This window comes from Nicotiana tabacum, chromosome 5 (assembly GCF_000715075.1).
Source record: "Nicotiana tabacum cultivar K326 chromosome 5, ASM71507v2, whole genome shotgun sequence".
NCBI classification, from domain to species: Eukaryota; Viridiplantae; Streptophyta; class Magnoliopsida; order Solanales; family Solanaceae; genus Nicotiana; species Nicotiana tabacum.
The window spans coordinates 11,065,631-11,136,841 of NC_134084.1; the positions used below are offsets into that span (position 1 = coordinate 11,065,631).

Genomic DNA, 71,211 nt, shown 5'->3' on the forward strand with positions numbered 1-71,211 from the left:
AGTTCTCTTTTGATTCTTTTACCAATTTAAATTTTTTTCGTCAAATAAATAAAAATGCTAGATAAGTAAGAATAACTAGCATAACAAAGTGGACGAGATAATCGGCTCATTTTCTTGTTAATATCCCTAAACTTAAGGAAATGAAACAGAATCAATCCATAAAGATACTCATAATGGATCAAATGCTCATTCCCACAAATTAAAACTGTAGACTGATTTACAGTTTCACATCTTCCGACTTCTCTCTCATAAAAAAGTGACTATGTTTCTTCAAAACTCTGCCACCATTGGCGGTTTCACGAAAGATCTATAGGTTTGTCTTTCTTCTCTTTTTATTTAAACTCGTTAGTCTTCTATGTTTTTCTGTTGATGTCATGTCTTTGACTATCTTTTTTCTCTGACAAACAAGGTCATGCCTTCACCAATATGAGGCTCTTCAAGCCAAAACATGGGCGAGAGACAGAGCCAAGCAAGAAGAGATCCGTGGCAAAAAGAAAAAGAAACTATACAGTCAAAAAAGATGTTCAAGAATCTAAAGATTTTAAATTGAGAAATGGCGAATGTATTAAGTGTTAGATGCAGTTTCTTTATGTTAGTTGGGGATTTGAGACTGAAATCTTTGTAATATACAGGGTAAATGTCATGTTTTTACTCCTCTACTCATATTTTTGTGTATATATTTTTAATCCTCATCTTTGTATTCTCATAATCCCAAATATTGTAACTAATCCTCTATGAGAAATAAAGATTCTGCAGTTTTTAACAATTTGTCCTATAAACATTAAAATTTGCAAAAAATGTATTATATTCAATTATAGAATATTCATTATTATTTATAAATTCTAAATATTAAAATAATCTATTTATCTAAAAAATGGCAAATAGTACCAAAACCTATATAATCATCGCCAAATACCTTTCGGTCACAAATCGTTACAGTTTTCTAGACAAACAAATTTGTCTTTAATTTCATACATTTAGGGACGAAAACGTTTTGTGTACAAATGATAATCTTTTTCTTTAAAATTTGCATATCTTCAGTGACAAAATCACATTTTTCAACTACAAATTAGATACCACTTTAGAGACAATTAGAATTGTCACTAATCAAGATAAAAATTAGTGATAAATTTGTTTCGTCGGTATTAAGAATTTATTTAGTGACGAAAGTTATTTCTACTACAAAAAAGTTGAAGTTTTTCTGACAAACAAATTCGTCACTGATTTAATATATTTGGAAACAAAATAATAAATTTGTCACTAATGTAACGTCATTTAGCGACGAACCACTAAATCGTCTTTGTAAACTTTTAGTGACCCATCTATGGCTACGAAGAATTGACGAAAAAAATTTGGTCAGAAAAGATATTTAGTGACGAAATAAAGCCTTTTAGTGACAAAGACATTTGTTGCTATAAATCAAATTTGTTGTAGTGTAGGAGGAAGAAAAGGAGGCGACGACTGGTGTGAAATTGTCAAACTTAGGGTATATGTTAAATAATGTTAAAAATATAGGTATAGGTTTAACGGGGGCGACCAAATAGGGCGCCTCGTGTAGTTTTTACGATTTTATGATAGTTACTCGCTTACCATAATCCTTCTTCTTTATCTGTGCTTGATATCGTCAATGTGAGCAAGCCCATACTGACGGAGTTCGACGGTAAAAATAGCACGGGCTAGCCAGTTTTCGGACTGATCATTCAAAAATAGCCAGTGTTTGCAAAATCATTGAAAAATAACCACTATTTTGTCGTAAGAGGGACCAGTCCAGCATAATATACTGGAGATCGGTGTACCTGTGCATGAACTTCCAGCATATTATGCTGGAATTCCAACTCGCGGAAAGTTCTAGCATAATATACTGGAGATTGGAGCATTGTGTATGAACTTCCAGCATATTATACTGGACCAGTATATTATATTGGAACTCCAGTATATTATGCTGGAGTTCCAGTATACTTATGTTGGAGTATTTTCCGAATTTTGAACAATATTTTCGTTCAGATTTATCTTTACATGAAAAGTGGCTAAATATTGATTACTTTTGAAACTGTGGTGTCACGACCCAATTTAGGATTGTGACCGGCACTTAGGAGCAAGTGCTCCCAAGTAAGCCTCATCGGTAATTTTACAGAAAATTGAATAGAGTTTTCCCTATTTTTGGACCATCCCAAAAGTTTTCCTATCTCAAATCAACAACCAACCATCCTAATATAATATCAAATAATTGACAACTTGTCAATTAACCAATACAAGTCTCCACCATAACTAAACCACCAACTAACCACTAGAAATACTAATTTATCTCCAACTTTGATAAATGAGAACGATACTCAACATCAGGCTATAATAACAAAAGAATACCCATGACACTAAAATAATGACTATGGAGCGACTTTAAGAGTTCAATGAAAAGTCCATAACAATAAATAAAATCTCTGCCCACGCGAACAAGTACGAGGCTCACCAAGAACTATCAACTTGTGTACTCTAATTAACGAAATCCTCGCATGCGTCAACTGCTGTCTCCGTAAAAAAAATTAGCGGGGAATGAGTCGCTAGCTTAGTGAGTAATAACGCTTAACCACAACTGTTTCTATTGGGTACAAGTCAGAAAACATGCTAGTATCTCAAACAGAAAATAACATAAAAATGCCCTTCAGAAACAATAAATAGTTTTCAGTTTCATCATGATTTTCTTGTAGTATAATACAATTAACAATTCAGTAATAAGCTCGGTAACCACTGTTTAATGTCAATATTCAAATTTGGGAGGTTTCAATGAACGGATCATGTAATCGATATAATTGTGGACTTATTCGCAAGAAGTCAAATATAACGGTAGTCCCTACTCGGGGGAAATCGGTAATGGTATGCTAGTTCTATCTTCCTTCTAGCGAGAGCTATAACTGTACTCTATAATCGGTAAATACAAAGTGCACCAGGTCTAACAAACCCGTCGTTAGCTACGAGATCCTTCAAAATCTACTCCCATTTATATTTGTCTCTATATCCGTATATACTCATAGGAAAATATTTTTAATACAATATAGGGCATTTCGATTCTTATCAAATCATGTAATTTCATTTCGATAACAATAAATTCAAATAACGGTAAAACATATCTAGTGACAGCAAGAATATTTAAAACAACGGTAATCATGTCAAATAACTATTTCAGTATCATATCGAGTAAAAGACCCACATGCAACTCAAATTAATCGGTCACATTTTCATATTAAAAATCATGTGTAAATCATGCAGGTTATGAAAACACAAATTGCGGTAAGATTACTACTCACAGTACTCGTGCCGAAATACCAAATGCTTCACCTCGAGCAATTCGTACAAATTCCTCCAATCAATCTATAATTATATAACATCGATCTCACGTTAATTGCCTCATTTAGGCTAAATTCATCACTAATTAAAATACTAAATCCTTCGAGTTTTTTTATCATGAATTCGCCGAATTATATTTACCCATGCTATAAGTAATTTAAATTAGCCTAAAATCTTTTGAATAAAAAGGTATTTATATGGTTTATTCTCTTTACTATTTAATTTTCTTAATCGTGTGCATGAATTGAAACTAAATAACTTTATTGTCCAATAATATTTCTTCTTAATATCTTTTGTACTCAATACTAGATTTACTACATTCAAACCCAAACCGACATTGCCATTGCAATATAATTAAACACCAAAACTCAATTCTTGCACCCTAACAAAGATCATATATAATGAGACTAGTTTAAGTACAAATATATTAATACCCTTCTTTTTTCCAAGTGAATCTATCATACAGTAATATTGACTAACTTTCAATTGCATAATTTGCGCAGAATAACTCTTATTGGTATTATATTTCTTATATCTTGTGAAACCCTTCAAATATATGAACTGAGATAAAAAAATTACCAGAAGAAAAAAACCCAGATAAAAAATTAAAGTATTACCCGTAAAAATTAGTACGTATTTAAGATTTCTCAAGGTTTGGTTCCAGCCTTTTTTCTTCTTCTTCCTCCTCTCCCTTTGAAATCCTTTTTTTGTGTTTTATGAAGCAGACCCGTTTTCCCCTTTTCTTTCTTTCGTTTTTTTGTTTTGTTTTGTTTCTGTTTCGTTCCCCTTTATTTCACTTTTCTTTCTTTGTTTATTTGTTGTTTCCACAGAATGGGCTTCGGCCCTTTATTGGATACTTATTTTTTTTTTTGTTAGTTTCTATATTATTATTATTATTATTATTATTATTATTGTTATTATTATTATTATTATTATAACTAATACACCCTTATAAAAAATATAGGGTATTACATCTGGCTATTTTTGAATGACCACTTATAAATTTGATTATGTTTTAATTTCTCCCACTTCGATCGGCGACATATTCTATTAGATTTTAAACATATTTTGGTAATAAATTTTTTAGGTAACAAATATGAATATTACCAAGTTATACAGTTTTTAAAGGGACTTTTAGCGTCATCTTCTCTTTTTCTTTTTCCATTTTGGACAGTTCAATCAATAGTTAAATGGAGATCTATAGCATAATAGTGATCTTCGTCTTAAAATGTTTGTAGCAGGAGGTCTCTTATATTAGCAAGATCCGTTTGAAATTGAAACTACTACAGTATTTAATAGTAGGTTTACTAAATTCAACATAAGGTTACTTTTTTTAAAGAGAGAAACAACAAATGAGTATCAAATAAATAAGACCATTTTTATTCCAATAAACAAATTAAGTGCCCGTTTGGCCAAGCTGCAAAAATCAGCTTATTTTGAGAAATACTTTTTTTCAAAAGTGTTTTTCTCAAAAGTACTTTTGGTGAGAATCAGTTTGTATTTGACTAATTAGTTTGAAAAGCATATCTGAGCAGCAATTAGTGTTTGACCAAGCTTTAAAAAACTGCTTCTAAGTGTGTTTTTCTCAAAAGTGCTTCTCAAAAAGTGCTTTGGAGAGAAGCTAATTTGTCTGCTTCTCCAAAACTGCTTCTGCTTCTCTTCAAAAATACTTTTTTTTCCTTCCAAAAACTTAGCCAAACACCTCAATTTTTGGCCAAAAAGAAGTTTGGCCAAACAGACTATAAGAATCTCATTTACTCCCTTCTTTCACTTTGTTCGATACTATTTTATAATTGGTTCATCGTAAAAAAAGAATATGTTTTGATTTCTTTTTAATGAGAAACTTTTATTACAGCAACAATAACAGCAACCTAGTGGGGTCCCACAAATGGGGATACACGGATCTTACCTTTACCCTAAGGAGGTAGAGAGACTGTTTTCGAAAGACCCTCGGCTCGAAAGAAAATGAGAAATTTTTATTATCACACAAATATTATATTTATGTTTTAAATATTTTATAGTCACATATATTATGATATTATTTAACATTACAAATATCGAAATTATTTATTTATTTTTTAAATTTTATGTCAAGTTATATTATGATGAACGATGTAAAATGAAAGGATTTACATAGAGAAAAAATAAAACAAAAAGGAAAAATAAAAAGCAAAGACAAAAGAATATGTGACTTATAAAAAGAGTGAATTTAGATTCCCAAAGGAGGAATTTAAATGTGCCATATGTCTGATTTCAGGCCAATTACCTTAAACTTCTTCTGTGTCCAACCAAAAAGTTAAAACTCTAAATTTGGTATTCAAAAATTTTTGAAACTAAAATTTGGACTAGATTTTGTAATCAGTTTTGAGTCAGAGCCAAAAAGTAAATTGAATTTTGCCCTTATAATTTTTGGCCACGCTCTGGTCTGGCCATGCTTCCACTGTGGGGAAGGATGTTTATTAGGCAAAATGTGATTCCTTTACAGCACTTGTCCTTTTCCGCTTTTACAGTTCACTTTTTTCTAGGCTATTTCTAGTTTGGTTATAAAGATAATGGATAATAAAATAAAAAATTTAAAATTGAAAATAAATGTGCGATTATTTTAGGAAATTTTACCACCTATAGAATATGTTAGTACCTATTTATATTAAATAAATATCATTTTAAAATATTACATCATATAAATACCTTTTATAGTTTATAGCAAAAAATCTAAATATAGTTTCATCCTACAATTAAGGCACCATATATGCTACAAAATAGTTTTCTCTCATTTTTTATATTTTCTCTCACCTAATTAGCGTATATCTCCTCTGACCAGCTTTTCTCTCTCTTCTTCCATACACTTTACCCTCTTCTCCCACAAACCTACGTTTCATAAATCTTCTCCCACCCTAAATCTCTATTTCTCCGCCATTGTCACCTCTACTCTCTTCTCCCACATCGTTACTCAAATTCTTTGTCCTCTCTGTATTTTCACAGCATAATCAATCTTTATTATTATTTGGCATACAAAAACAGATCTATAAAATAACAAATTTCAGCAAGAAAAACGGAAGAAATATAGAGATAGAGAAAGTAGAGGAGAAAGAAATCTAACTGTCCATCTCAACGATAGGTTTTCAACCTTGATTTTGTCGAAAGCCATGTTTACAGATGAAAGAGGTGAAACTGTAGCAACATTCATTTATATAGTTTAGATGTATTAAAAAGTTGTGATTATTCTCTTGTATTCAGTTTTAATCAGTTGTAATTAACTATTTTATTCAGTAGTAGTTAGTTGTATTCAAGTGTTTTATACAACTGTATTCAGTTGTATTCAGTTGTAGTTTGTTATATTCAACTATTTTATTCAGCAGAAGTTAGTTGTATTTTGTTGCATTCAAGAGTTTTATTCAGCTGTATTCAATTGTATTTTATTGTATTCAATAGAAAAAAAGGAGAAGAGAATTGAGAAGTTCGATCAGATGTGTTGCTCTGGTTTTTCCTTCTTTTCACGTTTTTGAGTTGCTTTCTTTGAGCAAAATACAAATTAGTGTGTACTCGTTTTAGTTATTTGAGTTAAATTAGGAGACTATCATGTGATTTGATTTCCTTCCGTTTTTAACAAGTTTAAGTTCCCAGAATTTGCGCAAAAAAGTTACTGTATTTCACTGAAATTTTGCTTGAATACTGTTAAATACAACTGAAATTTCGCTTGAATACAGTTAAATACAGATAACACTTAGCTGGATTTCCCGTTTTTACGCCTATTTTTTTCTTGTATTAATGAATACAACCGTTTAAATACATGAAATACATTGTATAAAAACATAAAAGATATCTATATAGCGTAATATAGCAAAAAGTATCTATAAATGGCTAATTAGGACTAAAAGATGGTGCTTTGTGAAAAATTCTCATTATTTTATCTCGTTGTTGGTTAAATCCTGGAATTATTTACACTGCGAGCCCGTTTGGAAATAACAATTCTTTTCCTTTTTTCTAATTTTTTTATACTTTTTTTCGAAATCAGCGGTTGTTCATAAAATTTTCAATTTTTACTTGAAGATGCATTTTGGAAATTTTTAAAAATTTGAAAAACTACAAAAAACTATTTTTTCTAAATTTCACTCAAATCACTCACAAAACTTCAAAAACAACCCAAAATTCTATTCATATTTATACACAACTCTAAATTTCAAATACCATTTTTACTTGAAAATTTTTTCACCTTTTTTGAAATTTTACAATTCTTTATGTCCAAACGCCTACTATATAATTAGCAAATTTTTTTGCCATACTTAACATGGGATAGCAATACGAGGATTACCAATTTCAAGATAAAAATAACAAAAAACAAAAACACTCTTCTCGAATGCTCTTCTACTAAAGTTATTTAAAATTCTATTTCCTATTAGAAATGAAAATTTATCCAAGTTTTATCTAATGTAAATCGAAATACATATTTTATATAATATCATGTATATCTCATTTATGGTTCTATAAACCGAACATATGCGTGTGTATTTGCTAAAAAATTCCATCATTATTTTTTATTCACACATTATAATCCAGTATAACTTATACACAAATTAAACAACTCCTAATTGACCAACAAGGGTTGTGGTGGAGTGGTAAGCACTCTTTCATCCTTAATCAATGGTCTCGAGTTCGAGCACTAGGTATAAAGTCGCGTTTGTTAGGGAGCATTTTACCTCCCAGTGTAGGACTTTCCAGTGCGAATCCGGATTTAGTCGAGCCCTGATGCGGATATCGAACACGTGGCGGGAAACCGAAAAACAACCCCTAATTGAATAAAGTTTCAAGTGAACATAGTGTGATAGTTACACAAAAAAAAAAAAAAAACTTGCATGCATTTAGGATTCTGCATCAAACAAATGAATGCATAATACGTGTCTTTCAAACCCACATAGGGGTCGTTTGGTAGGGCGTATAAGAATAATGCTAAATAAGGTGCATTAATAATGCAGGAGTTAGTAATGCATGAGTTAGTAATGCAAACATTAGTTATACAGAAATTATTTCTTATGCATTGTTTGGTGTGGTGTATTAAAAATTAAAATGCATTGCATAATTTTTAAGAAATTTAATTGTTTACAAAAATGCCCTCCATATTCTTTAACTTAAGAGACTTTAAGGATAATTTTGTCTTTAACCATGCTAATGCATGCATTAATAGCCCTTGTATAGCTAATGCCATGGTTTTCTATGCATTAGCTATACATAGGATAATACCAGATATAGTGTATAACTAATGCTTATATTAGTTATACATAGGTTGAAAAAATGTACCAAACAAAGCATTACTAATACACAAAGCTAATGCATGCATTAATTTCTATAACACACTCTACCAAACGACCTCTTAATAACATGGTTAAGTGTTACGTATTCTCATTTTTTTAATTTCTAAGGTTAGATTAATTAATTTAGCATAAATATCAAACGTAAACAAATATTTATCTTACACTCAAGGGGGTTAATTTCATATATGATCCTTGGACTTTATCATATTATAATAAAGTCAAAAGATTTTTTTTTGGGTCACATTAGAGTAATTAAACTTATTCATTAGTGGGAACGATTCTATTACCCATTTTAAACTATTATAAAGATAATTTCACAAATCTTTCTTGAGGCTTTTATAATTTTATATATTACATGAATCTCCCTTCTTCGATATTTAATATAATAAAAGTGAAAGCATATTTAGGATTTAAAACTTGTAAATTCAAATTTCAAAATTCTTTGACACGCAATCTAATTTAATAGATCGTCATCTATTATTTATAGTTATCTAGTGAATTTTTTAATTATACAAATTACTGAATCAAATGAATTAATAACTTATACACTAATCCGTCCTAAACAAAACTATTATATAACTTAAAAATGGAGAATATCTAGTGCACAAATTCAAATTCCAATAATCTTATAATCATCTTCACCTCCCCAAGTAGAACTTCCGATGCAAATTCGATTTAAAAGAGTGAAAAATAAAATAAAAATGAAAATACGGGCAGGATCAGCTGAAGTAAAAGTAGTCAACAAATGACACATGTGCAATAGATGCCACAATGAAATAAAAGAAAAGGGTGCACTACTCAAAATTCATTTTTTTTTAATTCGGTGTTCGATAACCATTTTGAAGTCCGACTAATTTAGATTTACCTAGGAAAAATCCAAAATTTAACATCTCCATTTGGTGCGAATAGATTTCCCCAGGGCTGTTCATTCGGATAGGATATCCGAAATCCAAACCGATCCATTCAATTTCAGATTTCGGATTGGATCGGATTTTAGAATGTGTTTATTAAAATTTCGGATTGCGGATTGTTATATTTTAATCCGATCCGAGCTATCCGAAACTATTAGTACTTCCTTTACATCTTCCTCCCCACTTGTGGGACCACACTGAGTTGTTGTTGTTCCATAATTGCATAAACATAATTTTTTCTTAATGTATTGATTCTTCTACAAAGAAAGTATACATATTAGTTTGCAACTTTGAGGCATAATAATACCATCCGAAATCCGATCCGATCCAAACTTTAAAATACAATCCAATATAATTCGGATCGAATTCGAATTGTATTTTCTAAAATCCGAATTCGAAATATACTAAATCAGATCCGATCCGTGCACGACACTAAATTCAACATCTCCATTTGGTGCGAATAGATTCCGCCTCTCCCCTTTCTCTGTTTCGTTACCGTTACATACTCCCATTAATTTTCACTACTTTCACTTTCACCCCCAAAACTTATTTTATTTACCTATGTAACCTTAACAGTACTCCTTTTTAGCTAAACAATTTGACCTATTTCCTCTGTTCTCTTCTGTAACACAACCCTTACTTAGCAATGCCAGTAATGGCTGCTACTGAAGAGAAAAATTCTGCACCAACTTTTACCAGAAAATTTCCAGATGAAAAAGAATCATCATCTTCATCACCAAATCCAGATGCATTGGCTCTGTCGTTTCCTCGAAACGACGAGCCAGTGCCATTGGAAGTTTTTTACCCATCTGAGGATGAAGAAGGTAGCACCTTAAGAAAGAGATCTTCTGGATTTACTACAAATAAGTTCAGTACTAGTGACACAGAGAAAGTGTTGAATAATGGCAAAAGTGTGAATTCGGGCAAATCAGAGGGTAAGAAAGGTACAAAGAGAATAAGGCTGTGTTTGGATGAGCAGATAATGCGCGAAATTAGAAAGCCTCCGCGATTTAATACCCCTTTCCATGGAGCTAAATTAGAGCTGTTCGCATTTCCAGAACCGCAGAAGAGCGTCTCCGGCACAGGAGTCGCCGGGAAAAGACGGACATTGAGAGAATTGCAAGCTTTACTGACGCCGGAGAGCAAGAGCCACAGAGCGTCAGTTACACGCGCTTCCAGTAAAAGCGGTATGAAGAGAGGATTGCAGAGTTTGGTGACGCCAGAGATCAAGAAGAGCAGCGCGTCCAGGGAAAGTGTTTTAGTAAATGGAGCTAAATTAGAGCTAGCCCTGTCGCCGGAGCCACAAGAAAGCGCGTCAGGTACACGCGCCACCAGTAAATATGGTACAAGGAGAGAATTGAAGGCCTTGCTGACACTGGAGAGTAAGAACAGCGCTGGAAATGGTTCAGTGAATGTAGGTGAAAAATCCCGAGGATCTCGGAGAAAAGATACTGTTTCAGCTGAATCGCCAAAAACATCGGAGAAACTTTTGGCGGAGAGTAATTCGGTGGGAGAAAAGACTTTAAGGTCAAGAAAAATAGAAGGTTTTGATAATAATGATAATAATAATAAAGGATCTGATAAAAAGAGGAAAAATTCATCAGATTCAGTGGGAAAAAGTGGGAGGAAACAGAAAAGCAATGTCTGTTTTATTGGCGAGCCAATAGCTGCAGAGGAAGCTCAAGAGAGGTGGCAATGGCGTTACGACTTGAAGGTTGGTATACTTGTACATATTTTGGTTTTACTTTATTTTACTCATAGGCTCGAAATTCTATCAAATTCTATTTGATTTACTTGTTTCTAAACTTATTATTTGTACTTATTTAGTGAATTTCTTAACACATATATAGGGTATAAGCTAGAACTACTAGTTCGAATGAAGCCATACTTCTACACTACATCTGCCCCTGATTTTAATTTACTTTTATTTACTGAGGTAGTGTGGTATTTAGGCAAGTATGGGTGTATCTCGGCTAATCCACGGGTATATCTCCACTAATCCACGCGCAAGTCCACCATTATAGATATTGGATAAATCTGCTCGTGGATTAAATTTGCTCATGAATAGCTCAATTAATTGTGGCTTCAGGCTGTTAATCCTATAAGCAACTACTGAGCCATCCCATTGAGGATGATCTTAGTATATAGTGTTTTTTCTTAATTTCTTTTTTATTACACCGGGGAGGGGAAGGCGAAGGTGAAGGAGAGGGGAGCAGAATGGAGCAACGAAAATCAAACTCACGTATGTGTGGAAGACTTCCACCGATACCACTTTGATATAACCCTTGGCGGTGGTACATAGTGTTGGTTTTAGCTTTTCTTTTAGTCTCTTTGTTTTTCTTTTCTTATGGGTGAGTTAGATTTCTCATGGAGATGCTCTTATCACTTATCAGTACTTTAACCACTTTGTGGGACCAAGCTGCAACCCGTTTGCGTTAGCACAAGGAATTGAGGCCAAAATGCCTTAAAGTATCTAATTTTAATGAGATGGCAGGGATATTTTAGTGGACGAAAATTTGTTACCATTATCACAAAAAATATTTTAGTGAAAATAAAAATGAGTATATTGCTAACATACTTCAGGAAGGTAGTATGCTAGCAAAACTAGATATATATACATCACCTGCTCTCTCCCTCCCCCATTCTTTTTCCCTTTTCTTTCTCTTGGTTTGCCATGGATGGATGAATCTCAAACCACCTAGCAGTAAGTTCTGAAGTTTGATTGGTTGATTGAAACTCAAACAATAATTGCCGTAACTTTTTCCAGTAGTGGGAGGATTAAATAGTTGTAGTTTGATAATTGGATTCAGGAATCTAGCAGAATGGATTGGAGCGATCCACTTTGATAATGGTTAGTAAATTCCAAGATTTGCTCAGCAATTATTCGAATATGCGAACAATTGGCCTCATTTGATTATGAAATGGCGAGAGGAACAACCAGTGCACCCAAAGCATTTTTTGTGGTCGTAATTTTCCTCTTATTTGTTATAAAAAATTGGAGGAAAATAGGACCAGTTTAATGAGTTTCTTTGGGGAAGATTTAAGATAAATTTAATGTATTACCAATACATGAGATATGGACTAGTTTATGCGAATATAGAGAATGAAGAAGAAATGGAGTAGTTCCTCCTTCACTGAGGCCCGAGGGAGGATGGAAACACAAGAGAGAGGAAAGAGGACCTGGGATTTAGACTTTGACGTAAAAGGACAAAAAAGTCATCACCACTAATGAACATAATAGATGAATGTAAGGTGTGTATGTGTGTGTCTATATGTATATGTATATTTAGGTTAACATTGTACCCATTTTCTCATTCTCCAAAGTACCCTTACAAGCACATTATAATCTCTTTAATAATGAGGATATTTTCATCTTTCCCCCCAACATTTTAATACTCCTTGGCTACTTCCCCATCCAATTTTCTTGCCTTTTTCTCCGGCGAGCTGTGAACCCCTTCCCATTTCATTTGCCGGCGAGATCTTTCTCTCCATTGCTCTCTTAGGTTAACTATAAAATCGTTTAGCTCCTCTATCCTTTTGTTTTTGGTTTTTTTTGTTTCTGATAAATTTTTTTGTGCTAGTTTTGCCAAGTCCCAGTTTGGTTTCACCCACCGGACTTCTGACCTCACCTTGTTTTCACTTGAAGAAATTTTATTCATCATTTTTCCAAAAGCAAAGGACATTGAGAATTAAAAGAAAAAGAAAACAATTTCCCAGAACATCTGTCAATGATTCTCTTGCAATCTTTACTCCTGTGTCTAGAGAAAAAAATTACAGCAACATTCATGATGGGGTTCTTTAGTGTTAACTCAGACAATTTCTTTTCTCTGTTATCAATGCAATTGTTGTGAATTGAAGTTTTGGTTGAATGATGGAGGGAGCAATGGGGATCTCGTGCCGAAGAACGGGGAAGAGGTGGACTAATTGGAGAGAAAACTAGAGTCGGGTTTAGTTATTCAGACATAGGGTAGTTGTCACGACCCAATTCCCCGAACCCGGTCGTGATGACGCCTCTCGTGAAGACAAGGCCAGCCAGACCAAAATAGACCACCTCTTTTAAACAGTTAAATACCATAAGTAGTTCTAAAACGTGATATAATAACCATAATTTGGGGAATTAACGATAACAACAGAAGAAACCATTCCGACACAGCCCAAACTGGGGTGTCACAAGTCATGAGCAACTAATATTTCCGGATACCAGTCTACTAGATACGAAATCCGTTACAGAAGTTCAAGAACATGAAAATAGTAAGATAAGGGAGGCACGGGGGCTGCGGGCGCCAACAACTACCTCGTAGTCTCCGAAAACGCTGCCTGCACTAGGAGGATCAGCACTCAGAAATGGACTCTGCGCCGCCTGAATCTGCACACACGGTGCAGGGAGTAATGTGAGTACTCCGACTCAGTGAGTAATAATCATAAATAATGGCTGAAAGCAAGAAAAACACATAAAAGCACAAAACAATTCTATATCAAGCAGTAAAATCACTTAAGGCAGTAAATCCATGAAGAAATCAAATGAAGTTCCTTTAAACCAAGTAAAACAGGCAATTTAGCAAGTGAATAACAAGTAGAAATCCGCCCCTCAGGCATATTAACAATCACTCAGAACAGTATCAGCCCCTCGGGCTCACTCTCGGTACAGTATCAGCCCCTCGGGCTCACTCTCAAATCATGATGGGTACCCGCGCTCACTGTGGGGGTGCAGACTCCGGAGGGGCCCCTTACGGCCCAAACGCAATATCAAGCCATCTCGTGGCAATAAAAAGTATCTCAGGCCCTCGGCCTCATATCACTCAGCATATCCTCACATATGGCCCTCGCCTCACTCAGTCCGAAAATCATCACAAGCCCCTCGGGCATTAGTAAAACAGTAGTTCTCAGCCCAAAACATCATTTAGAAATATCATTTAAGTTCAAATACGAATAAAAGTGGCTGAGTTTGTAAAACAGTAAATAACAACAGGACTGAGTTCAAGCAAAATAAGTCAAACAGTGAGGAATTAGTGATAAAAATCCTTGGAGGGTTCAAATAGTTGGCACGAAGCCCAAATATGGCAATCAACCCAAATCATGACGATAACAAATAAGTTTCAATCAAATACGCGGTAAAATCATCAATCGGGACGGACCAAGTCAAAATTCCCAGTAGTAAAAGACCCCACGCTCATCACCCAACGCGTGTCTCACCTCAATACAGCACTACGATGTGCAATCCGGGGTTTCAAACCCTCAGGACATCATTTACAATCATTACTCACCTCGAACTGGCTAATTCTCTAGCTCGCGACGCCTTTGCCCTTCGAATTGGCCTCCACGCGCGTCGAATCTATCCAAAATCAGAACGAATACGTCACAATATGCTAAGGGAACAAAGCCCAAGCGAAAACAATCGAATTATCACAAAATTCAAGAAATTGGTCAAACGCGACTCCCGGGCCTACATCTCGAAATTTGACAAAATTCACAAAACTAGAATCCTTATACTCTCACGAGTCTATCTATACGAAATTATCCAATTCCGATACCATTTGGTCTTTCAAATCATCATTTTATATTTTTGAAAGATTTCACAATTTTCTTCCCAAATTCCATCCCAAATCACGGATTAAATGATGAATTCAATGATAGATTCATATACTCTAGCCAAATCTGAGTTAGAATCACTTACCCCAATGAATTTCTTGAAAAACCTTCGAAAAATCGCCAAAATCCGAGCTCTCTAGGTCAAAATGTCAAATAAAACCCAAAACCTTGTATTTATAGAGTACCCCACAGATTTGCACCTCCGCGGGCCGCACAAAATCGACCGCGGTCCGCGTAAAACCAGCGGGGTCCGCGCAAAAACGACCGCGGCCGTGCAGGTCTTGCTCTGCAGGGAAAGGCTTTAGTATTTTGGCCATAACTTTCGCTACAGATGTCCAAATTGCGATATCTTTACCTTTCTGGAAACTAGACACGAAGGGCTACAACTTTCGTTTTTGAATCATCTTAAAATTCCTTGTAGATCAAATGATATGAGCTTCCGAAGTAGGACCAGCGGAATGTTCTTCACCGCGGCCGCACAACACCTACCGCGGCCGTACTTCATTTTGTGCGGTCCGCACAGCACATACCGCGGCCGCACTTCATTTTGTGCGGACTGCATGGGTGAGTTCCGAGGCCTGCAACCCTTCTGGACCTGTTACAGCTACGATTTTCGGCCTAAAACATCCCGAAACCTACCCGGAACCTACCCGGAACTTCAAACCAATTGTACCAACACATCCCATGACATCGTTCAAACTTGTTCAAAACTTCGGAACGCTCACAACAACATCAATCACCAATTTAACATAGGATTCAAGCCTAAGAACTCTTAAATTATGCTTTCGATCAAAAAGTCTATCAAATCTCGTCCGAATGACCTAAAATTTTTCACACACATCCCAAATGACACAACGAAGCTATTGTCACTCTCGGAATTCCATTCCGACCCCTTTATCAAAATCTCGCCTATCAACTGGAACCGCCAAAATATCAATTTCGCCAATTTAAGCCCAAATCTTCTCTACAACTCCAAAACCCATTCCGATCGCGCTCCCAAGTCACAAATGACCTCCCGAAGCTAACTGAACCATCGGAACTCACTTCCGAGCCTTCTAACACATAAGTTAACATCCGGTTGACTTTTCCAACTTAAGCCTTCTTAAAAGAGACTAAGTGTCTCATTTCTTACCAAATCCTCTCCGAACTCGATCTAATCAACCCGATCACATAAAACACGGATAACGAAGCGTAAAGAAGCTAAAGTAGGGGAAAACGGAGCGGTAACTCATGAGACGACTGGCCGGATCGTCACAGTAGTTTGGTAGTGAGGTGACTGAATTTTTATCTGAAATCTCAAGCAAATTTTGAGGTGGTTACATGCATTATAAATTTTTAAAAAAGAAGCATTAGAGGAGCACACACAATTTATGTACATATATTTTTATCAAAGTAAAATGGGGTCTATGACTCACCGTGACCAACTTCTTGAAACTATCACCTCATAGTAGTTATAGCTTTTTTCAATTGCCTTCAACAACAACAACAACAACATACTCAGTGATATCCCGCAAGTGGGGTCTGGGAGGGTGTGGTGTACGCATACCTTATCTCTACCTTTGTGGATTAGAGAGACTGTTCCCGATAGACCCTCGACTCAAGAAAAGTATTTTTTTAGAACAAGTTTGGCAATACAAGAGTACAAAAGCTATGATGAAAATACCGTCGATCAGAAAAGTAATGACAGGAAGAAAAAAAATAGTAAAGCTAACCAAAGTAAAAAAGACACATCATTAGTCATAAAATTGAAGGGTATGATAAAAGATATCATAATAACAGTAATATTGGTAAGGAGAAGAGGGAGCACTGAAGGTGCTCTAAACTAGAATCATGCTCCCCTACATAAAGGAGAGAAATCGATCGACTACCTACTAACCTTCTACCCTAATCGCCTGACTTACTACTAACCTTCTACCTTAATCCTTGGCCTCCATGTTTCTCAGTGAGCTGAAGATGTGTCATGTCCTGTCTAATCACCTCTTTCCAATTCTTTCTTGGTTTACCTCTACATCTCTTTAGACCTATCACTGCCAACCTCTCGCACCTCCTCACTGAGATATTTGCATTCCTCCTCTTCATATGCTTGAACAATCTCAACCTCGCTTCCTGCATCTTGTCCACCACTGAGACCACTCCTATTATTTGTGAAAAGGTGCTCTCCGTTCCTTAAGGGATACATCTATTCTTTGTGAAAAATATATTATCCAATCCTTAAAGGATACAAGGAAAGGTGCCAAGGTTCTCTCACGGCAGAGCTTGCACAACACGAGGCTTCGTGAGCGAGGTCCCTAGGCAAGCCGCACAAGGCAGAAAAGTCCAAGGCCCACGCTAAGAAAAGATCGGCGCTGAAATTTCAATCAAACTTGTTGATAACTCAAATAAAATATCCTCAAACCAAACCAATAAGAATGTTTAAACTTGTTGTGAGAACATTTTAATGCTTAATCTATTGAATACACCAGCTAAATGCCTAAATCACAAAAGTGTGCTAGCTAGAAAAGGGAAAAGTGGGATAAAAGATAATCTAAATAAACACAAGATATTTAATTGGGTTATTCCACTTTCAGAACTATCTTCATAAATCCATAGATGAAATAACTTGCTTGTGGTGATCTATTTTGTGGTTGGGATTCCGAATACCAATATATGCACATAATTTGGCCTTTGCTTGCATATGTAAAAAAGAAGGATAGGTGGACCTCTTGAACCCCTCAAGGTTTTGGTCTAGTTTTATAAGAGTGAAACACGAGGTGTATTGGTTAAGTGCACGTCATGAGTCAAAAGCTTGCTACTTAAATGTTGAAAGGTAGAGTAGTAGGTCCACTATCCATTGAGTTTCGAACCATGTGCCACTGACACTCAGATTTCTTGGTGGACCTCTCAATCCTGGTTCTTTATATGATGAAGTGCATAGAAACTTCGCCGAAAAGTATAAGATTATGTAGAATGCATAAGTAATTGGCTTTAGGATTTCATAAGCCAAAGAAGTCGAATGATCACCAGAATCTTCTATTAACTCATGTAAGCTAAATATTATTTATTCGTCATTTTTAATTGATTATGTTGTGCTCTCAAGGGATTAGCTGGACTACTTTGAAAATCTAACCAACTTTTAGTATGCAGAAGGATAGGTCCACCTCTCAATCCTGGTTCTTTATAGGAAGGATGTGCGTAGAAATTTTAGTGCAAAGGATAAGATTATATAGGATACATAAGTAGTTGGCTCTAGGACTTGCCAAAGAAGCTGAATAATTACTGGAACCTTCTACCATCTCCTATAAGCTAACTATTATTTATTTGCCAATTTAATTTATTGTGTTGTGTTCTCAGTGATTTAGCTGAGCCATTTTGGATATCTAAGCAATAACTTAGTTCTTTGTCTGGCATACACGTCACTAAACTTTACTCTTTCTGAATATACATGTACATTGGCAATTGCAGGGTCAAAAAACGAAGCGTCAAGGCGGGAAATTAAAGTGAGTGATACCATATGAACTTGTCCTTTCCGGTGGTAAAAATGTTGCCCTTTTCTACCTTTTTTGGTCTTGTAGCACGTCTTCACTCCTTAATGTTATGCTTTCTCATTATTGTAGCGCTGGTGAAGAAGATGCAATCATATTAAATGTGGAATGCCATTATGCTCAAGCTAAGGTTGCTGGTTTCACTTTCAATATCGGAGATTGTGCATATGTGAAGGTAGTTATTAGCTATCTCTCCGTATATCTTCTTCCTTTTGTGAGACTTTCATTGTGACCTATATTTTAGATTATGGTGGTGCTGATAAGAATTGGTTGAATTCTATGACCATCTAAAAGCTTAAACCGTCGGAGAAGGAACACTTCTATTTATTTGTTTTAGGTTTGTAACATGGCCCTTCACATGTAAGCCTATTCTTTTTTTTTTTTTGCTAAGCACACGAAAATATTTTTTCGATGGGTACAATGAGACTTGTTCCAGAACTCTTGCCTACTCTGCCACTATGTTGAATTGTGTAACTATCTCCTCTAAAAGTAAAACCTATTAGAGTGGAGACATGCGTTTTCCTGTTTAGGTTTACAGCAACATCAAAGCTTTCTTTGTAACCACTTTGACAACATTAGGCATGCTCAATTTCTTTAGAAAGTTGATGAGCAATTCCTTCAGGGTGAAGGCAGGAAAAACCATATTGGCAGGATCTTGGAGTTTTTCAAGACATCAGAGGGTGAAGATTATTTCAGGGTACAATGGTTTTTCAGAGCTGAAGATACGGTTTGTATTTTTGATTAGAGTGTTTTCTTTCACTTAGTGTATTGTATTTGAAGCCCTATTTTCTGATTTATTCGTTTGGACATTCTCTCTGCATAATTCTTTCAGGTGTTGAAAGGTGCTGCTTCTTTCCATGACACAAAGCGCATATTCTACTCTACTTTAGAGAATGATAATCCACTAGATTGCATTGTTTCTAAAGTCAATGTGGTAGAACGACCAGCCAGCGTATGCTCCATCCTGATATTCTTTTCCTGTTGTTAAAATTGCTTAAGATTACTCTTGTTAGTCCCATTGTTCACTATTATTGACTACTGTGCTGTTTCTTTTGTTTTTCTGCTCTTTCCTCTTAATATTTGTGGTTGAGGATTGCTCCTTGAATCTTTTGCAATTTTGTTACTACTGCAGAATGGTTTGAATACAAAGGATGTTCCACCTGCTCACTTTTATTACGACATGGAATACTGTGTTGACTATTCCACATTCCGCACATTGGATAATGGTAAGTTATATTGATACAGATAATCTTGTACTGTCCTATGTGCTCAAACAACGTGAGAAAACATCTGATGACCTATACCTTCTGTAACAAGTCTTACTAAAATAGGCACCATTGGATGCTCACGACTTCCATTTGCAGTGTTTTTCAGGAACATGACCGTTCTATCAATTATTTTGCTTTTAAATTTTAACTTCCATAAGGAAATTTCTATTGACATGGATCTATTTTATACTTTTATTTTTTTGTTAAGGATGAGATGCGAGCTGCATAAGTGTCACTTTCTTCTGAGAATGATGAGTAAGAATGTATTAGATCACAATAAGTCAGATCGAGACGTTGTGTATATTTGGTCTTATTTTTTATATATTAGAAATGACATAAAATATCGAGAATGATAGCAGTAGTTGATCCAGAGTATGGATTCGCATTAGTTGATGCCATGTGGTGGCAAGTAAAATCAGGTAAACTCTTTATAATTTAAGGGTTAATGGCATTGCTACTATTGTGCAAAAGGAGCATTCCAAAATGTCCATGAATGTCAAGTTTTTCTTGCTTAAGATGTTGGAGTTGTATCTTGAATGTGAAGGTACCTTTTGTAGCTTACTTGTTAGTGACATCAAAATTTTCTAACATCCTACTTTCCATCTGTATCAATGGCTTGTATCTTTATGATCCACCAATACAAGTTCATTTATTGTAGTTTTTGGTTAGTAGTTCATATGGTACCATGCTGTTATTATAAATGGACTTCTTGCCGCAGTTTGTAGCATAGCTTGTAATCGTACCTAACCCGTTTCTATTTTTTCTCTACCAATATTGGTTAAAACTTTGCTTTTCTTTTGGACTATCCAGTCAAGAGCTTGGTTATCCCTTCGTTAGTTGAAGCTTCATATAAGCCTATCACTACATATCCTCTGGAGGTATTGCCAAGTTGTGAACCTATGACAGCGAAGTTGTCATTATTGGATCTATACGCTGGTTGTGGTGGCATGTCTATGGGGTTGTGCCTTGGTGCCAAACTCTCTGGTCTTAAACTTGTGACGGTAATTAATAGAATTCTTATTCATATCTAATATCTTTTAAGTTATGCGTCTAAAATTTCTCTTTTTTATTCTAGAAATGGGCAGTTGATTTTAATAGGTCTGCCTGTGATAGCCTGAAACTGAATCATCCTCAGACACATGTAAGCTTTTATTTTGTGGCAGTCATGAGAGAGGTTATCAATGTGTTTGAGCTAATATTCAATCATAGTTAACATTTTTCTTAGGTTAGGAATGAAGCTGTTGAGGATTTTCTAGAGCTACTGAAAAGATGGGAGAAGCTAATTAAAACTTACGGCTGTAGTAACTTCAAAACAAGCTCAAATTGTGAGCTAGATGACGCAGATGAAGGTGAAAACAATGATAATTTCCAGGCTGGTTCTAAGGCATCTTCTGGAGAATATGAGGTATTAAGATTGGTTGACGTATGTTACGGGGATCCGAACAACAAAGGAAAATCTGGACTGCATTTTAAGGTATAAACATTTCTTTCATATATTGTTGGTTTTCATAGTTTAATCCTAGAGTTGAAAACCTTGAGTTGTTTAAAGAGAAGTGGATCCGAATTGAAGTTAATGTGTTAGGTGATAATCAGAAGCCATGAGATTTAACTGCTGGTGGAGTGAATTTTAATTCTTGACTTTCTCTATTGTTTATTTTGACTGTTTTAGACTACAAGCTTGATTGTTGATCTTAGCTTTGATATCACTGGTGATGCTTTCTTCTTGTGGGGTACTCTTATAGGTGCGGTGGAAAGGTTATGGTTCAAGTGAAGATACTTGGGAGCCAATTGAGAACTTGGAGTAAGTACTTGCTAAATATTGTTTCTTCCATACTTTACTAGTATCTTTCATTTTTGGCTGCTCGAAAAATTGGTTAGTTAATTTAGAAGCACTGTTTCTCATTCTGAATATCCAAGCTCTCAACACTCTCCTTTATCATATTTGGTTTTGGAAGAATCTTAGAAGTACTATCAGCTTCGAAATATAAAGAAACAGACCAGTTGATTTTCACACTGAATGTTCCCAAAAGTTGAATAAGAAAAAAAAAAAAAGGAGTTTCTGAGGTTAAGAAAATTCAGAAGATCTTAACATTTTGTTATGCATTTTCATCACATCCTCAATTTCATGTGCAATTCACTTATTTTTTCTCAGAAATTGCCAAGACAGCATAAAAGAATTTGTTAGAAGGGGGCAACAATTGAAAATTCTGCCTCTACCAGTAAGTTACTTCCTCAATTGCATTTGCAATGATTACCACTAAATGGCATTGGAATCATTATCCCTGTTTAATTTCCCGTCCTGATTAAATATATTTGCAGGGTGATGTTGATATGATATGTGGGGGTCCTCCTTGCCAAGGCATTAGTGGATACAATCGCCACAGAAATGTTGAGGACCCATTGTCTGATGAGAAAAATCGTCAAATTATTATTTTTATGGATGTCGTGGAATTCTTACGGCCTAAATATGTGTTGATGGAAAATGTGGCTGACATACTGAGGTTTGATAAAGCATCTCTTGGAAGATATGCTTTAAGTCGTTTGGTACATATGAGATACCAAGCAAGATTGGGAACTATGGCAGCTGGTTGTTATGGTCTCCCACAATTTCGATTGCGAGTGTTCTTTTGGGGTGCACTTCCGAGTGAGGTGAGTATATTCAGTAAACCTATAAAAAAAAGGTACATTAGCCTGTTGTCATCAGAATTACTGAATAAAAGGAATAGTTATTTCTAAAGGAATGGTTATTTCTTCTCTAAAAGAACAGTAAAGATCTTAAACTGGATTTGGTAGAAAATTCTCAATTCATGTTGATATACTAGGCCATAGTTGGTGATTACATCTATGCGATGTTCAAGTAATCTCAATTATTCTTTCTCTTGTTCAGAAATTGCCCCCATTTCCACTTCCTTCGCATGACGTGATTGTTAAATATTGGCCCTCGCCTGAATTTGAGGTATCCTTTACATTATCACTGCCTTTATTACCTGAGAACTTGTGTCATTCTTTCTACTTTCTGTAAGTCGGGCTTTTCATATTGATGCTGCATTTATTACATTTGATTTCCTTCTTGCAGCGGAATACTGTTGCTTATGATGAAGGACAACCACGCGGTGACCTTGAGGAAGCCCTTGTTCTTCGTGATGCTATATCTGATCTTCCAGCTGTATGATTGTTGTGTTTATTCGAGATCCTTTTTCATTTTAATAGATGTATCTATTTAGAAGTTTCTTTTTACTGGAATAATAGATGTACTCTTTTATAGGTTACAGGGCATGAAACTCGTGAAGAAATGCCATATGAGATGCCCGCGGAATCGGAGTTCCAGAAATACATAAGATTACCTAAACATGGTAATTTCTTTCAAACATTAGTGCTAAAGCCTTTTTTGTTGGACTTGGGCTATTTTCTCTTGTTGTTCTGTTTGCATTGATTTCTAATCAAAAGCTACAATTGTAATCTTGTGATCTGGTCTGAAAATTTTAGAAATAGAGTGACAAATGTTTACTTTGGTTAAGAGAAACTGTTCCTATCAGTAACAAGACCGAGCTGATTTCGCGTACCTTAAGAAACAAGTTCTAATGCATGCCTTGGTAATAACGACTCGTACCACCTCACGGATAAAGGCCTTTATTACCTGAGAAATGCGAAGGAAGAAGAATCATGTACAAGAAATTTAAAGTTCAACCATATGGGATATGTTAACTTGCTGCAACTAATTTGAATGGCTGTTGTTCTTCATATTACTTGCTCTCTAATTTTTTTCTAAGAACTTTTATTTGATTGTATTGGCTTCTAAATCAATTTTTTCTTATGTGTGTGTTTGTGTATGTATATTGCTCTTTCTGTCAAAGACTCAGCATTTTAAATTAACATTCTTCTGATGAGTAATTTGAAAACTGGGGGTGGCTAATTTTGGTTGGAAGTGTGAGGAAATGATTCAAACTGTTAGAACAAAGACTTAAGGAGTGGTCTAGAGAGAATTAAATATTAAGGCTTTGGGCACATGATGTGCATATGCAATGTTGAGACTCAGCATTTTAAATTAACGTTCCTCTGATGAGTAATTTGAAAACTGGGGGTGGCTAATTTTGGTGGAAGCGCGAGGAAATGATTCAAACTGTTAGAACAAAGACTTAAGGAGTGGTCTAGAGAGAATTAAATATTAAGGCTTTGGGCACATGATGTGAATATGCAATGTGGGTACGGTAAAATTTTAAAAGCTGAAATATTTAGCATCAAATTTTAGTATCTAAAGCAGTTGTCGATTTAGAACACACACAAACTAACAACATATTAGCTTTGTGGCCCTCGCAATTTATGGGGTGGTGTCCAATATGAGTTTCTTAGTACTCTACTTTCTATCTTGTTAAAAAGGGTGACTTCTTAAAGTTGTTTAAGTGAATATAAGATGATCAATGGTAATACAATTGCTTAAATATTTGGATAATCATATTATCTACATTTTATGGTGTAACAATGGTGCTTTAGGTACACTGCACACGTTAGTAAAATTTGCTACTTTGCATGCCAAAATCTAAATGCTTACACCATACTCTAGTATGATATGAGGAATTTGATTTTCACTACAAATTTCTCAAGGAATGTTCAGTTGAAATTTGAGGGGTAAGTGCAGAGATGAGCCATTCTCAGGAATGCTATTTACATATTAGCCAGTACTTTTTTTGTCTTGAAATTTTAAACTAAAAATCTCAACTTTAGGACAATCCAGAACACTTTTGTTCCGAAAAGTTGAACTGAAAAATTGAAATTCAGGACGCACCGGCGAATTCCTAAATAGAAGCACTTTATAGTGGCTACTTGGTGTCATTTCTACAAAAACATTTGAAATGCTTCCTGATTCACATTCCACATATCTCATGGTGTATGATAGAAGTTATGTTCAAGTAACCATAATCCGAAACTAAGAGAATTGATTAACAGTTGTTAAAAGCGTCTCATATTTGTTATGTAACGTGTTATAGTTTAAATGAAGAATAAATGAACGTCCAACTAATTATACCATAAGATGGTACATGGTCTGCTTACCTTTTTTTCATCCTTTGACCTCTTCACTTGGCATGAAAAGACTTACTCAAAAACTCCGATCAAATAAACTGATGTTCCCTCTCTCCCAGTTTATCTGACACTTTGGCTTCAAGATGTTTGTTTCTCTGATAGTATAAAAAAATATTATATAACCATTGTTGTTAGTAGATTTCATAATATAGTTTCTCAAATTTTAGTCTAATACTTAAAATTACTGGAATGAATTCAGTTTCATAATTTATTCATGCTAGTATCTATGAGCTGAATGCTTATCCTTTACATGTGGAAATGATTCCTTCTTACTCCTTCAGAGATAGTGGGGCGTTCATCAACTAGAGATACGGAAACAAAAGGTCCTGTTTTGTCTGATCATCGGCCTTGCCAACTAACAGAAGACGATTACTTACGAGTTTGTCTAGTCCCACATAAAAAGGTTTGACGGTGGTTGTGTTACTGAAAATAAGTTTTTCAGATGTTTGCCCCTTGTAACATATTTCCATTGTAGGGAGCGAACTTCAGGGACCTCCCTGGTGTAATTGTGGGAAAGGATAATGTGGCTCGTCGTGATACAGAAGATCCAAAGGTGCTACCAAATGGAAAGCCCATGGTAGGCTATTTGTTACTATTGTTCTGTTAAAAAGTACTGACTTTATTATGATGAATTTTGTAACTTATCGTAATAACGTGTCATTCTTGCTAATAGGAATCATTCTTGTGAAATGTAGGTTCCTGATTGTGCCTTCAATTTTGAACATGGAAAGTCTAAAAGGTAATGCATGTTTCCTTAGAAGCTTGTTATACTTTGTTGTTATATCTCCTTTTAATTGATAATATCCAATATATATACTAAATCCTTTTTGAATTTGTAGGCCATATGCAAGATTATGGTGGGATGAAACAGTAGCAACTTTAGTGACGTTTCCTAATCATCGTGCCCAGGTACTTTGTGGTGTTATTATAACAACAAAAAATCCAGTGTATTCCCAGAGGGTAATGTGTGCGCAGACCTTACCTCTACCTAATGAAGGTAGAGAGGCTGTTTTTAATAGACCCTCGGCTCAGAGAAGGTGAGAAGAAGAAGAACAAGAAAAAGAGGGAGAAGGAGAAGGAGAAGAAAAGAGGGAGAAGCAGAGGAAAAGGAAGAGAGAACAAAAAAAAGAATAAGTAGTACCAAATAGTAACAAGGAAATACGATAACTGAAGCGAACTAAACAACATGACGTAATATAAATCTAAGAATATGAAGGGCCATGAGTGTTACTAATACTACAAGTAAGAAAAGGAGAAACTATCAACTACTTACAACCCTTCTACCCTAATCCCCGACCTCCACACCTTCCTATCAAGGGTCATGTCCTTAGTAAGGTGGAGTAGCGCCATGTCCTGCCTAATCATCTCTCTCCAGTACTTCTTTGGCTACCTCGACCTCTTCTCAAGCCCGCCATGGTCAACCTCTCGCACCTCCTAACAGGAGCATCAATGTTTCTTCTCTTAACATGCCTGAACCATCTCAGCCTCGACTCCCGTATCTTGTCCTCCACGGAGGCCACTCCCACTTTGTCCCGAATTACTTCATTCCTAATTTTATCTCTCCTGGTAAAACCAATCATCCGTCTCAACATCCTCATCTCAGCTACTTTCATCTTCTGCACATGGGAGTTATTGACTGGCCAACACTCAGCCCCATACAACATAGTTGGTCGGACCACCACTAAAATTTACCCTCAAGTCTAGATGTTATTCTTACAATAAAATATGCAATATAGAACTTGTAGGCTTTTCTAAGCTTTCAATATTTTTCAGGCGGTCTTACACCCAGAGCAGGATCGTGTTCTTACTATACGAGAGTGTGCACGATTGCAAGGTTTTCCAGATTTCTATAGGTTTTCTGGCACTGCCAAGGAAAGGTATCTTGTTTTCTGATGAAAGTAATTTTATTAGCTTGTCAATTTCAGTAACTAATTAAAGATCTTAAGGCAATGAAAAGAAAACATATATAAATGCAGCCTTCGTCTCTATGAGAGAAATATCTCTGTGATTTTTATTATATTTGAACCCAATTTTTTGAGTTGTGTTACATAATCTTTCTCCTTTCACATCAAGACCAAAATACAAGAGAAATGTTCATATGGGAAAAGTAGCTACGTGGAAGGGGTGTTGCGAATTATACTAAATTGTTAATGCACTAACCTTAAATTGTGGAATGAACTTAGTTCATTGTTGTAATTTATCACATTATTGGATCTCATTGAAGTAATTACAGCCAAGATCTTCTCTTATATGTACATCACAAAGTGTTAAAGAGTCAACTGTATTTACCATTAAAATGAAAAAGTGGTAAAAAGTTAATCTTTAGCTATTGATTCCTCCCAACATATTTTGGTTTGATGTCATTCACATGATCACGAGTCAAAACTACTCAAGTTATTCCTTATGTCTTTTACCTTTACAAGCAGTTTTTCATAGTTTTTCAATTTGGTATAGGTATTGCCAAGTTGGGAATGCTGTAGCAGTTCCTGTTGGGCGAGCGCTCGGGTATGCACTTGGACTTGCCTTCCAGAGGCTAACTGGAGATGAGCCTCTTATTAAATTGCCACCAAATTTCTCATTCTTAAAGCCTCCAATTGATGACATTGTTGTCTTGCAAAATTGAGTGCACATTCATCATATTCTTTCTTCATTCGCGAATTCGGAGCTACTATTGATCCATGAGTACACCATTCTATTACTTGTAATTTGAACTGCCATTCATCGGAATGAATACAAATAGCTGGTCCCAACTAGATTGGGATTGGGATTAGACTCTTAGTTGATTGACTGATTATTGATCAATGAACTACTAAAACCTCTTTATATGATCCTGTTTTCTTATCTTTATAACTTCTCCTTTTTATACACAGCTCATTTTTGGTATTTGCAGTCTTAGTTATCTCTTATCCCAAATTTCTCGAATACTTAAAAATATATGAAGTCTTAAAATTCCTATTATTGTAGAAAGCTTGATATTCAAGGTCCATTTGCCCCATACAAAATTTTCTGGTTACAGATTATGTTTGGTTTCAGTAAAGATTAAAAGGTAGCTACAACAATCAATGAAATGTAAAGATACAGTTATTTTGCAAGGTAACTAGGCTAAGCAAGTCGGGAAGGACCGGACCACATTAGGTCTATTTTATGCAGTCTTACCTTGCATTTGCATAAGAGGCTGTTTTTAGGGCGTGAAACTGTGACATCCGGACAACTCTTACTGTTGTGCCAAGGAGCTCCAAAGATATGGTGATTTGTTGTCTTAACCTAACGAAGAATGATTGTAGTAGGATCCTTTTACACTTTTTCAAGCAATGGCAATTCACAAACAACAATAATAACAACAAATCCAGCATTTACCAGGGGGGTCAATCCATGAACTTGTGACCAAAAAAAGATGCAAACAACAAAAAGGAATAGAATGAGGAGCAAAATGAAAGCCAATACACAAAAGGAAGAGAAAAGAATCATAGCTTTAATCAGAAAAGTGAAAGACCTTATAAATACAAGTCTTAACAGTTACTATACAAAACTTGGCTCCATATAATTTTCTCAGAGCTTAAAGAATACTCAAACGAGAGTGAAAAAAAAAAAATTATGAATGAAATACATGTAGGTAAATTATACATATCTTCAAAAAATCACCTTCTGCAAAATTGATAACAGCCATGATATGACTTATTCTGTCGATGTATCAGACTCCAGCTTTGGTACAACAGCAGATGACAGTTCTATATGACAAACACGAGCCACGCCTATAAGTGGCTCCGGCAACTCATCAGGGGTGTTGCCCTAACAGAAAATTTCCAAAGACGTCAATGATTGTGGCAACATACAAGAGTTTAACTTCTATACGCTGACAATTTATAAGAATCTTTATACTATCAGATCAGCTAAAAGATAACATGTAGTAATTCCTCTATCCGCTTACCTGTACAACAAAAGCCATGTCAACTACTAGTGTCGTGATTACACCAATGACAAGCCCCATTACTCCATTTGCCACAGTAGAAGAGCCAACATCAACATCAATCTGCAGAATGAAAAGCAACATGAAATCAAATCCGACACCATAGCTTTTAGTGTTGGAGAAATTGAAGTTTTATGATATTGGATAGAGACGGGCTTAAATGGAGTGACAGTGACAGTGTGGATTCATATAGCTGACCCCTACTTGCTCGGGATTGATACTTAGCAGTTGTTGTTTGTATTGTGTCTCTATGTGCTATGCTCAAAAGGAAAATGGATATGAGTCTTCACCTCCAAATACTTGGGACCGCGTATATAGTTGCAATCAACTGCTTTCCCCAGTAAACAAGGGGAACTTCCAACACTCTGACGTACAATCCACGATCCCTGCAAGATGCATGATAACAGTAAATTTCTACACAAATTCAAATAGCCAAGAAAGCAGAAGAAGATGGACGACGCGTATAGCAGATGGTTAGGATTAATCAGATGAAAACTTTAACATCTATATAAAAGAAAACTAAACCTCTCAAACATTACCCACAAATCTCAGCTTATTCATCTTTTTCAACAGAATATAAGAGGTGACATGCAGGGGCAGAGCTAGAGTATTAGGTATGGGTTCGGATGAACCAAGTAGCTTTTGTGTTAGATCATGTATTTGTGTTAGGAAATCTATTAAATAGGTATAAGTATTTAATTACGAACCCAGTAACTAAGACGAACTACGGTCTCTGTCGATATGAATGAACTAGAATCAAACTTGTTATGGCAAAGAGCTGAAAATAACATGACAATGGGATGATAATACAATAGTGATAACAGTGCTGCAGTTGTTATATTAAACAAGAAGGATCCAAAAGGAACTCGAATATTTGGAAATGTAACTACTCAAGATACCATCTTGCCGCCTTACATAGGATTTGTTGATACTTCACAACATATAGCTAGTTTAATGGAACCAATTGATTTATATTTTTGCTTTCCTTGAGCCGATGGTCTATGAAAACAGCCTTTGTACCTTCACAAGATAGGGGTAAGGTCTGCAAACATACTACCCTCCCCCAGACCCCATTTGTGGGATTACACTGAGTATGTCGTCGTTGTTATTTGGTGTTTGTCTATAATACTACTGTCATCTCATTAACAATCTACAAACAGAAGCATTCTTCCAGATAGTTTAAAGAAATAAAAATACCTTTGGAACTGATGGGATTAACTTCATTCTACTATTCCGGAACTCGTCATCGCCATCAACAAACCGTTGTAAGAGCGAGCCAGGTATTAACTTTTTCATGACAAAATAGAAAATCATGCTGTAGTGTGTTGATCCAGGTACCTTCAGAAGACAAATTTTGTCTGCTTATTTCTTTCTGTAGGATTTCACACATTGAATCAAGAAATGAAAGCAGGGGAGAAATAACTTACTTGCAAATTTATAACCAAAGAAAAGAGTCCTTTTTCTGAAGCAACCTAGCAAAAAAAATAGATGTATAAAGATAAGTGAAAACATGGACACCCTTTAATCACTACAAACAGCATGCCGCGTTCATGCACGGTTCGGGGAAGGGCCACACTCCAAGGGGTGTGATGTAGACAACCTACCTTGGCGCAAGCGCCAATGGCTGATTCCACGGATCGAACTCGTGGTCTATAGGTCACACAGAGACAACTTTATCGTTGCTCCAAGGCTCTCCATTAAACCTAGAAACTAGTAATATCTAAATGGTTTGACATTCGCTTGAAACTACTCAAATTTATTACTACCTGTGCTGCACAACCAGGGCGTCTAGCGACATGGTCCATTCGTTTCGTATCTTTGAACCAGTCAACTGCGACGAGATCCATGAGAGGTTTACCAGCTGGAACCTTCATAGACAATTTGCAAAGGTGATATTAGAGCGAATAACATAGACAGTTGGACCTAAAACCAAGAACTTATCAAGGAAACAAGAGATAAGAACCTTTGTTTTGTCACTGCAAAAATTCTTGCCACGAAGTCTGAAGTTCTTTCCATCAGATATTGTCCAGCAGTCGCGACCATTTTCATTCTCATCTCGTCGAAGATTACCCGAAAAAGTGGACAAATCAATTTGGTCCAGAGGTTCTTCTTCAAGTGCTTCAGAAGTACAAAAAGATTTTCAGGAAAGAATTCGCGAAACAACAATTACAAATAAAACTATGTTCAGACACCTACCAGTTTTAATCGTGTCTTGGTCAAGCCCCGGTGATGATACCTACAAGGAGTCCAAGCACATGTTCATAAGGAGATGCTGAAAAAAATATGCTAAAGTATATGAAAAAGTATATATATAGTTCATACCTCTTGATCAGTGCCTTGAAAATCTTCATCTTCATCAGAGTACTCATCCATCATCGATGCATTTCTATTTGCAGCGCGTATTTGGTCTAAAGATGGAGTACGATGATGAGACTGTTTTTGGCTCTTTTTAGAAGAGATAGATGGTGAGGTCATATTAACCATAACCGGAATTCTTGGAGCAGCAGCCCTCTCATCAGTTTGAGAAAAGTATTCACGAAGTCCTATCGTAGGATTATTTAAACATAAGTTCACATTGAGCTTTGATCGATGAATCATTGTGAAAGACAACATTATGTTGGAAATTCAAGTCACTGAGGGGTCGTTTGGTTGGAAGACAAGTTATGCTGTGATTAGTTATCTGCTATTATTTCTTATTGACTATAAAAATCATGTCATTAAGGGTAAAATGGGAGTTTAAAGCGTACCAGCAACACTATTTAACATCTGAAACAGACAATGTTGCTGAAATGATGCGATGAAGCCCACACCCCACCCTTTCAGATCTATCTGCATAAGATGCTGCACTTGAGTTCTCGGCCTTCCATTACGCGGTTTTAGGGGTGAAATATTGAATCCACCACCTGTGAACATAAAAGATCAGGTAGCTATATGATCCTATTGCAATAATAGCATGAAAATTCATGCAGACAGTATAACCATAAAGGAAAATAGAATTTACTTTCGATATGAGCTCTAACATATCCGGGTAATGGACCACAATTCTTATGCTCCCGAGAACGAAATAACACAACTGCATCATGATATGATAAACCAAGTAGAATTGTAAATATACAAAGAGAAAAGATGAAGTGACAGAAGTAAACAGGAATCTATGGTTTAGACTCTATGATGCTCGGACTCTCCAAAAAATGTCGTCGGGTGCGTGTCAGATCCTTCGAAAGTAGCGTATTTTTAGAGGATCCGACACGGGTACGGCAGCATTTTGGAGAGTCCGTGCAACATAGGTTATACTTACCATAACTTCCATCATCATTTCGACGCCAATAACGTACATAACAAAGATCCCGAGGCCAAATAAACCTGCATTGTATACAATCACACACAACATAAATCACCTAACAATCTCACTCATATTTAGGCATTTACAACAAAGAAAATTTGTGACAAGGAAAAACATATTACCTTGGGAACCAGTCGAGTTGAAGTCTGTGATAGAGTATTGCTGTGTGTCCATCTACCTCCTCAACTAAACTACCATATTGGAAGCTACAATCCCACCTGTTAAGCCAAAATGAAAGTTTCTCATGCAATCAGAGCTATATTGCGTGGACTCTCCAAAATGCTGCTACACTCTCGGCGATATTTTCGGAGAGTCCGAGCAACATAGAATCAGAGCTCTTGTGATGGAAAAGTAAAGGAGGAGCTAGCCTTGAAGATACAAGTTCAGCTGAACCAAGCAAGTAACTATGGTTCAAACTTTGTATTTGTCTTACGAAATTTATTTAATATGTACAAATAAATAGTAATTTAGAACCCGGTAACCTAAAATGATAGAATTGCCGAACCATAAGCTTCAAATCCTGACTCTGCCTGTAAATACCCTAAAGTGGACAAAACTTACTCAAAACGTGTTGCGTCCATGCTCATTACAAGCTCAAATATTTCTTCACAAGTAGCTTCCACGACGCCAACTGCCTTCATAGCTCTACTACAGCCCTTTGGCTACAGGAAGATCAAGAAAATTTATCACACAAATACCCTAAAACACCCTACTTGTTTTAAATTTGGCAAAACTTATGCCAGAAAAGAACATTGGAATAAGCTCATACTACTAAATCAACATTGAGAAGCTCCTCGAAAATGCGAAGCCCTGCAGCCACTCATTAGTAGAGAAATATCGTCAGAAAGAAGAAACAATGGATCAACTATGAATGGAATCAAAATATTAGACTGACCGTTTTGGCAGTAAAGTAAGCGCCTATACTTTGGGTTTGCTAAATCTGACTCTGATTCCTTTGTCCAATCGACCACAGATTCAGGTGGACCTTCCACTAAAATGACACAATAAGTACTGCTTGAAACATGTAGCAGAAAATAAGCACAAGGTAAATTTACCAACCATTTCCCATTGTTGTTCCGCGGATCAAGTTTGGTTGAGAATCTTCTTCATCTTCAGCAGCACTAAACCTACAAAATAGGAAAAAGCATTACAATTTGTAAAAGCTGGACTAGCTAAGTCAAATAATTGTAGCTTTTTCGATGTTAAAAATCATGTCCCGAGAAGGGTAATATGGGAACCAGTATCAGCGTCGCCAGAATTTTTATTAAGGAGATTCAAAATTTAAATAAGTAAATACAACGAATAAGTTAAGGGGATTAACACATAATATATATACATAAAAATAATTTTTTTTACCGGTATGGATATTGTAATTTCAAGTTGAAAAAGCACAATACTTACGGACTTTCATGATCTGAAACAGTCCTCCCTGTACTATCCGTCCCTGATTTGAAATCATTGTACTTGCTACGATTAGCGCCTTGTGCCTCTTGATGCTGCATTGCAGTTAACATGTTATTACCTCCATTTGTATCTAGGCACGAGGAGATGGTGATCGAAATATATATACATACGTTGGAAGAAGAAAATAACAACGGAGATATTTAACAGACAAGAAAACAACCTGATCAATCACAGACTCGATTTTTTCTTTCCAACTGAGAGAGTCCTGAATGTTGAAAGCTGCCATCTGTAATCACATTTTGATTAACATGAGTAAATTTTCTCCCATCACACAGAAGCTCAGATTAGTCAGCCAATCGCAGTCCAGGCCAAACAAGCAAAGACTCAACCATGATGTAGCAAAAAACAACCAGAATTTCTCACTTCACTATAAGTCATAAACACTAACTAGTTTCCCTAAATACTAATATCTATCAAAATGTATAATCACCAATAATAACAATCAAGTCTTGTTCCAACATGATTCATTTTGGCGCAACGGTAAAAGTTGCCGCCATGTGACCAGGAGATCACGAGTTCAAGCCAAGGAAACAACATCTTGTAGAAGTGCAAGGTAAGGCTGCATATGTAAAACCTAATGTGGTTCGGCCTTTTCGCAAACCTCGCGCATAGAGGGAGCTTACTGCACCGAGTTGCGCTTTTAAAACCAATAACATGTGTAGATCACATGAAATTGTTGAAAAATTGCTGTTGCATATTTAAGTATCTTCTAGAAACAATGAGAAAAGTGCCTCCCTCTCTTGTCAATTGCAATGTAAATTAAACTATGGAAGCATCCACTACTGCTTGGAGTAGGGTAGGCTGTCAACATAACACCCCTTGAGGTGCGGCCCTTCCTCGGACTCTAGGTGAATGCGGGATGCTTTGTGCATCGGGCTGCCCTTTTGTTTTAGAAGAGATAAGAAACTCAAGATTCCGTACCGTGATTTGATCATACTTCTCTTTCATGTTATAAACTGATAAGACATAAACCATCTGCAAAAGGCAAGATTATATAACATCAATTTCCTCAACATAACAAAATAAAAAACTAATACTCTAAAGAAAAATACTACTTACTGATCATAGGATAACAAATACAAACAACAGTTAGAACAACTCACTTGTCCATGATGAGTCTTCAAGCCTCGGTCCTCGACTCGAAAATTTCCATCAATTTGAAGTGTCTTAATTGGAGCCTAACAATAATATATAAGGTAACATCAGACATTCAAAGGCCTCAGAAAACTAACCATTTTATCATCAGTCTTACACAATGACAAACAAGAGTACCAAATGACTGTTTCTTGACAATTTCAAATCCAACACTAAGCTAAGATAAAGGGCAGCCCGGTGCACTAAGCTCCTCCTATGCACGGGGTCCGGGGAAGGGCCGGACCACAAGGGTCTATTGTACGCAGCCTTACCTTGCAATTCTGTAAGAGGTTGTTTTCCAAACCTGTGACCTCTTGGTCTCATGGCAGTACCAGTTACGCCACGACTTCATTTCAACACTAAGCTAATATAATATACTCAAAGAACATTGATAGCAATTTCAAAATGTTCTCTTAATCCAAAGGTCAAGGATTGAGCTCAAAATCCATATAATCCCTCCTTCCAAATTTGTTTGGCGGTGTTTGATTGAACAAGAAAGACTTTTGACACAAAACGATATATACAAAAAAAAAAAAAAACGAAGTACTTAGTACAAAGCTACTAGCTTTTTAATCCTATGGGACAAAAAACAAGTCACATCAATATAAAAAGGTGTCATTTTGTTTCAGACAAAACAGGAAAAAGTGTCAAACGAATTAGGAGTTAACATCACATAATACCAAGTCCAAATTGAAATTCAAATATAATGATCATGTGCAAGAAAAAAATAGACTTTTTGAAGTTTTTTTTATTACATATTTATATTGGGGGATCAAGGAAGAAGAAAGGGAATTGAAGGGGCCGTGATAATTGGAACTCGCACCTATTGTGTGATAGACTCCTACGTTATATTGAATACCCCGAAAATTCTGTATATAAAAACTGTTGAATTCCTTAACGCTTTTCTAGATATAACACTTGTATTTTTTCTGAATCCTCTAAAAATTCCTAGCTCCACTACTAGTAAGAAATTTGAAAAAAGAAAAAGGAGTTGAAATTCAGGAAAAAACTTACAGCATTGCCCTGAGGCTTCGTCTTGTAGTAAGCCAACAAACGAGTCTCAAGAACGAAATATCGCATATGAAGGAAAGATTTCCCAATCTTCCTCCTCCCATACCTCACCATCCATCCCTCGTGCACCACCTTCGACGACATATATAATTCCAACTTATCCTGTATTCCTCTGCGAGCTGATCCCCACAATTCACTCTCTAAACTGCACATAAAAACATAGTTGTCAGAGAATTACGTGTTTGATATGACAGAAGTCATTTTTCATGTCGAAATTACTTACTTTTGCCAACTTAATGAACACTATGCGACTACATCCATCATTTTCTCAATAACTTTAGCACCAAATAAAGAAAACTTTATGATCTTCATGCATGCATGCATGTAATATGAATATATGTATGTATAGGTAGAGAAGGAGGAGGTGCAAGGGTAAAAGGGTGAGAGTGGCTACAAGTGAAAGGTGTATAGAAGTTAGAACCGTAGAAAGAGAGGATCATATAATTTGTACCATTAAAATACCGGGAAAATGGTCGGTGAATAATAACAAAAGAACTGTGTCCACCAGATTCAAAACTAGTTCGTTTGTCCTTCATTTATTTTTTATTTTCAAAAGTCTTTTTCTAAATTAAAAATCTGACTAAAGTTAATTTTCTTGGGTTTCTTCCAAATTTCAGTACACTAGTATTTCTTGTGTCCCACTTTATATGACACAGTACCTATTGGAAGAGTTAGGTTTTCCTTGACTATAATTTTTTATATTCTTTTTGAACAGAGGGGAATACGGAATTTAAAATTTATGGGCTCAATCTTTAAGCTTTTTAGTATCTAACCCATAATATTTTTTAAGTTAGGGGTTAATATCAGCTATTTGTTACACTTCTGATGAGTTTTTGTACATAAATTATAATACGCATTAAAAGTACCGGGTTCATACGATAAGGCTAGATATAACATTGCTTTTGAATATTTTGAATTGTTAATTATTGTGATTTACAGTACTTTTACAAACTTAAAATTGTCACCAGTTTTGAGATACAACAAATTTAAATAGTACATAAATTATAGTACGCCTTAAAACTTATAGATTCTTTATCCGAATTTATATCGAAATTTAAATAGTTTTGACCTTCTTACTCCTAATCTGTCACATAAAGTGTGACGGATGGAGTAGTATATATATTTGTGGAGCTCTGCCTATATTATCCTTTTTTGTTTTTTAGTCTTTTTTTCGTTGCGAAACAAATGAATAGAAGCTTAAAATTGTCACCGGTTTTGAGATACAACAATAACAACCTAGGGAGATTCTACATGGGAGGACTTGGGAGGGTAGCGTGCTTTTTTTTGGTCAAAAGTATTTTTTTTCCAAAAATTGAGGTGTTTGGTCGAGCTTTTAGAAGGAAAATAAGTGCTTTTGAGGAAAATCAGAAGCAGTTTTTGAGAAACAAAAAAAAGTAACTTCTCTCCAAAAACACTTTTCTGAGAAGCACTTTTGAAAAAAATACACTTAGAAGAAGCAATTTTAAAAAGGTTGGTCAAACACTAATTACTGCTCAAAAGTATTTTTCAATTTAATTAGCCAATCACAAACTACTTATCACCAAAATCACTTTTTTGAAAAGTACTTTTGAGAAAAATACTTCTCAAAATAAGCTGATTTTAGAATCTTGACCAAACAGGTTATTAGTCTCTTCGGGATTCTCAAAAACATTAGACAATCTTAGCTAGCGTTTGTACATGCATTTTATTTATATAAAAGTTGAAGTTTTGTGATTGAAAGAAAAAATTTCATCCAAAAACTGTCCTAAACCCGTTTTTGGAAACTTGAAATTCCCCCCCCCCCCCAAATATAATTATATTCCATAAATAAATAATATTTTCAATTATTTTTTTTTGAAAAATATAGCTAAAATTTATGGCCAAACAGGACTTTAATGTGTTTCATCTGTTGCTGCAGTTGCCACAGTATAGCCATCTGGACTTTGAAATGTGTTACACATAAAGTCAGTAAATCTATTTATATATAAAAGGAGAAGCAAATCCATGATATTATGCCAAGTGTCACCATAAAATATCAAAACATGTCATATTTTAAGACAAAAGTCCAATAAATTTGGAGATTCAAAAATATTTAAAGTAGAAAAAAATTTAAAAATTTTCAAACAATTAACCAATTAAGTTATTCAATCAACGAGTCCCACGTTTTTTGGGCACATATTTTTTAAAAGTAAAAAGTAAAAAAAAAAAAAAAAATTACTCCAATTCCAAAAAAAATGGACTCCCGCGTTTTTTCTTAACTTTTTTGTTTAATTTATTTTAAACCTAAAAATTCGACAATTTTTGTTACAATTTGTGAAATAAAGCACAAAGAAATATAAAGCATATGAAAGCGATATAGCATTTGCCTTGCTCTATCATGCCTGAGCCATATGAAGAACTCTTGACGAAGGCCGTGTTAAGAATATAATTAAGTAAAAATATGTTATTTCTAATAGCTTAGACGAGATGATCACACACTTTAATGTGACCAAATTGTCATTCCTTATACTAACCAATTGTTAACCTGATAATAGACCTAGCTAGTTTTCGGACTAGTAATTGAAAAATAACTAGTGTTTGCAAAGTCATTAAAAAATAGTCATTATATTGATGCAACACGAAAAGTTCCAGCATAATATACTGGAGTTCCGATCCAGCAATTCGAATTTTTTACATGTAAACTTCCAACATAATATACTGGAGTTCCAGCATATTATACTGGAACTCTAGTATATTATGCGGGAAGTTCACATGTAGAAAATTCGAACTCCAGTATATTATGCTGGAATATTTTCCGGATTTTGAACAGTATTTTCGTTCAGACTGTTTTAAAAGTGACTAAATTTCAATAACTTTTCACATTGTGCCTATTTTTCAATTAACACTCGTAAATCTGATTATTTTTGAATTTCATCCCATATCTCCTGATTGTGTCCCTTGTATATTCCAACTTCCAACAACATGGGATCTTATACAGATATTATCGTTGATTGTTGCGACCAAAAATACTCACGCAAGTGCACGTGATCGTCAAGTAATATAGTAGTGAGTAGAGTATCGTTCCACGAAGACTTATGATTAATTGTTGACTGATTCAAACCCAATTTCTTTATCTACCCAAGAGATTGTTCACAAAAGAGAGATGTAATTGTTTTACTACTTAACTATAAAGAATTAATCTAACTAAAATAAGTAACCAAACGAATGGCAATTACGAGTAACAAACAGTAGGAGAAGATATTCCAGGGTCACATGCATAGTTACAATCGTGTTGTGTTCTTGGCTCAAAATGACTAATCAATTTATCTGGGTTATTGATTGACAGGGTTGATATTACTCATAAGAATATGTCGAGTTCTTACTCGCCTATTCAAGTCAACTCAATGCCTATATATCTATGGAATTAAGATTAACAAGAACGCATTTACAATTCCTGTATTTAAACCAATCAAGGCAATTGGGTATATGTCTATCCCAATTGCAAATCCGTTCCCCGAGGCCCGGGTTCAAGAACTTGCTCTATTTAATTCTATATGCAATCTAAAGTTCCCACTTTCGAGTTCAACTAAAGATTCGTAGATAGTATTTCACTGTTAGCTACTCAGCAAAATAATTAAGAAAAGAATTAAATAAATAACCCAATATGATAAACCAACTTTGTCAAATTAAACTTTAAACAACAACATTCATGTTTTACCCACGACCCTGGAACAATGGGTCTTAGTTGCTCATACTAGGGTTCATCATAAACAAGTTCAGTTTCATCACAAACAGCAAAAACAAGAGAAGAAAAGAAGAACTTGATGATCAAAACTCCTCCTTGCCTCTTGCCTCTCTATCTCTTCCACTAAGCTATGAAAAACTTGATACTTTAACCTTGGGCGAGCTTGACTTTATATAGGTCAAGTGGGTTTCTCTCCAAATTTCCAATTTTACCCCTAAATAACATTTTTCCGGTCCGGACATGCGCGAGCTCGCGCACAACTTCGCGCATGATTCTGCTGCAGCTCTTCTTACGCGCGAACTACTGTGCGACTTCACATTTCTTTGCGTGTCTGAAGCTTGATTTCGTCCATTTTTTCGTCTCGTCGTTGTGCACACTCGATTCCGAGGGGTTGTTCTTGCTCATAAATCATTCCAATATCCTCTTGAAAGCATCATATAGGCTCCTGATCTTGCAATGTATACATATCACAATTATAGCCTATTTTTCATCAATTAACCATAATATGTCATTGGAATTTAATCAAGCGGAAGCATAAACATTAGTTAAATCACCTAGATTTCGCCAATTATCAACAACCCACACTTAATTCATTGCTAGTCCTTGAGCAATCAACTATACTCTCTAGAGAATCCTCCACTCAACCATTTTCCTTAACGCATTACACCTATAACAATGTAAATATATTACGCCTAGCAGTGAACAATCCTAGCCCCAAAATCGACTCTCAATTGCCATGCAATATTCACACTTCCTCAAAGCACTCTACATAAAAGTCAAGACTTGCTTTTCCATCACGAATCATATGCCCTCACAATTACATCAACAAAAACTGAGTTCAATCCACCACATTCAATTCATATACTCACATATATCAAGGAAATCACTTACTCTCACAAAAGAGGTCACATGCATGCAATTGGTACCATAAGCTTGCCCTTAATGTAAATCTCTACTAATGTAGGTTAGCTCGATCCAAAATCAATTAGGACTTTTTCATGGTTGTAATGTGGGCTAAGGGATGGGTAGGATGCATTTAGGAATAGTGACTCAACCCCTAAGCACTTTAACACATCACATGAGCAATTTTTAGCGCAAATTCTTCAACCCACTTCTCATTCACACACAATATCATCCCACAAATACTCCCTTCTTCTTTAATCACTCTATTAATTCATTCCCACTAGCTGGAACAAGACACAACGTAATCATTTTTTTTTCCAGTTTATTCTTCTTGTCACTCAATTTCTGCTAGTGGTGTATTCGTTTACAACATAAGTGCACCTTTCATCCTTTTATTGGTTCCACTCAAAAGCCACCCCACACTTATTTCCTTCTTACTTCTTTTAGCGCTCATCTCACAATTAAAGTGCTTTAAGAGGTAAAAGGATCAACACAATGTCAATTAAGAACAAAAGGGTATAGGCTTGTAATGCGGGTGCCAAACAAAAGTCTAAAGGCTCAAAAGGGTTAACTAGGGACAAATTTTATTTGTGATAAGCAATTAAACTCAAAAAGGTAAAGAAAGCCTAACATCATTTTTCAAACCGAGCGTCACCTAAAATTTCGCTTCAACTCACATACCAGGCAAGTTGTAGACACAAGTACCATACATGGACTACACAAATACTCACCACACATGGCATATGACTCATTCAGATCAGCTCATCAAGACGCTCCATTACGAGCATTCAATTCAGTACAAATATATAAATTAAGGCACTTTCAGTGAGATTCAACAATTAGGACTAAACGTTACACTCTAGGCCCTATTGTGTTCAGGTGTGTCAACGCTATGGGTTCTCTTTCAATTTTTATAGCTCGTATCCCATTACCCTAATATACAAATCAAAAAGAAAACAAAATAAAAACTACCTATGCCCAATTCAAGCTAAACCATTGGAAAAGAACCGCAGCTTTTAGAAAAACCAAGGGGGAATTGCTACACTACCTAAGAAAAAAATAAAAAATCTTTTTGTTGTTTTCTTTAGACTCTCTTCCCTCAAGAAAATCATCTAAAAGATCCGTCATCAGGAAGAGCCTACATTTTTTTTTCTCGACTCAGTCCCTCAAGAACCCCGTCGAAAGGGATCCGTCGTCGAGCCGAGCCATTTATCTAAATTAACAAAAAAAACTACTCCTGCTTAACAAAAACTATCAAGTCAACATGAAACAGACAATACAACCCGACAATTTGTACAACTATATACAACATACAATGAAGGAATCCCCCACACCATACTTAAAAAGAAGACATGTCCCCATGACTTAAAATTTAAAAGAGCAGTGAGGTGAAGAGACTTCCCTGAAGCTTCACTCTTGATCGGAAACAGTTTCAGGGTTCACGTTGCACGTACGCCCCAAAGCTCGCAGCCAACCCATGAACTTCTTTTCTGACTTGACTTGTCGGTCAGCTATCGCGTCCACACGAGTGCCCAAATCATTCAAGGAGGTGCATAAACCAGCCACCTCTTGCTCCAATGTGGTGTGCTGGGACACTCTGGCAGTTCCTGAAGAGGACGCTGCTCGTGACAGTGCTGCAGCTGTTGCGCTGGGCGCTTGGGACTGTGCTTCGCCCTCCACATCCATTTGCTCTTCCTTCTCCGATACATCAGAACCACTCGCATCCTCTCTACCTGCCGCTGCTGCCGAGGCTTCCCCCGTGGTGTTCGTGCCAGGTCGGATCTTACGGCTTTTCCTTACCAGCCCGTCCACACGAGTATTTTCAGGTACCTGCACATTCCTGCAAAGCTTAGTCACCAAAGATGGGAAAAAGTAGCCATACTGGCGTTTGGGACATCGGATAAACATCTCGTCATGGATCACTTTGGCCATGTCGAAGGGAAGACCCTTGATGAAACACCAAATCAATGCAGCCCGGGGTCCATTCACCTCCGTAGTATTTGTGGAGGGAATAAGGCGACTGTTAATCACATACAGTCAGCTCTTCGCCTCTGGAGTTAAGACGGATGAGTGGAACTTCTCTCCATGTTCCAGCCACTCTACCATTTTTCCTGGTGCGCAAATTTCATCAAAGAAGCGCTCCCACTTGGCATCGGTTGGATTTCGCCCATATTCACAAAAGTTAGTATTCTCAGGCAGAGGGTCGGGCAATTGATAAGCTGTGCGTATCGCCTCAATGGAGGCATCCACCGCCTTACGACGCACTGTGACCACATGGTTGACATGCTATGGTAGATTAGCATAGAATTCGCGTACAACCATTACATTAGCCTCCCCTGGCTCGTTAATGAAGGCCTGCAAACCCCGTTCCATAAACTCATTGTACATGTGGGGGCATCGTTCCTTGACCTTTTTGATGTTGATGCCCCTCTCCGGAATTTCCTTCTTGGCAGCCTTCTCTGTAAAACGGGTCTGAGCCTCAAGGGAGACAAATTTGTTGCTATCATAGGAACGTGCAGGAGCTGCCCTTTGGCGGCTTGAGGATGGACTCGTGGCTTGGCGCTTTTTCGATGGTGCCATAATACCTGCAAAACGTGGACACATTAGATCAGCCCAACAAATATAGTGTGACTTGATGCGGTTACTCAGACTTCACACGCAAAATGGGTCACAACTACATAATCATGATCATTGAGGCCTTTCCACAAAAACCGTGTGGGCATTAGGCTCTCACAACTTTTTTCTAAGGGTCTTGCAACAAGGGTTTCCCACAAAAGCTCATCCATAACCCAAATCAAGTACTAACCACCCCACACTTACAATAAACTAACCCCACAATGTATTTCACCAAGTTTGAACACCAAATCACAAAACACATCTACACTAATGGCATAAGATACAACATAACAAAATCTGAAAATAGAAAGAGAAGAAGAAAGAAAACTAAAACTAGGGCTCATACCTTGTTAAAAATCGTGAGATAGGGAGATGATGCTAGTGATTATTTTTTTTGGGAAGGGAATCGTGAGAGAGGGTGATGGGGGCAGGGGTGCTGGAATTTGGTGTCTTGGAAGGGGTTGGGAGATTTTGGAAGAGGGAATATGGGTTTTGTTTCATAGAGGGGAGGGGGATAAATGTGTCTAAACAAATAACCTATTAAACTACAAAAATAAAAGAAATAAAAAAAAAAACTAAAAAGAAAAACAAAACGCTTGAAAAGTTCTAGGCTGAAAGGCTCGCCCAGGCGCGCATGCATACGCACGAAGTTTGGAGCTCGCGCGTTTCTTCGCGCGCTTCCGTTGAGTTCCAGGCAGAAAGGTTCACGAACTTGTGCGTGAAGTTTTGAGCTCGCGCGTTTCTTCACGCGTGTCTGTTGAGTTCCAGGTAGAAAGGGTCGCCCAGGCGCGTGAGCATACGCACGAAGTTTGGCGCGAAGTCGCGCTCCTGGGCATTTAGTTTTGCATTTAATGTCACGTGTTTTGCTCCTGGTTGATAGTTCTTTCACCCGCCCTTTGTCGCCTGCATTTGTTAGTAAGTTAAAGCTCAAAATCAAACACTACTACTATCGTTGGGTTGCCTCCCAACCAGCGCCTTATTTAACATCGTGGCACGACGGTTACAACATTTTCTCAAGCATCCTTCAAGTCCAATGAGGTCTTGTGACGTGCAAAGTCACCACCCCAGTAATGTTTTATCCGTTGACCGTTCACCAAGAAAGTTCCAGTGGAACTCATATCTCTCAACTCCACGGCTCCATGAGGCTTCACGCTTACCACAACAAAAGAGCCCGACCAACGAGATTTAAGCTTTCCGGAAAAAAGCTTCAACCTCGAATTGAACAACAGAACTTCTTGCCCTGGCTCGAACTCTCGATGTTGAATGTGCTTGTCATGCCACCTCTTAGTCTTTTCTTTATACAATTTGGCATTCTCATATGCATGTAATCGAAACTCCTCGAGCTTATCGAGTTGCAGTAACCTCTTCTCTCTAGCTAAGTCCCCATCCATGTTTAGCTTCTTTATTGCCCAATAGGCCTTTGTGCTCAAGTTCGACGGGCAAGTGACATGCCTTCCCATACACCAATCTATAAGGAGAAGCACCTATAGGAGTTTTGTATGTTGTTCGATACGCCCACAATGCGTCGTCTAACTTTCCGGCCCAATCTTTTCTATTTGCACTCACTGTTTTCTCAAGAATTTGCTTGACCTCTCTATTTAAAACCTCCACTTGACCACTCGTATGTGGATGATAAGCAGTGGAGACCTTGTGCTTGACCCCGTACTTTGCAAGGACATTGTTTAACAGTTTGTTGCAAAAATGCGTACCTCCATCATTGATCAACACTCTGGGAGTTCCAAAGCGTGTGAAGATATGCTTCTTGACAAAGCTTACCACCACCTTTGCATCATTAGAGGGAAGAGCAATGGCCTCCACCCACTTAGACACATAATCAACTGCTACCAAGATGTATCTATGGCCGTTCGAGTATGGAAAAGGTCCCATGAAGTCAATTCCCCAAACATCGAAAAGCTCCACTACTAGGATGTTTTTCAGCGGCATCTCGTGATTCTTAGTGATCGTCCCGGTTCTTTGGAACCTATCACACATTTTAACAAAGGTGTGTGTATCCCTAAATAATTTCGGCCAATAGAAACCTGATTGTAGTACTTTTTGGGCAGTCCTGTCTCCACCGTGATGACCTTCGTATAACGAGGTGTGACAACTATGAAGTATGGCACTCATCTCCTCCTCAGGAACACATCTCCGCACCAACTGATCTGCACATAGCCTGTATAAGAATGGCTCATCCCACATGTACAGCCTCACATCATGCAAGAACCTTCGTCTATTGTCTGGTGTCAATTCTGGTGGTGTCACCCCACTTGCAATAAAGTTCACATAATCTGCATACCATGGGGCTGTACTTGAGGCGATTACCAATAGCTGCTCATCAGGGAATGTTTCTTTGATTGCATCCCATTCAGCCATATGGTTCCGATTTTCTAATCTGGACAAGTGATCGGTCACTTGATTCTCTGTTCCTTTGCGGTCTCGGATCTCTAAATCAAACTCTTGTAGCAGTAGGACCCACCGAATCAGTCTCAGCTTGACATCCTTTTTCTCGAACAAGTGCCTGATGGCTGAATGATCTGTGTGGACGATGACTTTGGTCCCCACAAGATATGACCTGAGCTTGTCAAACGCCCACACCACTGCAAGCAACTCTTTTTCAGTGACGGTGTAAGTTCATCTGATCTGGATTCAGAGTTTTGCTCGCATTGTAGATGGAGTGGAATATCTTATTTTTCCTTTTCCCCAAGACAACACCAACAACCAAGTCGCTAGCATCGCACATCAACTCGAATGGTTGCTCCCAATCCGGAGCAATTATGATTGGTGCAGTAACCAACCTTCCTTTCAGCTCCTCGAATGACTTCAGACAGGCATCATCAAATTTGAAGGCGACATCTTTCTCAAGCAACCTGCACAAGGGAGAGGAAATTTTCGAGAAATCTTTAATGAAACGACGATAAAAACCTGCATGGCCCAAGAAACTGCGAATGCCTTAGATAGATATCGGTGGAGGCAATTTTTCAATCGCTTTCACCTTTGCCTTGTCCACCTGCAAACCATCTTTGGACATCTTGTGCCCCAGAACTATACCTTCACGTACCATGAAATGGCACTTTTTCCAGTTTAGCACCAAGTTAGTCTCTTCACACCTAGCAAGTACTTTATCAAGGTTCATCAACCAGTTATCAAAAGAGCATCCAAACATAGAAAAATCATCCATGAACACTTCCACAAACCTCTCAACCATGTTAGTAAAAATGGCCATCATACACTTTTGAAAAGTCGCAGGTGCATTACAAATACCAAAAGACATTCACTTGAACGCATCCGTGCCATAAGGACACGTAAATGCGGTCTTCTCTTGGTCCTCTGGGGCTATAGCAATCTGATTATACCCCGAGTAACCATCTAAGAAGCAATAATACTCCTGGCCAGCTAATCTATCAAGCATTTGGTCAATAAAGGGGAGGAAAAAATGGTCCTTCCAGGTGGCATTGTTCAATTTTCTGTAATCAATGAAAATTCTCCACCCGGTGACAGTTCTTGTAGGTATCAAATCATTATTCTCATTAAATACTATAGTCATCCCCCCTTTCTTGGGTACATATTGAACGGGGCTTACCCATTTGTTGTCTGAGATAGGGAATACAATACCTGCATTAAGCCACTTAATCTCTTCTTTTCTTACCACCTCTTTCATAATTGGATTGAGTCGGCGTTGTTGCTCTACACTGGGCTTGTGTCCATCCTCCATGAGGATTTTGTGCATGCAGAAGGCTGGACTAATGCCCTTAATGTCGGACATAGTCCACCCAAGTGCTCGCTTGTGCTCACGTAGCACTCTCAACAGCTTTTCTTCCTGCAATTTAGACAATTCAGATGAGATAATAACAGGTAAAGTGTCAGAGTCATCCAAATAAGCATATTGCAGGTGAGGTGGAAGGGGTTTAAGTTCTAATTTTGGGGCTTCCTCAATTGACGGACTTGGAGGAGGCCCCTCTGGTCTATTCAAAGGCTCGAAGGGGTGCGTCCCTTGCAGGTACGCACAAGATGTATCAAGGATGTGCATCATCTCTTCAACCTCCTCATCAGCCCCAGGCTATCAAGTAACATAAGTGCTTTCTCTAGAGAATCATCTAGATATACACTCGGATAGAGAATCTGCTCATCGGCCTCAACAACAGATATCATTGAGAGCTCCTCATAGTGGCGGGGAAGTTGGATTGCTCTGTAGACATTAAAAACTGCTTCCTCGTCATCTACCCGCAAAATCATCTTTCCCTATCTCACTTTGATAATTGCATCACCAGTAGCTAAGAGAGGTCACCCCACTATGATTGGAACCAGTTTATCAGCCTCATAATCTAGGATAATGAAATTAGCCAGGAAGATAAATTTCCCAATTTGCAGCAACACATCTTCAATCACCCCTTCAGGGTGTGCTATCGATCTGTCAGCAAGCTACAACATCACAGTAGTTGGCTTTGGAGCTCCCAGACCCAATTGTTTGAACAAAGACAGGGGCATCGGATTTATGCTTGCCCCCAAATCACAAAGAGCACGACCCACATCAACATTACCAATACGCACAGGAATCGTAAAGCTGCCATGATCCTTAAGCTTTTGAGGGAGCTTATTTTGGACCATAGAAGTGCACTCCTCAGTAAGTGCAACTGTCTTAAAGTCAGTTAATCTTCTCTTGTGAGCCACTATATCTTTTATGTATTTAGCATACTTTGGAATTTCACGAAGCACATCAACGAGTGGGATATTTAATTGAACTTCGCTCAACATAGAGAAGAATTTTATGAACATGCGATCATCATTCTTTTTCTGCAAAAGGTGGTGGTGGTCTAGGGGCCTCCACGGGCTCTGAAATTTCAGCAACATTCTTTTGCTCTTGAGTCACTTTAGGGATCAACTCTCCCTCAGGTATGGGCTTGTCTTTCTTTTTCTTTGGCACTTCCTCTAGCTCCCTCCCGTTTCTAAGTGTAACTGCATTCACTTGAGGGTTCTTTTCTGTATACTGGGGAGGGCAACTGCAGGTCTAGTTTTGAGTTGTTGCTAACTGCCCCATTTGCCTTTCAAGATTTCTAAAGTCGGTCCTGAGTTGCTGATTGTCAATCAACAACTTCTTTAGCAGATCATTAGTACTTTCTTCCATTTGTTGGGGTGGTCTCTGAGGCTGATTGAAATTCCCTTGGGGTCTATACTGAATCTAATTCGGTTGATTTCCACCCCATGAGAAGTTGGGATGATTCCTCCAATTTGGATTGTAAGAATTCCCGTATTGTGCATGGTTATTCGGTGGACCTCTGTTCTGTTGCCCCACATAATAGATGGATTCTGGATTCGTTGGGCACATATCACTCAGATGACTGTCACCACAGAGTTCGCAGCAAATAGTCATCTGTTGTACGTGTTGCATTGTCTATGGTTGCTGCATTGTCATCTGAGTCATTTGATTGGCCAGCTTTGCAATATCGGCTCTCATGGCTGACACTTCGTCGAGCTCAAGTAACCCAACTGATTTTTGCTTAACTGCCTTTCGTGAATCACCCTCACCTTGCCAGTTATTATCATTAGCAGTGAAGTTATTCAACAAGATTTGGATTTCACTGTACGGTCTGGCCATGCAACTACCCCCACAAGCGGAATCAAGATTCATCTTTGAAGCATCATCTAACCCATCTACAAAAGTGTGACCCAATACCTTGTCCGTCTGGCAATGATGAGGACAGTCTCTGAGCATCTTCTTGTACCTTTCCCATGCTTGACGCAGTATCTCGCCCGCTCGTTGTTCAAACACAAGAATTTGACTCCTCAATACCTTTGTTTTCTTAGTGGGGAAAAACTTGATTAAGAATTTCCTCGCCAGATCATCCCATGTGCGGATTGAATTTGCTGGCTCTTTATTCAACCAGTCCTTAGCTTCCCCAATCAGTGAAAAGGGGAAAAGTGTCAGCCTGACATAGTCCTTGGAAGCGTTCGGATAGTTGTAGGTATCCGTAATTTCCAAGAAATTCTGAATGTGCCTCCACGGGTCTTCATGAGGTAAACCCACAAACAGCCCTATGGATTGGATCAATTGCACCATGTATTGTTTCAGCTCAAAGTGCCTCGTGATGTCAGGCTTCACAATAGCCCGAGTCATATTAGCTAGACTGGGCCTTGCGGCTTCAATCACCGCACGTTCCTCATTACCTGCCATCTCAATTGGCTGTGGTTGAACTACGATGTCCAACTCTCTTTCAATTCTAGTTCTCGCGTCCACCTCCCTCCTCAATCTGTGAAGTGTTCGTTCAATTTCGGGATCAAAAGGAAGTATATTGTTTGCGCTTCTACTTCTTCGCATTCAATAGAAACTCCTGTATTAGCACACACAAAGTGATCTGAAAGTAAAACTCGAATAAATAAGTAATAAAAGCTCAATTCAGTCAAGTAGCTAATTTCTAAGTCCCCGGCAACGGCGCCAAAAATTTATTGCGACCAAAAACACTCACGCAAGTGCACGTGATCGTCAAGTAATAGAGTAGTGAGTAGAGTATCGTTCCCACGAAGACTTATGATTAACTGTTGACTGATTCAAATCCAATTTCTTTATCTACCCAAGAGATTGTTCACAAAAGAGAGATGTAATTATTTTACTACTTAACTATAAAGAATTAATCTAACTAAAACAAGTAACCAAATGAATGACAATTACGAGTAACAAACAGTAGGAGAAGATATTCCAGGGTCACGGGCATAGTTACAATCGTGTTGTGTTCTTGGCTCAAAATGACTAATCAATTTATCTGGGTTATTGATTGACAGGGTTGATATTACTCATAAGAATCTATCGAGTTCTTACTCGCCTATTCAAGTCAAGTCAACGCCTATATGTCTATGGTATTAAAATTAACAAGAACGCATTTACAATTCCTGTATTTCAACCAAGCAAGGCAATTGGGTATATGTCTATCCCAATTGCAAATCCGTTCCCCGAGGCCCGGGTTCAAGAACTTGCTCTATTTAATTCTATATGCAATCTAAAGTTACCACTTTCGAGTTCAACTAAAGATTCGTAGATAGTATTTCACTGTTAGCTACTCAGCAAAATAATTAAGAAAAGAATTAAATAAATAACCCAATATGATAAACCAACTTTATCAAATTAAACTTCAAACAACAACATTCATATTTTACCCACGACCCTGGAACAATGGGTCTTAGTTGCTCATACTAGGGTTCATCATAAACAAGTTCAGTTTCATCACAAACAGCAAAAACAAGAGAAGAAAAGAAGAACTTGATGATCAAAACTCCACATTGCCTCTTGCCTCTCTATCTCTTCCACTAAGCTATGAAAAACTTGATACTTTAACCTTGGGCGAGCTTGACTTTATATAGGTCAAGTGGGTTTCTCTCCAGATTTCCAATTTTACCCCTAAATAACGTTTTTCCGGACCGAACACGCGCGAGCTCGCGCACAACTTCGCGCGTTTCTTCGCGCATGATTCTGTCGCAACTCTTCTTATGCGCGAACTACTGCGCGACTTCGCGCGTTTCTTCGCGCGTTTGAAGCTTGATTTCGTCCATTTTTTCGTCTCGTCCTTGCGCACACTCGATTCGAGGGGTTGTTCTTGCTCATAAATCATTCTAATATCCTCTTGAAAGCATCATATAGGCTCCTCATCCTGCAGTGTATACATATCACAATTAGAGCCTATTTTTCATCAATTAACCATAATATGTCATTGGAATTTAATCAAGCGGAAGCATAAATAATAGCTAAATCACCTATATTTCGCCTATTATCATTGATCATGATCATAGACTCATAGTGTCCAACTGTCCATGCCTCCTGTTGTCACTGTGAGGTCGATCCAATCAAGTGAGCCAATCCTTAAACTGTATCCCAATAAGATCCTCAGCTCAGTAGCACAGATTCGGAATTTTAAACTTATGGATTCGGAATTCAAATTGTTTTAAATTAGTGGATTGTGAATGTTTTAAGACGAATACAAAGTTCAGTCGAACCTGCTCCGACACTCTAGCTCGGAATTAGACTTCTGATAAAAATGTTAGACTTGATGAAGAAGAACCTAAACTGTGTAGATGCTTTGATTTCCTGAAATTTGCTGTTTAACCATTAGACTATGTAGAGAGAAGACGAAAGAATCTACTGCAAGCAAGGGCAGAGCTACAAGTCTGAATACGGGTTTGGCAGAAATTAGTAGCTTTATGTACAGAAAAATTGAAATTTTTTCTTATATATACTACAATACAAACTTATTTATTCGTGTCAGTTAATTTGAAACTCATACATTTAAAATACTAGCTCTCACACTCTAAGATGTCTTCCATCTGGTGCCCAGCTGAAACCAGGCGTGTGTTTCTTATTTTTTAGGATATTTTGTGTGAATATTTTTTTTTATGATTTGAGTATATTTTACTCAATTATAACTAGTATTAACATCAAAAATCATATGGATTTCATAGAAATCGCAAAGGTTTTTCAACAAACCCCAATTTCTCCAAAGCTAGGTTTTTTCTAATACAAGGTAATGTAATTATACTACTCCCTCTTCAATAATGGAGTTCAAATGATGTTATTAAGTGTATTTGGGTATTGCAAATGTGATTAGAACATAGTATTATTAGATGTAACCCAAAAAGTGGGCTTGTGAAAGAGATGATGAATAATAACTTAAAGCTAAGGGAATAATTAGGGTAACTGTTTTAATAGCTCTAATGGATCGTGAATACCATGTTTGGGTAATAAAAGGACTTTAATTATGGGAGTAATTGGGCACTGATTTTGTGATTTGCTGTAAAAATTTCGAAACTTCATTGTTGGTTCTTAGAAAGCTGTAGTGAAGAATTCTTGTTGATACACCAAAATTCCTTTTTAACTCTTTGTCCATGATTACAAAAATGAGAACTTTTACAAGCATAACTGATTGTGATTAGCGCGAAGCAGACTATTCATGTTATCCTTAATCCTCAATTAAATTTATTATGAGGGTGTCTTCTGAGAAGTAAGCTTGGTGAATGACCTTCTATTGGGGATTTCTATTTGCAACTTATCTAAAGGTTAGAAATTATTGACTTATTTTAGCCTCTGTATTCCTTTTGGAATTTCACCAAAAAGATTGTTCTTCATGAGATATCCAGAAACTCCTAGCGTATCATCAATAGCTAATCAAATGATCTCTGGATTGTACCTTTTAGTCTGTTATTAGCTAACCAAAATGTAACAAAAGCTGGTTTCTTGAAAGATCTAATTAAAATTTTTTGATGGCCCTCTAACTTCCAACTCTAATGTACCAGCAAGAACACTTGAAGACGTATAAATTAAATAGAAGTTTTCAAATGATTTCATGAACTTGATGGTGATATCGATGTGAAGGGTAGGCTGCCTACATCACATCCTCTTGGCACCCTTTCGTAAATGAGGGATGCTTTGTGCACTGGGTTGCCTTTTTTTTTTTATGGTGATATTGATGTCAATTTGTTTGAATCTAGCAATAGACTTCCACGGTTATAGGGCATCACATTTTGTGGAGATTAGAGGCTCACAATTGATGCAGAAAGAAAGCCATTTAAACTGATATACGAATGTAGTACCCAATATCTCCAAATCTTTGAAATCTTCCCAATTATAAGGAAGTAAAGATAATTTCTTGATCAAGAATCAGTTTACAGGTTGTATTCGGTTCCTTCCCTATAAGTAGCAGATTTTGTTCAATAATTATGGGCTCAAAGTCCTTTTTAGTTACTTAACTATCAATTTATTACTTTAATCAGTTCTAGTGCATACAATGAAGTTCCTAATTAAATAGTAATAGCTACTATAAGTTATTGGATGTTAACATGGCTGAAGAGGTGGTGAAGATGCTTTTTCATGTGTTAGCATTTATTACTAGATCTTGAACATCTTTTCAATCTCTTTTTTTTTCCTAACATGAAGCTTGCATAACAAAGTTGATAATTAATGCTTGTATTATATTCTTAATTAGTTTCAATAATGTAGAACTGTTAGCATTAATATCTTCTCAATAGTATAAATTTAATCAGTTTCAATAAAGATAGATCATATATTGCTGCAAAGATCCAACCAACAAACGCATTTCCCTTCATAGACTCAATGGAGAAAACATTCTTGTTAGCATTTTTATTGATATCTCTTCACATTATAGCAACTTCATGCTTAGCCATGAATATAAGCACAGATCAATCTTCTCTTCTTGCCTTAAAATCCCACATCACTTCAGACCCTTATCGCATTCTCTCAACAAACTGGTCTTCTAGTTCTACCTCAATTTGTAACTGGATTGGAATCACTTGTGGCTCGCGCCATCAACGAGTTACTGTGCTGAATATTTCAGACATGGGCTTGACTGGTACCATCCCACCACAACTTGGCAACCTTTCTTTTCTTGTTTCACTTGATCTAAGCTACAACAATTTCCAAGGTGAACTTCCACCAGAGTTCACTCATTTGCGAAGATTAAGAGCCATTGATCTTAGTTTCAACTTCTTGTCTGGACAAATTCCTCAGTTATTGGGTGATTTAGATGACCTTCGAATGCTCTCTCTGGAAAACAATAGTTTCAATGGGTTTATTCCTTCTTCTATCTCTAAGATGAAGAATCTTGAATTCTTGAATCTGAAGTACAATAATCTAGAAGGAAATATTCCTATAGAAATAGCAACTCTTCAGAAATTGAAACAGTTTTCCTTGGGATACAATAAACTCAATGGATCCAATGTGCTTTCCATGTCCAATATCTCAAGTACACTAGAAATTTTGGATCTCAGAAATGCTGGTTTAATTGGTGATTTCCCTTCTGATTTATGTCGTCGTCTTCCCAGATTACAAAGGCTTGGACTTAGCTCCAATATGTTAAGCGGAGAGCTACCAAGAAGCATATCTGAATGCTCAGAACTTCAAGTCCTATTGTTGTTTCAAAATAACATTGTTGGAACAATTCCAAGAGAAGTAGGTAACTTACTACTGCTGCAATATTTGGATCTTGGACAAAACAGGTTAGAAGGTAAGTGTTCTTACCATTTTTCGTGGGAGTTTAACTTATACAATTAGACTTCTCTATAACATCATCCCTACATAACATCCATTCACTATAAAAGCCAAATTTTTCTCAGAACCAATTTTTATGTTATATTATAATATATATCCTCCATAATAGTACTTCACTATAATAGCCAAAAAATATCGAAACAAACGAGGCTGTTATAGAGAGGTTTGACAGTATACACTAACAAAATAAACAATTTTATAACCTTTTTGGCCAAGCTTTTTAGCTTGGAGGCTATAGCTAATAGTGTTAATTTTTCAAATAAATGCTTATTTTAGAAAGTTGAGGTGTTTGGTTAAACTTTATAAATTTTGCATTTATATTAATTAAAAATTATAATATACTTTGCAATTTTATAATCTTTCATTGTGGACACTTAAAATTGTTTATCTAATTAAATACTATTAATCGTAACGGTCGAACTGCTCGCACAAGAAAATAAAATTAGTACAAGCAACTCATGGATTAATCACCTCATTCCACGAGGTCAAGTTCGAATTGGTCTATTATGACAACCAATATGTTGCTTAACTCTATGGATATATAAAAAAGTCTAAAATATTTATAACAACAACAACCACCCAGTATAATCCCACAAATGGAGTCTAGGGAGGTTAGTGTGTACGCAGACCTTACCCCTACCCCGGGGGTAGAGAGGTTGTTTCCGAATAGACCCTGGGCACAAGAAGATGAAATGCGACAATAGAAAACAACAAGGTCTAATATATTTGTATGTATCAAATTTTCTCTTTCTTTGATATATTAAATTAGGTTAAGACATTTGAAAATTTTATTAAGTTAGTTAATCTAATGAATGATGATTTATTAGTATCAAGAACTCAATTTAACCAACAAACGATTGAAATTTAATCATTAAATTTAGTTTTGTCTGAAGTAGTACTAGCTTTAAAATTCCATTTCAAGAACTATGTTTAGTAAAATATGTAAGAATTACTATACTTATTATTTGAAGAGATATTAAAATATTTTCACTTATGTTGGCCAATTGCGAATATAGTATTATTATATATGGTTTTGTTTGATTTTCCATGAGTATTATTGTATAGAAGTTAAATTAAGTATATGATTTTGTGTAAGTGATATTTATGTTTAAAAATTTGACAGGCACAATTCCAAATGAGATTGGTCATCTTCATAACTTGAAGGAATTGATGATGGAACAAAATGCATTAACGGGCTCAATCCCTGAAACCATATTCAACATTTCATCGCTTGAAGTTTTATCAATGTGGAACAACCAGCTTGAAGGACCTCTACCAAAAAAAGTTGGAAATTTGACTATGCTTAACATACTTGATCTTGCAAATAATACCTTGACAGGTATGGAAAAATATTTAAACCACGTCCATTTAAGAATTTTAGGTTTTTGGATACTTCTGCTTATAAAAGGGCAAAAGGAATAACCCGGTGCACAAAGCAACCCGCGTTCACGCAGGGTCCAGGGAAGGGCCGCACCCCAAGGGGATGTGATGTAGGTACCGTACCTTAATGCAAGCATCAGTGGCTGATTCTATGCCTTCAAACCGTGACCTATAGGTCACACAGCTATAAAACCTCGGGGATAAAAGAGCCAATCAATCCAATGATCCCCATCTTCCGAAAAAAAGAAAAGGGGGAGACAACTTGACCGTTGCTCCTAGGCTCCCCTTCTGCTTATCCTAATATTTATTTTGTTGCAGGTGTAATTCCAGATGAAGTTGGTAATCTTCAAGAGTTGGTTGGCCTTACATTGTATCTCAATAACTTTAGTGGATCTATCCCTATTGGTATCTTCAATATCTCAACCCTTAGAGCTATTTCAATCACAAATAACCACATTTCAGGTAAAATTCCTTCCACTATAGGCAAAGGGTTACCTAATGTTGAAGGAATTTATCTATCTGAAACCAACATTAATGGTGTTTTACCTAGTTCCATCTCAAATTTGTCCAAGCTTGCTGTTCTCGAACTCGGTGGAAATGAACTTACGGGTTCAATTCCTGAGTCTTTAGGAAATTTAAGACAACTTGTAAGTCTCAACTTGTATGGTAACTCCTTCAAAAGTGACTTGAGCTTTATTACGCCTTTGGCCAATTCAAAACACTTGTATAGATTGATATTGTCTTTCAATCCCCTAAATGCAATGCTTCCGAAATCCATTGGCAATCTTTCTTCTCTTCAAATGTTTGAGGCAATAGGTTGTAACCTCATGGGCCATCTTCCAAATGAAATAGGAAAATTGAGAAACTTATCTTCTTTGTTCCTGGAAGATAATGACTTGACTGGCGTTGTCCCTACGTCAATAACTTCTTTGAAAAATCTTCAACGGCTTTCACTTGGTGCAAACAGATTGAGTGGTTCTTTCCCAAATGGTTTGTGTGAGCTATCCAACTTGGGTTTGCTAAACCTTTCACAAAATCAAATGTGGGGAAGTATTCCGAGTTGCTTAGGGGATGTGACTTCTCTTAGGGAGATTTATCTTGATTCCAATAACTTCACTTCTAACATACCTTCAAATCTATGGAACCTCAAAGATACTTTGAAGCTGAACTTGTCTTCTAATTTCTTCAATGGGTCTCTACCACCAGAAATTGGAAATCTCAAGGATGCAATACTTTTGGATCTTTCCTGGAATCAAATCTCAGGCAACATTCCTAGTACAGTGGGAGGTCTACAAAAATTGATTCAATTATCATTGGCTCATAACAGAATTGAAGGATCTCTTCCTGACACTATTGGGAAACTTTTAACTTTGGAAGCATTGGATCTTTCATATAACAATATATCTGGTGTGATCCCAAAGTCATTAGAGGAACTTAAGCAACTAGGCTCCTTTAATGTCTCATTCAACAGGTTACACGGGGAAATTCCGAATGGAGGACCGTTTGTTGATCTCCCTTACCAGTCTTTCATGTCGAATGAAGGATTGTGTGGTAACCTTCAAAAGCATGTCCCAGCTTGTCCTTCTAATAATCATTCTAATTCAAAGAAAAGAAGACTCGTATGGATTGTCGTTGCCTCGTCAGTTATATCTGTAATAGGGCTTGCTTCAGCAATAGTTTTCATGTTGATGAGACGTCGGGGTAAAACAGTCAATGCTGAAGATGAGTGGTTGCCCGAGGTAGCACCGCAAAGAATTTCTTACTATGAACTTCAAAGAGCAACTCAGGGCTTTGATGGAAATAACCTGCTAGGTAGTGGAAGTTTTGGTTCTGTTTACAAAGGGACATTGGCAGATGGAATGATAGTAGCTGTTAAAGTTTTCAATGTGCAGATGGAAGGTACATTTCAAACCTTTGATAGAGAATGTGAAATCTTGCGTAATCTTCGTCACAAAAATCTCATTAAGATCATTAGCAGCTGTTGTAACTTGGATTTTAAAGCATTGATACTTGAGTACATGCCAAATGAGAGTTTAGACAAATTGCTATATTCTCGAGATTATTCTTTAAATATAATGCAAAGATTGAATATCATGGTCGATGTTGCATCTGCTCTAGAGTATCTTCATCATGGTTACTCAGTACCAATTATTCACTGTGATTTGAAGCCGAGCAACGTCTTACTTGACAACGACATGGTGGGCCACCTGAGTGACTTTGGCATTGCTAAACTTTTAACTAAGGAAGAATGTATTGCTCACACTACAACCTTTGCAACAATTGGTTACATTGCTCCAGGTGAATTCTTTATTTAACTTGTAACCGTTAAGGTTATGGATTGGTGAGTTATAAATGTATTTGCTGACATTATAATTTTTCTTTTTAGAGTATGGTTCGGAAGGCCTTATATCCAAGAGGTCTGATGTTTATAGTTATGGTATTATGCTGCTGGAAATATTTACCAAGAAGAAACCTAATGATGAAATGTTCACTGGAGATTTGAATTTGAGAAGCTGCGTGCATAATTCGCTTCCTGATGAGTTGGATCAATTCATAGATACTGACTTACTAACGTTGGATGAACAAAACTCAAGTCAAAAGCTACAATGTCTGACATTGATTATGGAGTTAGCCATGAATTGCACAACCAATATTCCAGGTGAAAGGATGAACATGGTTGATGTTGTAGCAGCATTGAAAAAGATCAAACAGAAGCTTTCTTCCTATTATTGAACGACTAAACGACGTAACATCAGATACTTTCCATATTCCTGTGGGAAAAAAAGGCTATAAAAGTTCAGTAGCATTTAACCATCAGTAATTGTTTCCTCCAGTGTCATTGCAGGAGATTGTGTGACTATTTGAAGTTAGAAGGATGGAAGCTACAATTTTGGAGAGTACTCTACAAACATCACAGCCATGTTTGTAGATTGTTCATGTGGCCAGCATTGTGTCCAAAAATATTAGTAGCATTACATTCCGTAGTTTTTCTACCAAATGTAGTTCCTAAGATGTCTGCCCATAATGCATAATTAGAAAACACCGGAGGAACTGTCAAAATCGTTGGTTTGTCAAAAAGCTTCATCTTTGCTCTTCTTTAGCTAGGAGGTCTGCCATCCGATTCTGTTCTCTGTAATTATGGCTGATGATTGGTTTCCTCAGTCAAGCCATCAATAACTTGCATTCAAAAATAATGGGTTTATAAGGCAAGTGTCCTGATTCCGACATATTAATAACTTCCATAGAATCTGTGTTAATGTGGAGTGGAGTCAAGTTTAGTTCCACTGCAATGTTGAGACCCTGAAACAAAGAATTTAATTCAGCCAGGTTATTCATGAAGCCTACTACCCAATCACCTTTGTTCTGATAAATGTATATTCAATAAGAAAATTGTGAAGATTAATACAAACTATGAGTTCATGCAAATTGAGAACTCATAAACTTAAAATTCTGGCTTCGCTTCTGATTGAGATGAGACTCTCTATAATGTATAAACACAAAAGGTAGCTCGTGAGGCAAAGATAATCCAAAGCTTTATAAAGAGACAAAAGAAACATCGCTCATATAATGTGGGCACTTAACTAATGGTACTTATCTTGCCTTACTTTGTACCTTTGTGAGCCTAGTCTGGTAGGATTTTTGTCTAAGATAGCTAGTGGCAATGTCGTGCCTTACTATTTTCTCTTTTCGGTGCAGGACCTATTTACTAGTCATCGTTTTTGCTTTGCATTTTTCTTCTGCTTTTTATGTTCCTATTTTCCCTATGATATCTGTAGTGAAACTAATATTGTCTCCTTTTGTCTTTTTATTTCTCTTGAGCCGAGGGTCTTTCGGAAACAACCTCTCTACTTCTTAGGGGTAGGGGTAAGGTTTGGGTACACACTACCCTTCCCAGACCCCACTTGTGAGAGAATACTTGGTTGTTGTTGTTAACTAATGGTACTTATTGTCATATATTTTTACTTCACATTATAAATAAATATGCAATACATTGGCTCATTGATATATTGAACCATTCAAAACACTCTCATGGTACCATATCACCCTTCTTTTTTGGGATTGTTACCCAAATAGCCGATCGAATTTACTGCTTATATTTTTTACTATACAAATTATACACTGATTATATACAGTTATAAACAATGATTATATACAGTTATACACTTATTATGTAAACATGAATTATACATATATTATACATCTACGAGCTAACAACTTGTTTAGATGGCTGTTATCTATTGTATTGTATTGTTACTTTAAATATAATATTTATTTTGATTGTTACTTAAATTTTATTGTATTGTATCGTTAAATCCGTCGTTACGTAACGATAAAAAGTGTCACTTGTTAAACCAAGATGAGGAAAAGTGTCACTTTATGCGCCAGTATGATCGGGTCGTTATCTTGCTTTTTTTCCTCATCTTGTCCTTCTTTATTATTAAATAAATATATTTTATCCTTTATCTTAACTTTTTACATAATAATTCTATCATGTCTCCTACTTCTTTTATTTAATAATATTGCAAGTTTATTCTTCATATTGCTGGCGCATCACATCATGAAACAATGACAAATTATATAATCTATTCAAACATCGCATTCATCAAAATAATACAATACAATATAATACATTATGAAATGACATGCAATAACTATCCAAACAAGCTATAAGTTTTAGTGGTTGGTAGGCAAATTTTTAGGTTAATTTTTTTGTTTTATTTAATTTAAATATTATACACTAAGAGTTCATTTGATTTAGAAATAAATTATGCAAAAATTGTAATATCGGAATTAGTAATGCAGGAACTAATGCATAGATTATTTTTTTATAGTTGTTTGGTTCATTGTATTAAAAATGAGATATAATATGTATAATCTAGATCATGTGTTTGATCTTAAGCTGAATACAAATGGAGAAACTTAAAATTACCATAATTTTTCATTTAAATACCTCAAGTAAACCTTGTTTCGATTGAACACTTATAGTAGGTTCAAAGTACCAATTAGACACAATGTTGACATTGTTGATTGCGTGAGTTGCACCGTATAAAATGTTCTTTGGCTTGATATTCCTAGCTGTAGTTTTTAAGAAATGAACCACAATTGGTAAAAAAAAAAAGAAGTGAAAATAGAGTAATTAATAGATGAAAGTGTGTGTGAACATATATTTATGAGTCAAAAATACTCCTAGAACATCAATTGAGGATTATGAACACAAGCATTCTACAGGTACAACTCACACTATCATTATGAATATATCTGATTGAAATATTATAGGCCTATTGTAGTTGTTCAATCAGACAAGGTCTACTTTAGGTGTCCAAATAAAAAATCGTGATAATTTTAAATATCTATGTATATATTCAGCCTTGATTTTAAGTTGGGTAGATTTTTATTTTCTATTATAACCATGGTCCTTAAAGAAAGACAAATGCCCAAGGGTATTATTGAAAAGATTTCAAGAGAAGGGTGATTTTGTCAATTTGATTATCTCTATGTATGAGTAATCCATATTTTGCTTTTCCCACATGGAGGTAGTATAAAATAATATAATAACTCATGTATAAGCTTATACAAGAATTACTTATATCAGGAAAGAAAACAGTAACCAAACAAAGAAATAAAAAATGTATAATTTATACCATGTGTTAGTTTATATGAGTTCACCAACTATAGAGTACTTGGTTCTCTATGAGTTTTCACTGAGAATATTAATGAAGCAGTAAGTAAAAGAGATACAGGATTTTTACGTGGAAAAATCCCACTCAAGAGGACAAAAACCACGCAGGCTTTCAACTTCACTAACTTGTAATCACACAATTACAAACACTTTGTAATAACTCTATTACAAAGACTTTAACTCAACTAACTCGTGATACACTTACCACAAGTCACTTTGTCACTTACTAGTTATAAAGACTTTAACTTATGGCTAACTCTAGTCACAACACAAACTTAGAAGGTTTGTGATTTTGGGTTTCCTAAAACACAACTTCTAAGAAAGCAAGATAGGAGTTACAATAAAGAACAAATACAATATTACTACTCAACTACGGATGCACATAGACTCATTGTGAAACTGATCTTTTAGTGGAGTTGTCTTCTTATTCTTGACACACTAGTGACTTCAATGCTGGATCAACACTTTAATGCTTGAGAGAATATCACTGAATGCTCAAGTGAATATCTTGTGTCTTGCACCATGTTGTTATACTAGCAAACACATCACAAGGATGATGTCAATTCTAGGTACACGCCTCTTCCTAATGGGAAGTGACTGCTGCACTGTTTGATGTACCTGCACTATCGCGTGTACAGTTGCAGGCAATCACTTTTTGCAGTTGCTTTCCAGTTGTATCGTTGACTTGTACTTCTGTCAGAAAACACCAAGGGATCAGGTCCCTGTCGTGTTCCTCTTTGTAGCAGTTCATTAGCTGAAGTTCAGGCCGAACTTCGTTCATTTGAAATGTGTACCAAGTGAGTGAGGTTCCCTATCTGGTTCTTTACAGTTAGTTTGTTAGATCATCAAAACATAAGGCAAAGACATTGAAAACCCATCAATTTCCCCCTTTTTGATAATGACAAACTTAGGCATATTTAAAGCAGAAATAACCAGACGAGGTACCAGGAACTTCACAAGTTCCCCCTGACCTTTTGGTTTTGATTCCCCCTTCATCAAATCCCATGTTTCAATAAATTTTCACAAGTTCCCCCTTAATTAGATCCCCTGTTTCAATCAATTTATGTTGCATATAGTACTATACAATACATAATTTTCTTTCCTCTTTTGGCATCATTAAAAATACACAAGCAGGCAAATAACATAAAGAAGTCTAACACAACCAACTCATGCCGCATATTGCACACAACGTGACAGAAAAGAGAAGCCAAAGGAAAACAACAATGTACAAGCAAAAAGAGGAGCTGTTTCATTGATATGAACAATGGACTGAGCAAAACAAGAGCAGTAATGTTGAAATCCAGCATGTCATCAACAACAATACAAACAAAAATAGAAACAGCAGCCACAAAACATCATAACTGGTCACTAGGAGGTATCTAAGAGGCACTAGCAGAGGGAGACTAAGAGAGAGAAGCAGCAAGGGTCTTGAGAACCAGGTCCAATCAGGCATTTGCAGATAGCTGGTCTTCAAGCAGTTTTGCGCGAAGCTTATCATTTTCCTTTGTCAAGCGGGCAACTTCTTCATTGGTGGAATTAATAGAACCTGATCCTTTAACAGCTTGATTGAGTTGAGTTTCTAGTATGGAATTTTGAGCCCTTAATCTTCTGATCTCTTCAGAAACAGCATTTTGAGCATTGATCAGCTGAGAAATAATCAAGATGCTTCCACAAACCTTTTCTACGCACTCACATTCTTCCAGAGTGGTTTTAGAGAAGGTTTACTTGCGTGTGCCCTCTTTGGGATTACCCAAAGGAACCTTGTAAAACTTAAACACTTGAGTGATTAGAAAGCCATATGGAAGCCCATGATTCCCACCTTTAAAGTTTGCCACCTTTTGCATATGATCTATCATGATTGCTGGCAGCTTGATCGGGACAAACTCATCAAGAGCCTTTATTAAGACCAGATCAGACTTTGTAGCAATATACCGCCTCTCAGAACGAGGTAAAAACACCTTATTCACCAGCTCAAAGAGAAGGTGATACTCAGGAAGTAGTACCTTCTTATGTACTTGTTCCCCCTGTTGAATAGCTTGCTCTTTCATGATAGCTCTCCTAAAGTTAGCACCACATACACCTTTGACTGAGGACATTCCTTCACATGGAATTTGGAGAACCTTCCCTAGAGTTGAAACATCAAGTACAATGTCTACTCCATTTACTAGCATGCAGATGTAATCCCCCTTAACAGTGAAGAGAAATGCGTAGAAATTTTGTACCGCATCTTCGTACACCGTAGGCACATCCTCCTGCAACAAGTGCTACCATTGCTGAAATTCCACTATCTCTAGAATTTGCCTCATACCTGCCATCTCTGAGATTGTCGGATCAAACATACGACCCCACAAGACTTTATGAGTTCTCAATCTCTCCTACCAAGGACCACTATCACTAGGTATGGTCTTCAGAGAACCAGGTTCCCCTACAGTTTCCCGTTTTCATTTTCTAGATCCTTCAATAGACTTCCCTTTCTAACTTACAAACCCCACAATATCTCCTTCAAACATAACTTGCTCAACTATACTCTTCTTAGACTTACTGCTACCCTTCACGGATGTTCCACTTTATTTTTCAATAGCTTCATCGGAAGCTCCATCCACAGAATTCTGGATTTTTATAGATCATTTTACAAAAGAACTGAGTTCCTCTAGAGCACCTTTGTCAACCTCAGCCACTGGAATGCTTTTTTTAGTCACAAATTCCCCTTGTTTTATCAACCTCTTCTTCTTTGTCTTGACACTCCTCTTACTTTTCTGCAAGGTAGACTCGAAAGCCTCTTTCTGCTGCAACCTGGTAGTGGGTGACTTGGAAGAGGATTCTAAGGGCTTAGGATAAACAAGAGGTTCCTGAGTTGATTTATCTGGAAGAGAATCAGGTCCTCCAACAGGTTTTTCTGTGACTGTTTCATGGACTGGAGACTCGAAGAGTACCATGGTTCTTTCATAGCCTAGGAATGGAGTTTCTTCCCCTTGATACTCAGACAAGAGATAGGTTTATTCATTCAACAGACTCTCAGCAGCGATAGCCATGATATTGTACGCTGCTTCCTTTTCTAGTGACTCTGGGAGAGCCACTGAGTCCAAAATGAAGGAGTTCAGATACTGATTAGTATCATCCTCAGAGACCTCTGCCACTTAAGAGGTAGCACTTCCTGAGTGTTCTTTGGTGAGATCAGAGGAATAAGGATACACGGGGTTTTCAATATATGGAAGGGAGATAGAGTTTGACAGAAAAGGAAAAACAATAGAAAGTGAGGAGGAAACAGGTGTGGGTGCAGTAGCATTGGAAAATGTGGAAGAGTGAATTTTTGGAGATGACTTTAAGGATGATAGAGAAATGGGAGTGGTGTTAATAGTGGGAGAAGGAAGTGATCGTTCGATTGCCATTGTAGGAGGATTTGGTAGGGAAGTTGAGTGAAAGAGAAGTGAAGAGAAGATCACAGATATACAGAAGAGATGAAGGTTCATGACTTGTTGTGAGGGAGAAAGAGAGTTTTATGGGAAGAAGGGCTAATGATGAGAAGAGAGAGAAATGGGTTCTGAAGGGTCTTGAAAACGACGGTAGGTTTGTGGGAAAACGCTATCGTGCAGAGGAGGTGAAAAGATTTGAAAGACAAGACATGACATAAAGACTTTGAAAAGTCGGATGATGTGGCAGTTGAATTAATTTTGTTAACCTTTTTTGAGAAAGCATGCAAGACAACACATTACTACTAACTTGTGGTACAGGAACCTGATGCCCGAAAAGTTTTTGAAAAAGATTTTAGCAGCTCTTCTTTCACAGTTCATCATTGTACATTTAGCTTATATGATCGACATACGCGTTTACCTGCAACGATATCGATGTGAGTTAGTCTTGGCCAGAAAACACTTTAGCTAGTTTTACCTGAAGGAGATTGTCATAGCCAATTGATAAGGTATCAGGTTTTCAATTAAGCTTCAACATCCTCAGCTTTACCCTATTTCTTTCAAAATGTTCCTCGCTAAATGCCTTTGGAGAAGATATCTGCAATTTAATATTCTTGTGCAGCAAAATCTCATACAGATAAATCCCCCCCCTTTTTTATTTCTAAGACAAATATATCTAACATCAACGAGTTTGGTCCTCTTGCTGGACCAGATTCTTTTCCATGTTAAGAGTGTCTGCTTCAGCTGTTGAGAGAACCGCTGGGTTGTATTTCCTCGTACCCCATGAGATGATTCAATAGAATGAATTATTCCATATGTGCTATTCTTGACCACCAGATAACTTTGTTTCCTTCAAAATGATGCATTTTCTCATGGGAATTGAAATTTTGATTAGTAGGAGAACTGAGTAAATTAAGTAGATTTCCCTACACTTCTTGTTCTGCTACTTGTGGAGTCTGTTGCACTACATATCCAACCCTTCCTTCAGCTTCAGTTGATAATAATTGAAGTACCAGGTTCCTCTTGAGAAGTGAAAGAAGATGTTGCATTATCTTTACATGTCTCCTTCATCTGACTTATCATATTACCCATTTGAAACATCAGATATTTTCCAGGAACCAAAAGTGGTTCATTATCTTGATCATTACTGTTTCCTCCCTTGTTAGAAGAAGAAGTCTTATAGAATGGCTCATGCCCACTTTCTTCCACACATTGTGCTTTTTTGTTTCAAACTTTGTAGACTTTTCCTTTAAGAGGAATATCTCAGAAAGATTGCTTCATCACTTTTTGCATTAGACTTCCCAAGTTGGTCCTTCCCATTGTTGAGATCATACCATTTGCATACAAAGGTTCTTAGATGAGTTATCTTTGGTTTTCTTCCATTGAGTAGCTCTTGGGGGATTTTGTTTAGGAGGGACCTGATCATATACCTGTTCCCCAAGTAGTAAGCAGTGTTTGTTGCTTCTGTCCAGATTTTTTTTGGCGATTCCCCTGTCAATGAGCATTGTCCATTCCATGTCTTCCAGAGTTTTGTTCTTCCTTTCAACAACACCATTTAGCTATGGAATCCTTGGTGCTGAGAAGTTGTGTGCAAGACTCATCAAATTTGGCGTTGACATATTCTATCCCGTGGCCAGATCTGATATGTGCTTCCTTCAGTTCCATCTTCACTTGGATCTTCCTGACAAATGTCGCAAATACCTCAAAAGTCTCTTTCTTTGCTCTAAGAAACTGTGTCCAGGTGGATTTGGAATTTGGCAGCCCGCGAACCAGGTTCTTCTGAATGAGAAACTTGCATGTCCCAATCTTTTATGCCAAGGTTTTGCATCATTGTCAATTGCTTTCAAGAAGCTCATATCACCAGCTTGTAGGGATTTAAGGTCAGCGAAGTGGATGTTCTTGTTCTTTTGGCTCCTAAGACCATTTCACCAGTTACCAGATTGGTAACTGTGCGCATTTTTTGATAAGAACTCTACTTTGCTCCCTTTTGTCACAGATTTGAGAAGCACTCCAGAGATTGTACTTCAGGCAATCCACATAGTACACGTTCTCAATCGAGTGTGATGGAGACTTTCCAACTTTTCAAACACCCAGAATGTACCCTTTTTTTAATTATTTCCAAAGGATCCATTCCCTTTCCTGTAGGGCTTTCAGTGAGAGACAATCCATGATGTTTCTAGTCATGTGCTTTTAGCATCCACTGTTCATGAACCATTGCAGTCCACTTCCTCTCACTATTCCCTGCACATATAAATTATGGGTTAGATTTTAGAATCCAAACTAGTTTGGGTCCCTTGTTATGATAAAAGGGATGGATAAGAGCTTTTCTAGTCCATGTAGGCACTATTCGTTTCTTGCGAGTGATACCTGGTCCTTCTTTAGTAGTCACTTTTTCAATAAAAGATTTGTTTTTCTGAACAAATTGGACCTTGGCCTGACAATTTTCTTTGAAGTGCCTATTGTTCCCACAGTGGGTACAAAGTCAGTTATCAGAAACTGTGACATACTTGCTGTGAGGATTGTAAGGAGTTTTCTCCTTTTGAAACTCGATTCCCTGCCTGTTTCCACTATTGTTGAAGTACATGGTAGTGACAACATCTGAGGACCAGGTCCACTTAAGAGATTTCTCAAGATCCATTTTTACTTTCTTTAGTTCAGTTTGAAGCTGCCTATTTTTCTCAAGTTCACCACATAGACTAGTTTTAACATCATTCAATTCCTTTTCAAGCTTGATGTGTGACTCACTGGCTACTTCTTTCCCTTTCTCAATACTTGTAGACCTAAGTTCTGATTTGAGTCTCTGAATAGTTTCCTCTAGGTTAGTGATTATCAATAAAAAGTCATCCATCTCTTGCTCAGTAGCTGCAATTTTCTCTTCTAGAGTGTGCTTTTCATTGCTAAAGCCTTCTATGGTTTCCTTCAAATCAACAACCACTACTATCAAGTCATCTCTCTCATTTTCTACACTATTTATTTTTTCATTCAAGACTTCCTTTTCTTTTTCAAGATTAGTTATGGTCTCATTTAGATCCACTACATAGACCACTAGATTATCTCTAGATTGTTCAGCATCTCCTAACTCTATGGTCAAGGTCTTCTTATAATTAATAAGGCTATAATATGCATCAATTATAACATTTGCTAATGACCTTAACTTCTTAGAAGAATAGGATTTCAGATTTCTCTGAACATCCCTGAAATTTAGCTCATCATTTTCATCCTCTTCATCATGTCAGACTGATCCATCAGCGCAAACAGTGAGTCATATTTCGTTGCTTCAATTTCCACTGCCATCATGGAGCTATTTTCTGCATCTAGTTCCCTTTCTAATTCACTGGAGGAATCTCCCCAAGCAGCAAGATCTTGCTTCACAATATTGTCATCTACACTTTTTCGACTAAATCGTTTGTTTGGAACCGGGTTCCTTTTTGCTGCTTTGTCAGGGTTTTGTTTGTATTACTTCTGTTTCAAAAGTGTACAGTCTTTGATGAAATTCCCTGACTTTCCGCACCTGTGATAGAGATCATTGTTCCTTGCCTTACTTGAACTGCCCCTCTTTGGTATACCACCATTTCTTCGAACCATCTTTTGAAACCTTTTAGTAAGATAGGCCATATCACTATCTTCTTCACTTGAATCACTGTTTTCAGCCTTGAGCACCAAGTTATTTTCCTTCTTTGGCTCTCTCCTTTCACTGTCTTTATTTCTTTTCATCTCATATGTCTTCAGATTACCAATCAACTCATCCATGGTTAGAGTCTATAGATCTTTAGCTTCAGTGATGGCATTCACCTTACTCTCCCAAGAGCCAGGTAGAACACTGAGAATTTTCCTTACAAGTTTGTTTCTGGGAATAACATCTCCAAGTGAATGAAGCTCATTTATAGTGGATGTAAATCTAGTGTGCATATCTTGTGTAGACTCATCCTCCTTCATTCTGAAGAACTCATACCCAGTGGTGAGCATGTCAATCTTGGACTGTTTAACCTGAGTAGTTCCTTCGTGTGTGGTTTGCAATGCTTCCCATATTTCTTTGGCATAATCACAAGCTGAGACTCTGTTGTACTCATCAGGTCCTATACCACATACCAAGATTTTCTTGGCACGATAGTTCTTTTCTACGGCTTTTCTGTCAATATCACTGTACTCTTTTCTGTCTTTCGGCACCATTGGTCCAGTTTCTCCAAGCTTCTTCATAGGAACATGTGGACCATCACAGAAGATGTCCCATAGTTCTGAGTCTTCAGCCATTATAAAACCATGCATACGAGTTTTCCACCAGCATAGTATTGACCATTGAATCTAGGAGGTCTATAGGTTGATTGTCCATCCTCAAAGTTGGGTGGAGCAACCACTGCGATCCTTTCTAGGTGTTAACCTTTTAGAAAAAAACCGTTTTGATACCAATTGTTAGTTTATATGAGTCCACCAACTATAGCGTACCTGGTCTCTATGAGTTTCCGCTGAGAATACTAATGAAGCAGTAAGTAAAAGAGACACCAAATTTTTACGTGGAAAAATCCCACTCAAGGGGACAAAAACCACCACCTACACTTGTAGGCTTTCAACTTTACTAACTTGTAATCACACTATTACAAGTCACTTTGTAATGACTCTATTACAAAGACTTTAACTCAACTAACTCGTGATACACTTACCACAAGTAACTTTGTCACTTACTAGTTACAAAGACTTTATCTTATGACTAACTCTAGTCACAACACAAACTTAGAAGGTTTGTGATTTTGGGTTTCCTAAAACGCAGCTAAGAAAGCAAGATAGGCGTTACAATAAAGAACAAATACAAGATTACAACTCAACTACGGATACACATAAACTCATTGTGAAATTGATCCTTTAGTGGAGTTGTCTTCTTGTTCTTGACACACCAGTGACTTCAATGCTGGATCAACACTTTAATGCTTGAGAGAATATCACCGAATGCTCAAGTGAATATCTTGTGCCTTGCACCATGTTGTTATACTACCAAAGATATCACAAGGATGATGTCAATTCTTGGTACACGCCTCTTCCCAATGGGAAGTGACTGTTGCACTGTCTGCTGCACTATCGCGTGTACAGTTGCAAACAATCACTTTCTGCAGTTGCTTTCCAGCTGTATAGTTGACTTGTACTTCTGTCAGAGAACACCAAGGGATCAGGTCCATGTCGTGTTCCTCTTTGTAGCAGTTCATTAGCTGAAGTTCAGGCTGAACTTCGTTCATTTGAAATGTGTACCAAGTGAGTTAGATTCCTTATTGGTTCTTTACATTAAGTTTGTTAGATTATCAAAACATAAGAAACATAAGGCAAAGACATTGAAAACCCATCATCATGATTATTTTATCCTATACAGCAAACCAAACGTCCCCTCAACAAAAGTTAGTATAAAAATTATTATGCTATCAAAGAATTTAACTTTTAATATTTGGTAATAGATTCGTAATAATTTTTATCAGTTTTTTAATTAATACTTATTATAAAAATTTATCTATAACTATCATATATGCGATCTAATTAAGTACAACATTTTAAAAATCTTAATGCATATAAGTTAAATTTATTAATTTTCTTGAGTTTAATTTTTATTTTTTTGTGGACATAAAATAACTGTTCGATTAACTTATCTTGCATGTCCTTCCACCTCGCTTAAAAAAAATTAAAAAACATTATCAGTTTACGTTTTCTGAAAAATATTTATGAAGAAATGACTTGAAGGATTTTTTGAGCAAATAAAATCGTATTCAATTGAAAAAAGCACTTACAAAAATAAAATACAATAATAAAAACACGTTATTCTTCTGGTCTAACATTTTCTCCCTAAAAAGTTTTTTCAAATGACGGTTATAAAAAGTTGCTCAAGCAATAGGTACTTTCAAATGACTTTGTGATATTTCTGGCTGTCACACCTCCTTTTTTCGCCCGCGACGCCCGCAGAGGGGTGCATAAGGGAGTTTTTTCAATTAAAGGACAATCGAAAGAGGATTTGTTTATTTATTTCAAAGTCGCCACTTGGGAGATTTATGGTGTCCCAAGTCACCGGTTTAATCCCGAATCGAGGAAAATATTGACTCTGTTTAACAGTCTGCGCACCAGAAATCCGGATAAGGAATTCTGTTAACCCGGGAGAAGGTGTTAGGCATTCCCGAGTTCCGTGGTTCTAGCACGGTCGCTCAACTGTTATATTCGGCTTAATTATCTGATTTTATACAAATACGAACTTAGGTGCAAATTTTGACTATTTACCGCTTTTATTATTATTATTATTATTATTATTATTATTATTATTATTATTATTATTATTATTATTATTATTATTATTATTATTATTATTATTATTATTATTTTACAGAGAATTGCAACGTTGTGAAAATGTATCTCGAACCACGTCACAATCAATGTACCCATGATCGTCGACACACTTCCACTTCATTGAGATTTGGATTTGGGTCACATCAATGTACACCCGCGTTTAAG

The 71,211-nt window shown here is 36.6% G+C and overlaps 5 protein-coding genes and 1 long non-coding RNA gene across 7 annotated transcripts; 3 read left to right on the forward strand and 3 right to left on the reverse strand.

Moving 5' to 3' along the window:
* The first annotated feature begins 198 nt into the window (after positions 1–198).
* On the forward strand, positions 199–659 carry LOC142180585 (uncharacterized). Its single transcript, XR_012709191.1, has 2 exons — positions 199–313; positions 410–659. It is a non-coding gene; the product is annotated as an uncharacterized LOC142180585 (long non-coding RNA).
* Positions 660–10,096: 9,437 nt separating this feature from the next.
* LOC107762306 (DNA (cytosine-5)-methyltransferase CMT2) lies at positions 10,097–27,869 on the forward strand. 2 transcript variants are annotated; one of them, XM_075253337.1, is made up of 21 exons: positions 10,097–11,276; positions 18,593–18,627; positions 18,745–18,847; positions 19,271–19,399; positions 19,505–19,624; positions 19,805–19,898; positions 20,751–20,941; positions 21,016–21,081; positions 21,166–21,414; positions 21,683–21,741; positions 22,093–22,159; positions 22,260–22,589; positions 22,828–22,896; positions 23,017–23,106; positions 23,206–23,293; positions 25,301–25,422; positions 25,495–25,596; positions 25,715–25,758; positions 25,859–25,928; positions 26,793–26,896; positions 27,474–27,869. In XM_075253337.1, exons 1-21 carry the CDS (start codon positions 10,209–10,211, stop codon positions 27,640–27,642), a joined length of 3,369 nt encoding a protein of 1,122 aa, XP_075109438.1. In that variant the 5' UTR covers positions 10,097–10,208; the 3' UTR covers positions 27,643–27,869. The 2 variants fall into 2 exon arrangements, with proteins under 2 accessions (XP_075109438.1, XP_016436138.1); XM_016580652.2 differs by having other exon boundaries at positions 10,099–11,276; positions 19,295–19,399.
* Positions 27,870–28,470: 601 nt separating this feature from the next.
* Positions 28,471–36,394, reverse strand: LOC107762307 (protein ENHANCED DISEASE RESISTANCE 2-like). Its single transcript, XM_016580654.2, has 23 exons — positions 36,222–36,394; positions 35,942–36,143; positions 34,897–34,971; positions 34,715–34,768; positions 33,954–34,019; positions 33,731–33,825; positions 33,389–33,456; positions 33,225–33,320; positions 33,099–33,139; positions 32,891–32,991; positions 32,452–32,547; positions 32,285–32,349; positions 31,988–32,059; positions 31,734–31,889; positions 31,309–31,529; positions 31,183–31,222; positions 30,950–31,104; positions 30,753–30,854; positions 30,414–30,458; positions 30,184–30,324; positions 29,277–29,372; positions 28,948–29,049; positions 28,471–28,808 (listed from the first exon to the last, which is right to left on the reverse strand). The coding sequence occupies exons 2-23, from the start codon at positions 36,080–36,082 to the stop codon at positions 28,695–28,697; spliced, it is 2,142 nt and encodes a 713-aa protein (XP_016436140.2). The 5' UTR covers positions 36,083–36,143; positions 36,222–36,394; the 3' UTR covers positions 28,471–28,694.
* Positions 36,395–44,591: 8,197 nt separating this feature from the next.
* LOC142180687 (uncharacterized) lies at positions 44,592–47,453 on the reverse strand. The gene is made up of 4 exons (XM_075252735.1): positions 47,260–47,453; positions 46,016–46,087; positions 45,517–45,792; positions 44,592–45,201 (listed from the first exon to the last, which is right to left on the reverse strand). Exons 1-4 carry the CDS (start codon positions 47,451–47,453, stop codon positions 44,592–44,594), a joined length of 1,152 nt encoding a protein of 383 aa, XP_075108836.1.
* Positions 47,454–51,142: 3,689 nt separating this feature from the next.
* On the forward strand, positions 51,143–58,880 carry LOC107762305 (uncharacterized). Its single transcript, XM_075253338.1, has 4 exons — positions 51,143–54,220; positions 55,388–55,603; positions 55,963–57,942; positions 58,031–58,880. The coding sequence occupies exons 1-4, from the start codon at positions 53,311–53,313 to the stop codon at positions 58,375–58,377; spliced, it is 3,453 nt and encodes a 1,150-aa protein (XP_075109439.1). The 5' UTR covers positions 51,143–53,310; the 3' UTR covers positions 58,378–58,880.
* A 9,613-nt stretch (positions 58,881–68,493) lies between these two features.
* LOC142180688 (uncharacterized) lies at positions 68,494–68,985 on the reverse strand. Its single transcript, XM_075252736.1, has 2 exons — positions 68,877–68,985; positions 68,494–68,810 (listed from the first exon to the last, which is right to left on the reverse strand). The coding sequence occupies exons 1-2, from the start codon at positions 68,983–68,985 to the stop codon at positions 68,494–68,496; spliced, it is 426 nt and encodes a 141-aa protein (XP_075108837.1).
* Positions 68,986–71,211: the final 2,226 nt, after the last annotated feature.

What these genes read in the sequence shown, in the direction of transcription:
- LOC107762305 (XM_075253338.1), top strand. Translation starts at nt 53,311, where the DNA reads ATGGAGAAAACATTCTTGTTAGCATTTTTATTGATATCTCTTCACATT. An exon ending in TGCAAATAATACCTTGACAG is followed by an intron (nt 55,604 to 55,962) that starts GTATGGAAAAAT and finishes ATTTTGTTGCAG; the next exon opens with GTGTAATTCCAGATGAAGTT. An exon ending in AATTGGTTACATTGCTCCAG is followed by an intron (nt 57,943 to 58,030) that starts GTGAATTCTTTA and finishes TTTTCTTTTTAG; the next exon opens with AGTATGGTTCGGAAGGCCTT.
- LOC107762306 (XM_075253337.1), top strand. Translation starts at nt 10,209, where the DNA reads ATGCCAGTAATGGCTGCTACTGAAGAGAAAAATTCTGCACCAACTTTT. An exon ending in ATTCCGCACATTGGATAATG is followed by an intron (nt 19,899 to 20,750) that starts GTAAGTTATATT and finishes TGGACTATCCAG; the next exon opens with TCAAGAGCTTGGTTATCCCT. An exon ending in CATAAGATTACCTAAACATG is followed by an intron (nt 23,294 to 25,300) that starts GTAATTTCTTTC and finishes TTACTCCTTCAG; the next exon opens with AGATAGTGGGGCGTTCATCA.
- LOC142180687 (XM_075252735.1), bottom strand. Translation starts at nt 47,453, where the DNA reads ATGATTTTGCGGGTAGATGACGAGGAAGCAGTTTTTAATGTCTACAGA. An exon ending in AGCCTGGGGCTGATGAGGAG is followed by an intron (nt 46,088 to 47,259) that starts GTTGAAGAGATG and finishes TCCCTTGTGCAG; the next exon opens with GTTGCTTGAGAAAGATGTCG. An exon ending in GCCTCAAGTACAGCCCCATG is followed by an intron (nt 45,202 to 45,516) that starts GTATGCAGATTA and finishes AATGTGTGATAG; the next exon opens with GTTCCAAAGAACCGGGACGA.
- LOC142180688 (XM_075252736.1), bottom strand. Translation starts at nt 68,985, where the DNA reads ATGGCTGAAGACTCAGAACTATGGGACATCTTCTGTGATGGTCCACAT. An exon ending in GAAAGACAGAAAAGAGTACA is followed by an intron (nt 68,811 to 68,876) that starts GTGATATTGACA and finishes TATGTGGTATAG; the next exon opens with GACCTGATGAGTACAACAGA.
- LOC107762307 (XM_016580654.2), bottom strand. Translation starts at nt 36,082, where the DNA reads ATGTCGTCGAAGGTGGTGCACGAGGGATGGATGGTGAGGTATGGGAGG. An exon ending in TTCTCAATGTTGATTTAGTA is followed by an intron (nt 32,992 to 33,098) that starts GTATGAGCTTAT and finishes ATCTTCCTGTAG; the next exon opens with CCAAAGGGCTGTAGTAGAGC. An exon ending in CCAAGACACGATTAAAACTG is followed by an intron (nt 31,105 to 31,182) that starts GTAGGTGTCTGA and finishes GTACTTCTGAAG; the next exon opens with CACTTGAAGAAGAACCTCTG.